Source organism: Schistocerca piceifrons, chromosome 1, assembly GCF_021461385.2.
Source record: "Schistocerca piceifrons isolate TAMUIC-IGC-003096 chromosome 1, iqSchPice1.1, whole genome shotgun sequence".
Taxonomy (NCBI): Eukaryota; Metazoa; Arthropoda; class Insecta; order Orthoptera; family Acrididae; genus Schistocerca; species Schistocerca piceifrons.
The window spans coordinates 396,436,586-396,494,616 of NC_060138.1; the positions used below are offsets into that span (position 1 = coordinate 396,436,586).

The 58,031-nt window shown below is 49.1% G+C and overlaps 3 non-coding genes and 14 pseudogenes across 3 annotated transcripts; all 17 read left to right on the top strand.

Moving 5' to 3' along the window:
- The first annotated feature begins 1,054 nt into the window (after nt 1-1,054).
- On the top strand, nt 1,055-1,266 carry LOC124721405 (annotated as a pseudogene).
- A 3,276-nt stretch (nt 1,267-4,542) lies between these two features.
- On the top strand, nt 4,543-4,754 carry LOC124721408 (annotated as a pseudogene).
- Nucleotides 4,755-8,049: 3,295 nt separating this feature from the next.
- LOC124721437 lies at nt 8,050-8,241 on the top strand. Its single transcript, XR_007006331.1, has one exon. It is a non-coding gene; the product is annotated as a U2 spliceosomal RNA (small nuclear RNA).
- A 3,274-nt stretch (nt 8,242-11,515) lies between these two features.
- On the top strand, nt 11,516-11,727 carry LOC124721413 (annotated as a pseudogene).
- A 3,278-nt stretch (nt 11,728-15,005) lies between these two features.
- Nucleotides 15,006-15,217, top strand: LOC124721093 (annotated as a pseudogene).
- Nucleotides 15,218-18,496: 3,279 nt separating this feature from the next.
- LOC124721285 lies at nt 18,497-18,708 on the top strand (annotated as a pseudogene).
- Nucleotides 18,709-21,982: 3,274 nt separating this feature from the next.
- LOC124721096 lies at nt 21,983-22,194 on the top strand (annotated as a pseudogene).
- A 3,269-nt stretch (nt 22,195-25,463) lies between these two features.
- LOC124721107 lies at nt 25,464-25,675 on the top strand (annotated as a pseudogene).
- Nucleotides 25,676-28,947: 3,272 nt separating this feature from the next.
- LOC124720716 lies at nt 28,948-29,160 on the top strand (annotated as a pseudogene).
- A 3,263-nt stretch (nt 29,161-32,423) lies between these two features.
- On the top strand, nt 32,424-32,636 carry LOC124720727 (annotated as a pseudogene).
- Nucleotides 32,637-35,900: 3,264 nt separating this feature from the next.
- On the top strand, nt 35,901-36,113 carry LOC124720738 (annotated as a pseudogene).
- Nucleotides 36,114-39,376: 3,263 nt separating this feature from the next.
- Nucleotides 39,377-39,589, top strand: LOC124721138 (annotated as a pseudogene).
- Nucleotides 39,590-42,859: 3,270 nt separating this feature from the next.
- LOC124719876 lies at nt 42,860-43,072 on the top strand (annotated as a pseudogene).
- Nucleotides 43,073-46,337: 3,265 nt separating this feature from the next.
- On the top strand, nt 46,338-46,550 carry LOC124719890 (annotated as a pseudogene).
- Nucleotides 46,551-49,815: 3,265 nt separating this feature from the next.
- On the top strand, nt 49,816-50,028 carry LOC124719896 (annotated as a pseudogene).
- Nucleotides 50,029-53,313: 3,285 nt separating this feature from the next.
- On the top strand, nt 53,314-53,506 carry LOC124721167. Its single transcript, XR_007006284.1, has one exon. It is a non-coding gene; the product is annotated as a U2 spliceosomal RNA (small nuclear RNA).
- Nucleotides 53,507-56,800: 3,294 nt separating this feature from the next.
- LOC124721173 lies at nt 56,801-56,993 on the top strand. Its single transcript, XR_007006286.1, has one exon. It is a non-coding gene; the product is annotated as a U2 spliceosomal RNA (small nuclear RNA).
- The last annotated feature ends 1,038 nt before the right edge of the window (nt 56,994-58,031 follow it).

Below are 58,031 nucleotides of genomic sequence, written 5' to 3' on the forward strand. Positions count from 1 at the left end.
GACCGTCGGTCATCTGGCACCACGCTTGGGCTAATATCAACCACCTAGCCCTTCCCACAGAAGTTTCAGCGCTATGGTATCGCGTTGTAAACAATTTAATACCCACTAATCATCGCCCGGCGGCCATCCTCCTATGGCCCTCGGCTGCTTGCGGCCGATGTGGTGACGTAGACACCAGAGAGCATCGTCTCCTATGCCCTCACGTCACAGAAGTGTGGGACCTTGCACGTGTGCTATTAACGCTGATCGGTGGGACTACACTGGACTATGTGTCAGTCGACTGGTTCCTTAACCCTGGTATTCAGACCAACCCCCGAACACGACGTAACGCAATGGTGTGTCTCTTGGGCCAAACCATTTTCACGATCTATGACCTTTGCCTCGCAGATGCTGTCTCTTTCATGGACTACCTTTGGAGCCAGCATCGCCTGGCGGAATCTGACCGGAAATATACCATTACTTTTGCAAGATTTATTAAAGTTGCAATGGTTCATGGTTATCAAAAGGTGTTCCGGGCTAACTAAGGCACCTCGTATAAGAATTGCCTGAGTGTACCCCTCGATCTTTGTCACTCGGACTTTCAAACTACCCTTGACTTACCCATACCCCAGATTTGATATTGGCCTTCTGGGCATCACTAGAGTAGACTGTTCTGTGATACTGATAATATGGAAATTGGTAACATGCGAATTGTGTGAACCTTGTATGAAAAATTATTGGAAAATTGGAAAACGCATAATCTATCTTAGAGGATTATTACTTTGTTAATTCTATGGGCGATGGGATTATCTCGCCAGTTCGTTTGAGTGTGCTGCGTCGCTGTTTTTTTTTTATTTTGCCTTCATTTCTGTCTTTATTTATTTCTTTCTATTTAGTTTTTAAAATCATCACTTGCCTCACACCTGCAGAGGGAGGTGTGTTTCTGAGTAGTGTGTCGTCGCCCCCTGAGGCATAGCAGAGTATGCCTCCGCTTTTATTTTCGGTTTATGGCAATAAGTCTTGCTACTAACAACACCCTGCTTTACGTGCTGCGTCGACACTAGAGGATGGCGGCATTTTTGGAGAGGAAAAGGTAGGGCTATAGGGGAGGTAGGAGGGAAAGAAGTGTAGTATCTGTTCTTATCAGCTTAATATCTGATACGTCCTGCATCACACGACCAGAATATTAAACTCATTTTTGGCTTCTGACGGAGTGCTAGGGGCTTGCTCCACCTCTGTAGCGGGTTGGCCCGGCATTGCAGTACCGCCGGGATGGGCCCACCTAAAATTAATTAAAACACAGCCTGAAATGGGTTAACATTCTGCAGTGATCAGATATTCCGCTGGTAGCAAAACTTGTCGTAGTTGTTGATGTGCCCAGTAGTTAGTTGCTTACACACCACGATTTCTTTTAATTAATTTAAGATTATCTTAAGGAATTTTTTTTTTTTTTTTTTTTTTTTTGCGGTTAGCCGGACCGCACTTGCAGCCGCATTACGCTAGGCTGGTAATTTATGGGGGCACAGGACAGTGCCTTCGGATGCCTCGTTAGCGTCTCTTATGGTCTGGTCACAGATAATTTTAATTAAATTGTTTGGAGTTATAACCTTAGCTCCTCGCGAACGTCGTCGTCGTCGCCGCCGCACGCACGCAGAATACGTGTGTACACACGCACACACACATATGCAGTAGGTGGTGGACGACGTAAGCACTCGGCTAGGTGTAGCTCGCGCCAGTATAGTTCGCACCGGCCTGACGCTGCTGTGGGGCGGCCTCACGGCTTCTCCACTGCCCTGGCAGCTAGCGGCGTTCAAATAGGAGTCGCAGTTTACTCCTCGACATGGAGGGTAGTACTGGGCTGTTGACGAGTGCTCTCGTATATTGTCGTTCCTTCCGGCACTTGCTTTTGCGATGTTTTCGACGGTCACCTGTTGCCATATCAGCCCGCACCACCGTATGTCACTCCCTCATGTGGAACGCACACGCTGCAAGCATTTAGGCCCTGACACTGCGGTTTTTCATCTCTGGCGGTACTCCGCAAGGATACCGCCCTTCGATTGTGCCATTCCAGCACTAATCGAAGTGCTAGGTTTTCCGGCCTGTTAGGAGACCGCTTCTGCAAAATGTGCGAGGAGATTTTTGCTGGTTGCGAGCTACCCGCCGATTTTCTAGCTGTACGTATTGGCTTTAATCCAAAGGTCACAGGTCACTGATGGGCTAAAGACGTACGTCCCATCACCGTTCTTAACACTGATTATAAGTTGGTGGCACGAAGTGTGGCTTCACGTCTTAAACAGGGAATGAATAAGGTACTTTGTCCCACTCAATCATGTGGCGTTTCGAATCGAACCACCTTCACCGCTGCTTCTATATACCGTGATGCTGTCTTACTCACCCACCGCCGACGCTCGAACCCCGGCTGCAATTGATCCCTAGATTTCGCCTGTGCCTCCGATAGGGTCTCCCATCCTACCTGCTGGCCGTTATGTAGCGGATGGGTTTCGGGGAGCACTTCATAAGAGTCATCCGGCACTTCTTGGATGGAGCAAATTCCACAATCATTGTGAACGGTTGCAGATCACGACCAATTCCCATCAGACGATCAGTTCGACAAGGGTGTCCCTTGTCAGTGTATTTTATCGCTTTGGCGCTGTACCCCATGCTGCGTGACATCGGACGGATGGTCGATGGTGTTCCTTTCCCAGGCGTCACCTTCCGCAGTGTGGCGTAGGCGGATGGTGTAGGTGTGTTTGTAGCAAACGCCAGGGACATCGATTCGGTTCGCCGAGTCCTCCACGTTTATGAACGAGCATCCGGTGCCATGTTAAAATCCAACAAAATGGTGCTAATCCCACTAGGACCACGATCATTGACCATCGAACGCCCATGCTACCGGATTGTAGGGGAACAACGTATCTTGGGTCTTGAGGTGACTGCCTGTCCACAGCGCATGTTAACACTCACGTGCAGGCGGATTCTCACGCGCATCAGAGGACTTTGCGTGAGTCACACTGATCAACGACTCGACCTCCATCAACGAATCCAACTGATTAATACTTACATCCTATCACGGGCATGGTATGTAGCACAACTCCTTACGCTACCGAAACAAACCAGCAGAGCCATCTCACAAACAGTATATTGCCTATTGTGGCGGCGTGCACTATTCAAAGTTGATGCACAGACTTGTACACTGCCAAAAGTCGATAGTCGCCTTGGACTCATTGACTTTCCCCACAAATGTGCGGCAATCCTGATTCACCGTATCGCCACTTTGCGTGAGATTGACCCAGGTGGGACAACAGCGGTGCTTTTCGACCGTTATCGCCTACAATCGGCGCGTGCACCAGTATGCTTGACACATATTCCATTCCGGATGACGACAGTCAAGGACTATCACCTCAATCAAAGTTACATCCTAGCAGTGGCCACCGACAAGGCACGCACATCGAAGCGCCTTTACTAGGCGCTTCGAGGCCAGCTCACACCACACAAATTGGAGGACAGACGACCGTCGGTCATCTGGCACCACGCTTGGGCTAATATCAACCACCTAGCCCTTCCCACAGAAGTTTCAGCGCTATGGTATCGCGTTGTAAACAATTTAATACCCACTAATCATCGCCCGGCGGCCATCCTCCTATGGCCCTCGGCTGCTTGCGGCCGATGTGGTGACGTAGACACCAGAGAGCATCGTCTCCTATGCCCTCACGTCACAGAAGTGTGGGACCTTGCACGTGTGCTATTAACGCTGATCGGTGGGACTACACTGGACTATGTGTCAGTCGACTGGTTCCTTAACCCTGGTATTCAGACCAACCCCCGAACACGACGTAACGCAATGGTGTGTCTCTTGGGCCAAACCATTTTCACGATCTATGACCTTTGCCTCGCAGATGCTGTCTCTTTCATGGACTACCTTTGGAGCCAGCATCGCCTGGCGGAATCTGACCGGAAATATACCATTACTTTTGCAAGATTTATTAAAGTTGCAATGGTTCATGGTTATCAAAAGGTGTTCCGGGCTAACTAAGGCACCTCGTATAAGAATTGCCTGAGTGTACCCCTCGATCTTTGTCACTCGGACTTTCAAACTACCCTTGACTTACCCATACCCCAGATTTGATATTGGCCTTCTGGGCATCACTAGAGTAGACTGTTCTGTGATACTGATAATATGGAAATTGGTAACATGCGAATTGTGTGAACCTTGTATGAAAAATTATTGGAAAATTGGAAAACGCATAATCTATCTTAGAGGATTATTACTTTGTTAATTCTATGGGCGATGGGATTATCTCGCCAGTTCGTTTGAGTGTGCTGCGTCGCTGTTTTTTTTTTATTTTGCCTTCATTTCTGTCTTTATTTATTTCTTTCTATTTAGTTTTTAAAATCATCACTTGCCTCACACCTGCAGAGGGAGGTGTGTTTCTGAGTAGTGTGTCGTCGCCCCCTGAGGCATAGCAGAGTATGCCTCCGCTTTTATTTTCGGTTTATGGCAATAAGTCTTGCTACTAACAACACCCTGCTTTACGTGCTGCGTCGACACTAGAGGATGGCGGCATTTTTGGAGAGGAAAAGGTAGGGCTATAGGGGAGGTAGGAGGGAAAGAAGTGTAGTATCTGTTCTTATCAGCTTAATATCTGATACGTCCTGCATCACACGACCAGAATATTAAACTCATTTTTGGCTTCTGACGGAGTGCTAGGGGCTTGCTCCACCTCTGTAGCGGGTTGGCCCGGCATTGCAGTACCGCCGGGATGGGCCCACCTAAAATTAATTAAAACACAGCCTGAAATGGGTTAACATTCTGCAGTGATCAGATATTCCGCTGGTAGCAAAACTTGTCGTAGTTGTTGATGTGCCCAGTAGTTAGTTGCTTACACACCACGATTTCTTTTAATTAATTTAAGATTATCTTAAGGAATTTTTTTTTTTTTTTTTTTTTTTTGCGGTTAGCCGGACCGCACTTGCAGCCGCATTACGCTAGGCTGGTAATTTATGGGGGCACAGGACAGTGCCTTCGGATGCCTCGTTAGCGTCTCTTATGGTCTGGTCACAGATAATTTTAATTAAATTGTTTGGAGTTATAACCTTAGCTCCTCGCGAACGTCGTCGTCGTCGCCGCCGCACGCACGCAGAATACGTGTGTACACACGCACACACACATATGCAGTAGGTGGTGGACGACGTAAGCACTCGGCTAGGTGTAGCTCGCGCCAGTATAGTTCGCACCGGCCTGACGCTGCTGTGGGGCGGCCTCACGGCTTCTCCACTGCCCTGGCAGCTAGCGGCGTTCAAATAGGAGTCGCAGTTTACTCCTCGACATGGAGGGTAGTACTGGGCTGTTGACGAGTGCTCTCGTATATTGTCGTTCCTTCCGGCACTTGCTTTTGCGATGTTTTCGACGGTCACCTGTTGCCATATCAGCCCGCACCACCGTATGTCACTCCCTCATGTGGAACGCACACGCTGCAAGCATTTAGGCCCTGACACTGCGGTTTTTCATCTCTGGCGGTACTCCGCAAGGATACCGCCCTTCGATTGTGCCATTCCAGCACTAATCGAAGTGCTAGGTTTTCCGGCCTGTTAGGAGACCGCTTCTGCAAAATGTGCGAGGAGATTTTTGCTGGTTGCGAGCTACCCGCCGATTTTCTAGCTGTACGTATTGGCTTTAATCCAAAGGTCACAGGTCACTGATGGGCTAAAGACGTACGTCCCATCACCGTTCTTAACACTGATTATAAGTTGGTGGCACGAAGTGTGGCTTCACGTCTTAAACAGGGAATGAATAAGGTACTTTGTCCCACTCAATCATGTGGCGTTTCGAATCGAACCACCTTCACCGCTGCTTCTATATACCGTGATGCTGTCTTACTCACCCACCGCCGACGCTCGAACCCCGGCTGCAATTGATCCCTAGATTTCGCCGGTGCCTCCGATAGGGTCTCCCATCCTACCTGCTGGCCGTTATGTAGCGGATGGGTTTCGGGGAGCACTTCATAAGAGTCATCCGGCACTTCTTGGATGGAGCAAATTCCACAATCATTGTGAACGGTTGCAGATCACGACCAATTCCCATCAGACGATCAGTTCGACAAGGGTGTCCCTTGTCAGTGTATTTTATCGCTTTGGCGCTGTACCCCATGCTGCGTGACATCGGACGGATGGTCGATGGTGTTCCTTTCCCAGGCGTCACCTTCCGCAGTGTGGCGTAGGCGGATGGTGTAGGTGTGTTTGTAGCAAACGCCAGGGACATCGATTCGGTTCGCCGAGTCCTCCACGTTTATGAACGAGCATCCGGTGCCATGTTAAAATCCAACAAAATGGTGCTAATCCCACTAGGACCACGATCATTGACCATCGAACGCCCATGCTACCGGATTGTAGGGGAACAACGTATCTTGGGTCTTGAGGTGACTGCCTGTCCACAGCGCATGTTGACACTCACGTGCAGGCGGATTCTCACGCGCATCAGAGGACTTTGCGTGAGTCACACTGATCAACGACTCGACCTCCATCAACGAATCCAACTGATTAATACTTACATCCTATCACGGGCATGGTATGTAGCACAACTCCTTACGCTACCGAAACAAACCAGCAGAGCCATCTCACAAACAGTATATTGCCTATTGTGGCGGCGTGCACTATTCAAAGTTGATGCACAGACTTGTACACTGCCAAAAGTCGATAGTCGCCTTGGACTCATTGACTTTCCCCACAAATGTGCGGCAATCCTGATTCACCGTATCGCCACTTTGCGTGAGATTGACCCAGGTGGGACAACAGCGGTGCTTTTCGACCGTTATCGCCTACAATCGGCGCGTGCACCAGTATGCTTGACACATATTCCATTCCGGATGACGACAGTCAAGGACTATCACCTCAATCAAAGTTACATCCTAGCAGTGGCCACCGACAAGGCACGCACATCGAAGCGCCTTTACTAGGCGCTTCAAGGCCAGCTCACACCACACAAATTGGAGGACAGACGACCGTCGGTCATCTGGCACCACGCTTGGGCTAATATCAACCACCTAGCCCTTCCCACAGAAGTTTCAGCGCTATGGTATCGCGTTGTAAACAATTTAATACCCACTAATCATCGCCTGGCGGCCATCCTCCTATGGCCCTCGGCTGCTTGCGGCCGATGTGGTGACGTAGACACCAGAGAGCATCGTCTCCTATGCCCTCACGTCACAGAAGTGTGGGACCTTGCACGTGTGCTATTAACGCTGATCGGTGGGACTACACTGGACTATGTGTCAGTCGACTGGTTCCTTAACCCTGGTATTCAGACCAACCCCCGAACACGACGTAACGCAATGGTGTGTCTCTTGGGCCAAACCATTTTCACGATCTATGACCTTTGCCTCGCAGATGCTGTCTCTTTCATGGACTACCTTTGGAGCCAGCATCGCCTGGCGGAATCTGACCGGAAATATACCATTACTTTTGCAAGATTTCTTAAAGTTGCAATGGTTCATGGTTATCAAAAGGTGTTCCGGGCTAACTAAGGCACCTCGTATAAGAATTGCCTGAGTGTACCCCTGGATCTTTGTCACTCGGACTTTCAAACTACCCTTGACTTACCCATACCCCAGATTTGATATTGGCCTTCTGGGCATCACTAGAGTAGACTGTTCTGTGATACTGATAATATGGAAATTGGTAACATGCGAATTGTGTGAACCTTGTATGAAAAATTATTGGAAAATTGGAAAACGCATAATCTATCTTAGAGGATTATTACTTTGTTAATTCTATGGGCGATGGGATTATCTCGCCAGTTCGTTTGAGTGTGCTGCGTCGCTGTTTTTTTTTTATTTTGCCTTCATTTCTGTCTTTATTTATTTCTTTCTATTTAGTTTTTAAAATCATCACTTGCCTCACACCTGCAGAGGGAGGTGTGTTTCTGAGTAGTGTGTCGTCGCCCCCTGAGGCATAGCAGAGTATGCCTCCGCTTTTATTTTCGGTTTATGGCAATAAGTCTTGCTACTAACAACACCCTGCTTTACGTGCTGCGTCGACACTAGAGGATGGCGGCATTTATGGAGAGGAAAAGGTAGGGCTATAGGGGAGGTAGGAGGGAAAGAAGTGTAGTATCTGTTCTTATCAGCTTAATATCTGATACGTCCTGCATCACACGACCAGAATATTAAACTCATTTTTGGCTTCTGACGGAGTGCTAGGGGCTTGCTCCACCTCTGTAGCGGGTTGGCCCGGCATTGCAGTACCGCCGGGATGGGCCCACCTAAAATTAATTAAAACACAGCCTGAAATGGGTTAACATTCTGCAGTGATCAGATATTCCGCTGGTAGCAAAACTTGTCATAGTTGTTGATGTGCCCAGTAGTTAGTTGCTTACACACCACGATTTCTTTTAATTAATTTAAGATTATCTTAAGTAATTTTTTTTTTTTTTTTTTTTTTTGCGGTTAGCCGGACCGCACTTGCAGCCGCATTACGCTAGGCTGGTAATTTATGGGGGCACAGGACAGTGCCTTCGGATGCCTCGTTAGCGTCTCTTATGGTCTGGTCACAGATAATTTTAATTAAATTGTTTGGAGTTATAACCTTAGCTCCTCGCGAACGTCGTCGTCGTCGCCGCCGCACGCACGCAGAATACGTGTGTACACACGCACACACACATATGCAGTAGGTGGTGGACGACGTAAGCACTCGGCTAGGTGTAGCTCGCGCCAGTATAGCTCGCACCGGCCTGACGCTGCTGTGGGGCGGCCTCACGGCTTCTCCACTGCCCTGGCAGCTAGCGGCGTTCAAATAGGAGTCGCAGTTTACTCCTCGACATGGAGGGTAGTACTGGGCTGTTGACGAGTGCTCTCGTATATTGTCGTTCCTTCCGGCACTTGCTTTTGCGATGTTTTCGACGGTCGCCTGTTGCCATATCAGCCCGCACCACCGTATGTCACTCCCTCATGTGGAACGCACACGCTGCAAGCATTTAGGCCCTGACACTGCGGTTTTTCATCTCTGGCGGTACTCCGCAAGGATACCGCCCTTCGATTGTGCCATTCCAGCACTAATCGAAGTGCTAGGTTTTCCGGCCTGTTAGGAGACCGCTTCTGCAAAATGTGCGAGGAGATTTTTGCTGGTTGCGAGCTACCCGCCGATTTTCTAGCTGTACGTATTGGCTTTAATCCAAAGGTCACAGGTCACTGATGGGCTAAAGACGTACGTCCCATCACCGTTCTTAACACTGATTATAAGTTGGTGGCACGAAGTGTGGCTTCACGTCTTAAACAGGGAATGAATAAGGTACTTTGTCCCACTCAATCATGTGGCGTTTCGAATCGAACCACCTTCACCGCTGCTTCTATATACCGTGATGCTGTCTTACTCACCCACCGCCGACGCTCGAACCCCGGCTGCAATTGATCCCTAGATTTCGCCGGTGCCTCCGATAGGGTCTCCCATCCTACCTGCTGGCCGTTATGTAGCGGATGGGTTTCGGGGAGCACTTCATAAGAGTCATCCGGCACTTCTTGGATGGAGCAAATTCCACAATCATTGTGAACGGTTGCAGATCACGACCAATTCCCATCAGACGATCAGTTCGACAAGGGTGTCCCTTGTCAGTGTATTTTATCGCTTTGGCGCTGTACCCCATGCTGCGTGACATCGGACGGATGGTCGATGGTGTTCCTTTCCCAGGCGTCACCTTCCGCAGTGTGGCGTAGGCGGATGGTGTAGGTGTGTTTGTAGCAAACGCCAGGGACATCGATTCGGTTCGCCGAGTCCTCCACGTTTATGAACGAGCATCCGGTGCCATGTTAAAATCCAACAAAATGGTGCTAATCCCACTAGGACCACGATCATTGACCATCGAACGCCCATGCTACCGGATTGTAGGGGAACAACGTATCTTGGGTCTTGAGGTGACTGCCTGTCCACAGCGCATGTTGACACTCACGTGCAGGCGGATTCTCACGCGCATCAGAGGACTTTGCGTGAGTCACACTGATCAACGACTCGACCTCCATCAACGAATCCAACTGATTAATACTTACATCCTATCACGGGCATGGTATGTAGCACAACTCCTTACGCTACCGAAACAAACCAGCAGAGCCATCTCACAAACAGTATATTGCCTATTGTGGCGGCGTGCACTATTCAAAGTTGATGCACAGACTTGTACACTGCCAAAAGTCGATAGTCGCCTTGGACTCATTGACTTTCCCCACAAATGTGCGGCAATCCTGATTCACCGTATCGCCACTTTGCGTGAGATTGACCCAGGTGGGACAACAGCGGTGCTTTTCGACCGTTATCGCCTACAATCGGCGCGTGCACCAGTATGCTTGACACATATTCCATTCCGGATGACGACAGTCAAGGACTATCACCTCAATCAAAGTTACATCCTAGCAGTGGCCACCGACAAGGCACGCACATCGAAGCGCCTTTACTAGGCGCTTCAAGGCCAGCTCACACCACACAAATTGGAGGACAGACGACCGTCGGTCATCTGGCACCACGCTTGGGCTAATATCAACCACCTAGCCCTTCCCACAGAAGTTTCAGCGCTATGGTATCGCGTTGTAAACAATTTAATACCCACTAATCATCGCCTGGCGGCCATCCTCCTATGGCCCTCGGCTGCTTGCGGCCGATGTGGTGACGTAGACACCAGAGAGCATCGTCTCCTATGCCCTCACGTCACAGAAGTGTGGGACCTTGCACGTGTGCTATTAACGCTGATCGGTGGGACTACACTGGACTATGTGTCAGTCGACTGGTTCCTTAACCCTGGTATTCAGACCAACCCCCGAACACGACGTAACGCAATGGTGTGTCTCTTGGGCCAAACCATTTTCACGATCTATGACCTTTGCCTCGCAGATGCTGTCTCTTTCATGGACTACCTTTGGAGCCAGCATCGCCTGGCGGAATCTGACCGGAAATATACCATTACTTTTGCAAGATTTCTTAAAGTTGCAATGGTTCATGGTTATCAAAAGGTGTTCCGGGCTAACTAAGGCACCTCGTATAAGAATTGCCTGAGTGTACCCCTGGATCTTTGTCACTCGGACTTTCAAACTACCCTTGACTTACCCATACCCCAGATTTGATATTGGCCTTCTGGGCATCACTAGAGTAGACTGTTCTGTGATACTGATAATATGGAAATTGGTAACATGCGAATTGTGTGAACCTTGTATGAAAAATTATTGGAAAATTGGAAAACGCATAATCTATCTTAGAGGATTATTACTTTGTTAATTCTATGGGCGATGGGATTATCTCGCCAGTTCGTTTGAGTGTGCTGCGTCGCTGTTTTTTTTTTATTTTGCCTTCATTTCTGTCTTTATTTATTTCTTTCTATTTAGTTTTTAAAATCATCACTTGCCTCACACCTGCAGAGGGAGGTGTGTTTCTGAGTAGTGTGTCGTCGCCCCCTGAGGCATAGCAGAGTATGCCTCCGCTTTTATTTTCGGTTTATGGCAATAAGTCTTGCTACTAACAACACCCTGCTTTACGTGCTGCGTCGACACTAGAGGATGGCGGCATTTTTGGAGAGGAAAAGGTAGGGCTATAGGGGAGGTAGGAGGGAAAGAAGTGTAGTATCTGTTCTTATCAGCTTAATATCTGATACGTCCTGCATCACACGACCAGAATATTAAACTCATTTTTGGCTTCTGACGGAGTGCTAGGGGCTTGCTCCACCTCTGTAGCGGGTTGGCCCGGCATTGCAGTACCGCCGGGATGGGCCCACCTAAAATTAATTAAAACACAGCCTGAAATGGGTTAACATTCTGCAGTGATCAGATATTCCGCTGGTAGCAAAACTTGTCATAGTTGTTGATGTGCCCAGTAGTTAGTTGCTTACACACCACGATTTCTTTTAATTAATTTAAGATTATCTTAAGGAATTTTTTTTTTTTTTTTTTTTTTTTTGCGGTTAGCCGGACCGCACTTGCAGCCGCATTACGCTAGGCTGGTAATTTATGGGGGCACAGGACAGTGCCTTCGGATGCCTCGTTAGCGTCTCTTATGGTCTGGTCACAGATAATTTTAATTAAATTGTTTGGAGTTATAACCTTAGCTCCTCGCGAACGTCGTCGTCGTCGCCGCCGCACGCACGCAGAATACGTGTGTACACACGCACACACACATATGCAGTAGGTGGTGGACGACGTAAGCACTCGGCTAGGTGTAGCTCGCGCCAGTATAGCTCGCACCGGCCTGACGCTGCTGTGGGGCGGCCTCACGGCTTCTCCACTGCCCTGGCAGCTAGCGGCGTTCAAATAGGAGTCGCAGTTTACTCCTCGACATGGAGGGTAGTACTGGGCTGTTGACGAGTGCTCTCGTATATTGTCGTTCCTTCCGGCACTTGCTTTTGCGATGTTTTCGACGGTCGCCTGTTGCCATATCAGCCCGCACCACCGTATGTCACTCCCTCATGTGGAACGCACACGCTGCAAGCATTTAGGCCCTGACACTGCGGTTTTTCATCTCTGGCGGTACTCCGCAAGGATACCGCCCTTCGATTGTGCCATTCCAGCACTAATCGAAGTGCTAGGTTTTCCGGCCTGTTAGGAGACCGCTTCTGCAAAATGTGCGAGGAGATTTTTGCTGGTTGCGAGCTACCCGCCGATTTTCTAGCTGTACGTATTGGCTTTAATCCAAAGGTCACAGGTCACTGATGGGCTAAAGACGTACGTCCCATCACCGTTCTTAACACTGATTATAAGTTGGTGGCACGAAGTGTGGCTTCACGTCTTAAACAGGGAATGAATAAGGTACTTTGTCCCACTCAATCATGTGGCGTTTCGAATCGAACCACCTTCACCGCTGCTTCTATATACCGTGATGCTGTCTTACTCACCCACCGCCGACGCTCGAACCCCGGCTGCAATTGATCCCTAGATTTCGCCGGTGCCTCCGATAGGGTCTCCCATCCTACCTGCTGGCCGTTATGTAGCGGATGGGTTTCGGGGAGCACTTCATAAGAGTCATCCGGCACTTCTTGGATGGAGCAAATTCCACAATCATTGTGAACGGTTGCAGATCACGACCAATTCCCATCAGACGATCAGTTCGACAAGGGTGTCCCTTGTCAGTGTATTTTATCGCTTTGGCGCTGTACCCCATGCTGCGTGACATCGGACGGATGGTCGATGGTGTTCCTTTCCCAGGCGTCACCTTCCGCAGTGTGGCGTAGGCGGATGGTGTAGGTGTGTTTGTAGCAAACGCCAGGGACATCGATTCGGTTCGCCGAGTCCTCCACGTTTATGAACGAGCATCCGGTGCCATGTTAAAATCCAACAAAATGGTGCTAATCCCACTAGGACCACGATCATTGACCATCGAACGCCCATGCTACCGGATTGTAGGGGAACAACGTATCTTGGGTCTTGAGGTGACTGCCTGTCCACAGCGCATGTTAACACTCACGTGCAGGCGGATTCTCACGCGCATCAGAGGACTTTGCGTGAGTCACACTGATCAACGACTCGACCTCCATCAACGAATCCAACTGATTAATACTTACATCCTATCACGGGCATGGTATGTAGCACAACTCCTTACGCTACCGAAACAAACCAGCAGAGCCATCTCACAAACAGTATATTGCCTATTGTGGCGGCGTGCACTATTCAAAGTTGATGCACAGACTTGTACACTGCCAAAAGTCGATAGTCGCCTTGGACTCATTGACTTTCCCCACAAATGTGCGGCAATCCTGATTCACCGTATCGCCACTTTGCGTGAGATTGACCCAGGTGGGACAACAGCGGTGCTTTTCGACCGTTATCGCCTACAATCGGCGCGTGCACCAGTATGCTTGACACATATTCCATTCCGGATGACGACAGTCAAGGACTATCACCTCAATCAAAGTTACATCCTAGCAGTGGCCACCGACAAGGCACGCACATCGAAGCGCCTTTACTAGGCGCTTCAAGGCCAGCTCACACCACACAAATTGGAGGACAGACGACCGTCGGTCATCTGGCACCACGCTTGGGCTAATATCAACCACCTAGCCCTTCCCACAGAAGTTTCAGCGCTATGGTATCGCGTTGTAAACAATTTAATACCCACTAATCATCGCCTGGCGGCCATCCTCCTATGGCCCTCGGCTGCTTGCGGCCGATGTGGTGACGTAGACACCAGAGAGCATCGTCTCCTATGCCCTCACGTCACAGAAGTGTGGGACCTTGCACGTGTGCTATTAACGCTGATCGGTGGGACTACACTGGACTATGTGTCAGTCGACTGGTTCCTTAACCCTGGTATTCAGACCAACCCCCGAACACGACGTAACGCAATGGTGTGTCTCTTGGGCCAAACCATTTTCACGATCTATGACCTTTGCCTCGCAGATGCTGTCTCTTTCATGGACTACCTTTGGAGCCAGCATCGCCTGGCGGAATCTGACCGGAAATATACCATTACTTTTGCAAGATTTATTAAAGTTGCAATGGTTCATGGTTATCAAAAGGTGTTCCGGGCTAACTAAGGCACCTCGTATAAGAATTGCCTGAGTGTACCCCTGGATCTTTGTCACTCGGACTTTCAAACTACCCTTGACTTACCCATACCCCAGATTTGATATTGGCCTTCTGGGCATCACTAGAGTAGACTGTTCTGTGATACTGATAATATGGAAATTGGTAACATGCGAATTGTGTGAACCTTGTATGAAAAATTATTGGAAAATTGGAAAACGCATAATCTATCTTAGAGGATTATTACTTTGTTAATTCTATGGGCGATGGGATTATCTCGCCAGTTCGTTTGAGTGCGCTGCGTCGCTGTTTTTTTTTTTTATTTTGCCTTCATTTCTGTCTTTATTTATTTCTTTCTATTTAGTTTTTAAAATCATCACTTGCCTCACACCTGCAGAGGGAGGTGTGTTTCTGAGTAGTGTGTCGTCGCCCCCTGAGGCATAGCAGAGTATGCCTCCGCTTTTATTTTCGGTTTATGGCAATAAGTCTTGCTACTAACAACACCCTGCTTTACGTGCTGCGTCGACACTAGAGGATGGCGGCATTTTTGGAGAGGAAAAGGTAGGGCTATAGGGGAGGTAGGAGGGAAAGAAGTGTAGTATCTGTTCTTATCAGCTTAATATCTGATACGTCCTGCATCACACGACCAGAATATTAAACTCATTTTTGGCTTCTGACGGAGTGCTAGGGGCTTGCTCCACCTCTGTAGCGGGTTGGCCCGGCATTGCAGTACCGCCGGGATCGGCCCACCTAAAATTAATTAAAACACAGCCTGAAATGGGTTAACATTCTGCAGTGATCAGATATTCCGCTGGTAGCAAAACTTGTCGTAGTTGTTGATGTGCCCAGTAGTTAGTTGCTTACACACCACGATTTCTTTTAATTAATTTAAGATTATCTTAAGTAATTTTTTTTTTTTTTTTTTTTTTTTTTTTGCGGTTAGCCGGACCGCACTTGCAGCCGCATTACGCTAGGCTGGTAATTTATGGGGGCACAGGACAGTGCCTTCGGATGCCTCGTTAGCGTCTCTTATGGTCTGGTCACAGATAATTTTAATTAAATTGTTTGAAGTTATAACCTTAGCTCCTCGCGAACGTCGTCGTCGTCGCCGCCGCACGCACGCAGAATACGTGTGTACACACGCACACACACATATGCAGTAGGTGGTGGACGACGTAAGCACTCGGCTAGGTGTAGCTAGCGCCAGTATAGCTCGCACCGGCCTGACGCTGCTGTGGGGCGGCCTCACGGCTTCTCCACTGCCCTGGCAGCTAGCGGCGTTCAAATAGGAGTCGCAGTTTACTCCTCGACATGGAGGGTAGTACTGAGCTGTTGACGAGTGCTCTCGTATATTGTCGTTCCTTCCGGCACTTGCTTTTGCGATGTTTTCAACGGTCGCCTGTTGCCATATCAGCCCGCACCACCGTATGTCACTCCCTCATGTGGAACGCACACGCTGCAAGCATTTAGGCCCTGACACTGCGGTTTTTCATCTCTGGCGGTACTCCGCAAGGATACCGCCCTTCGATTGTGCCATTCCAGCACTAATCGAAGTGCTAGGTTTTCCGGCCTGTTAGGAGACCGCTTCTGCAAAATGTGCAAGGAGATTTTTGCTGGTTGCGAGCTACCCGCCGATTTTCTAGCTGTACGTATTGGCTTTAATCCAAAGGTCACAGGTCACTGATGGGCTAAAGACGTACGTCCCATCACCGTTCTTAACACTGATTATAAGTTGGTGGCACGAAGTGTGGCTTCACGTCTTAAACAGGGAATGAATAAGGTACTTTATCCCACTCAATCATGTGGCGTTTCGAATCGAACCACCTTCACCGCTGCTTCTATATACCGTGATGCTGTCTTACTCACCCACCGCCGACGCTCGAACCCCGGCTGCAATTGATCCCTAGATTTCGCCGGTGCCTCCGATAGGGTCTCCCATCCTACCTGCTGGCCGTTATGTAGCGGATGGGTTTCGGGGAGCACTTCATAAGAGTCATCCGGCACTTCTTGGATGGAGCAAATTCCACAATCATTGTGAACGGTTGCAGATCACGACCAATTCCCATCAGACGATCAGTTCGACAAGGGTGTCCCTTGTCAGTGTATTTTATCGCTTTGGCGCTGTACCCCATGCTGCGTGACATCGGACGGATGGTCGATGGTGTTCCTTTCCCAGGCGTCACCTTCCGCAGTGTGGCGTAGGCGGATGGTGTAGGTGTGTTTGTAGCAAACGCCAGGGACATCGATTCGGTTCGCCGAGTCCTCCACGTTTATGAACGAGCATCCGGTGCCATGTTAAAATCCAACAAAATGGTGCTAATCCCACTAGGACCACGATCATTGACCATCGAACGCCCATGCTACCGGATTGTAGGGGAACAACGTATCTTGGGTCTTGAGGTGACTGCCTGTCCACAGCGCATGTTAACACTCACGTGCAGGCGGATTCTCACGCGCATCAGAGGACTTTGCGTGAGTCACACTGATCAACGACTCGACCTCCATCAACGAATCCAACTGATTAATACTTACATCCTATCACGGGCATGGTATGTAGCACAACTCCTTACGCTACCGAAACAAACCAGCAGAGCCATCTCACAAACAGTATATTGCCTATTGTGGCGGCGTGCACTATTCAAAGTTGATGCACAGACTTGTACACTGCCAAAAGTCGATAGTCGCCTTGGACTCATTGACTTTCCCCACAAATGTGCGGCAATCCTGATTCACCGTATCGCCACTTTGCGTGAGATTGACCCAGGTGGGACAACAGCGGTGCTTTTCGACCGTTATCGCCTACAATCGGCGCGTGCACCAGTATGCTTGACACATATTCCATTCCGGATGACGACAGTCAAGGACTATCACCTCAATCAAAGTTACATCCTAGCACTGGCCACCGACAAGGCACGCACATCGAAGTGCCTTTACTAGGCGCTTCGAGGCCAGCTCACACCACACAAATTGGAGGACAGACGACCGTCGGTCATCTGGCACCACGCTTGGGCTAATATCAACCACCTAGCCCTTCCCACAGAAGTTTCAGCGCTATGGTATCGCGTTGTAAACAATTTAATACCCACTAATCATCGCCTGGCGGCCATCCTCCTATGGCCCTCGGCTGCTTGCGGCCGATGTGGTGACGTAGACACCAGAGAGCATCGTCTCCTATGCCCTCACGTCACAGAAGTGTGGGACCTTGCACGTGTGCTATTAACGCTGATCGGTGGGACTACACTGGACTATGTGTCAGTCGACTGGTTCCTTAACCCTGGTATTCAGACCAACCCCCGAACACGACGTAACGCAATGGTGTGTCTCTTGGGCTAAACCATTTTCACGATCTATGACCTTTGCCTCGCAGATGCTGTCTCTTTCATGGACTACCTTTGGAGCCAGCATCGCCTGGCGGAATCTGACCGGAAATATACCATTACTTTTGCAAGATTTCTTAAAGTTGCAATGGTTCATGGTTATCAAAAGGTGTTCCGGGCTAACTAAGGCACCTCGTATAAGAATTGCCTGAGTGTACCCCTGGATCTTTGTCACTCGGACTTTCAAACTACCCTTGACTTACCCATACCTCAGATTTGATATTGGCCTTCTGGGCATCACTAGAGTAGACTGTTCTGTGATACTGATAATATGGAAATTGGTAACATGCGAATTGTGTGAACCTTGTATGAAAAATTATTGGAAAATTGGAAAACGCATAATCTATCTTAGAGGATTATTACTTTGTTAATTCTATGGGCGATGGGATTATCTCGCCAGTTCGTTTGAGTGCGCTGCGTCGCTGTTTTTTTTTTATTTTGCCTTCATTTCAATCTTTATTTATTTCTTTCTATTTAGTTTTTAAAATCATCACTTGCCTCACACCTGCAGAGGGAGGTGTGTTTCTGAGTAGTGTGTCGTCGCCCCCTGAGGCATAGCAGAGTATGCCTCCGCTTTTATTTTCGGTTTATGGCAATAAGTCTTGCTACTAACAACACCCTGCTTTACGTGCTGCGTCGACACTAGAGGATGGCGGCATTTTTGGAGAGGAAAAGGTAGGGCTATAGGGGAGGTAGGAGGGAAAGAAGTGTAGTATCTGTTCTTATCAGCTTAATATCTGATACGTCCTGCATCACACGACCAGAATATTAAACTCATTTTTGGCTTCTGACGGAGTGCTAGGGGCTTGCTCCACCTCTGTAGCGGGTTGGCCCGGCATTGCAGTACCGCCGGGATCGGCCCGCCTAAAATTAATTAAAACACAGCCTGAAATGGGTTAACATTCTGCAGTGATCAGATATTCCGCTGGTAGCAAAACTTGTCGTAGTTGTTGATGTGCCCAGTAGTTAGTTGCTTACACACCACGATTTCTTTTAATTAATTTAAGATTATCTTAAGTAATTTTTTTTTTTTTTTTTTTTTTTTGCGGTTAGCCGGACCGCACTTGCAGCCGCATTACGCTAGGCTGGTAATTTATGGGGGCACAGGACAGTGCCTTCGGATGCCTCGTTAGCGTCTCTTATGGTCTGGTCACAGATAATTTTAATTAAATTGTTTGGAGTTATAACCTTAGCTCCTCGCGAACGTCGTCGTCGTCGCCGCCGCACGCACGCAGAATACGTGTGTACACACGCACACACACATATGCAGTAGGTGGTGGACGACGTAAGCACTCGGCTAGGTGTAGCTCGCGCCAGTATAGCTCGCACCGGCCTGACGCTGCTGTGGGGCGGCCTCACGGCTTCTCCACTGCCCTGGCAGCTAGCGGCGTTCAAATAGGAGTCGCAGTTTACTCCTCGACATGGAGGGTAGTACTGGGCTGTTGACGAGTGCTCTCGTATATTGTCGTTCCTTCCGGCACTTGCTTTTGCGATGTTTTCGACGGTCGCCTGTTGCCATATCAGCCCGCACCACCGTATGTCACTCCCTCATGTGGAACGCACACGCTGCAAGCATTTAGGCCCTGGCACTGCGGTTTTTCATCTCTGGCGGTACTCCGCAAGGATACCGCCCTTCGATTGTGCCATTCCAGCACTAATCGAAGTGCTAGGTTTTCCGGCCTGTTAGGAGACCGCTTCTGCAAAATGTGCAAGGAGATTTTTGCTGGTTGCGAGCTACCCGCCGATTTTCTAGCTGTACGTATTGGCTTTAATCCAAAGGTCACAGGTCACTGATGGGCTAAAGACGTACGTCCCATCACCGTTCTTAACACTGATTATAAGTTGGTGGCACGAAGTGTGGCTTCACGTCTTAAACAGGGAATGAATAAGGTACTTTGTCCCACTCAATCATGTGGCGTTTCGAATCGAACCACCTTCACCGCTGCTTCTATATACCGTGATGCTGTCTTACTCACCCACCGCCGACGCTCGAACCCCGGCTGCAATTGATCCCTAGATTTCGCCGGTGCCTCCGATAGGGTCTCCCATCCTACCTGCTGGCCGTTATGTAGCGGATGGGTTTCGGGGAGCACTTCATAAGAGTCATCCGGCACTTCTTGGATGGAGCAAATTCCACAATCATTGTGAACGGTTGCAGATCACGACCAATTCCCATCAGACGATCAGTTCGACAAGGGTGTCCCTTGTCAGTGTATTTTATCGCTTTGGCGCTGTACCCCATGCTGCGTGACATCGGACGGATGGTCGATGGTGTTCCTTTCCCAGGCGTCACCTTCCGCAGTGTGGCGTAGGCGGATGGTGTAGGTGTGTTTGTAGCAAACGCCAGGGACATCGATTCGGTTCGCCGAGTCCTCCACGTTTATGAACGAGCATCCGGTGCCATGTTAAAATCCAACAAAATGGTGCTAATCCCACTAGGACCACGATCATTGACCATCGAACGCCCATGCTACCGGATCGTAGGGGAACAATGTATCTTGGGTCTTGAGGTGACTGCCTGTCCACAGCGCATGTTAACACTCACGTGCAGGCGGATTCTCACGCGCATCAGAGGACTTTGCGTGAGTCACACTGATCAACGACTCGACCTCCATCAACGAATCCAACTGATTAATACTTACATCCTATCACGGGCATGGTATGTAGCACAACTCCTTACGCTACCGAAACAAACCAGCAGAGCCATCTCACAAACAGTATATTGCCTATTGTGGCGGCGTGCACTATTCAAAGTTGATGCACAGACTTGTACACTGCCAAAAGTCGATAGTCGCCTTGGACTCATTGACTTTCCCCACAAATGTGCGGCAATCCTGATTCACCGTATCGCCACTTTGCGTGAGATTGACCCAGGTGGGACAACAGCGGTGCTTTTCGACCGTTATCGCCTACAATCGGCGCGTGCACCAGTATGCTTGACACATATTCCATTCCGGATGACGACAGTCAAGGACTATCACCTCAATCAAAGTTACATCCTAGCAGTGGCCACCGACAAGGCACGCACATCGAAGCGCCTTTACTAGGCGCTTCGAGGCCAGCTCACACCACACAAATTGGAGGACAGACGACCATCGGTCATCTGGCACCACGCTTGGGCTAATATCAACCACCTAGCCCTTCCCACAGAAGTTTCAGCGCTATGGTATCGCGTTGTAAACAATTTAATACCCACTAATCATCGCCTGGCGGCCATCCTCCTATGGCCCTCGGCTGCTTGCGGCCGATGTGGTGACGTAGACACCAGAGAGCATCGTCTCCTATGCCCTCACGTCACAGAAGTGTGGGACCTTGCACGTGTGCTATTAACGCTGATCGGTGGGACTACACTGGACTATGTGTCAGTCGACTGGTTCCTTAACCCTGGTATTCAGACCAACCCCCGAACACGACGTAACGCAATGGTGTGTCTCTTGGGCCAAACCATTTTCACGATCTATGACCTTTGCCTCGCAGATGCTGTCTCTTTCATGGACTACCTTTGGAGCCAGCATCGCCTGGCGGAATCTGACCGGAAATATACCATTACTTTTGCAAGATTTCTTAAAGTTGCAATGGTTCATGGTTATCAAAAGGTGTTCCGGGCTAACTAAGGCACCTCGTATAAGAATTGCCTGAGTGTACCCCTGGATCTTTGTCACTCGGACTTTCAAACTACCCTTGACTTACCCATACCCCAGATTTGATATTGGCCTTCTGGGCATCACTAGAGTAGACTGTTCTGTGATACTGATAATATGGAAATTGGTAACATGCGAATTGTGTGAACCTTGTATGAAAAATTATTGGAAAATTGGAAAACGCATAATCTATCTTAGAGGATTATTACTTTGTTAATTCTATGGGCGATGGGATTATCTCGCCAGTTCGTTTGAGTGTGCTGCGTCGCTGTTTTTTTTTATTTTGCCTTCATTTCTGTCTTTATTTATTTCTTTCTATTTAGTTTTTAAAATCATCACTTGCCTCACACCTGCAGAGGGAGGTGTGTTTCTGAGTAGTGTGTCGTCGCCCCCTGAGGCATAGCAGAGTATGCCTCCGCTTTTATTTTCGGTTTATGGCAATAAGTCTTGCTACTAACAACACCCTGCTTTACGTGCTGCGTCGACACTAGAGGATGGCGGCATTTTTGGAGAGGAAAAGGTAGGGCTATAGGGGAGGTAGGAGGGAAAGAAGTGTAGTATCTGTTCTTATCAGCTTAATATCTGATACGTCCTGCATCACACGACCAGAATATTAAACTCATTTTTGGCTTCTGACGGAGTGCTAGGGGCTTGCTCCACCTCTGTAGCGGGTTGGCCCGGCATTGCAGTACCGCCGGGATCGGCCCACCTAAAATTAATTAAAACACAGCCTGAAATGGGTTAACATTCTGCAGTGATCAGATATTCCGCTGGTAGCAAAACTTGTCGTAGTTGTTGATGTGCCCAGTAGTTAGTTGCTTACACACCACGATTTCTTTTAATTAATTTAAGATTATCTTAAGTAATTTTTTTTTTTTTTTGCGGTTAGCCGGACCGCACTTGCAGCCGCATTACGCTAGGCTGGTAATTTATGGGGGCACAGGACAGTGCCTTCGGATGCCTCGTTAGCGTCTCTTATGGTCTGGTCACAGATAATTTTAATTAAATTGTTTGGAGTTATAACCTTAGCTCCTCGCGAACGTCGTCGTCGTCGTCGCCGCCGCACGCACGCAGAATACGTGTGTACACACGCACACACACATATGCAGTAGGTGGTGGACGACGTAAGCACTCGGCTAGGTGTAGCTCGCGCCAGTATAGCTCGCACCGGCCTGACGCTGCTGTGGGGCGGCCTCACGGCTTCTCCACTGCCCTGGCAGCTAGCGGCGTTCAAATAGGAGTCGCAGTTTACTCCTCGACATGGAGGGTAGTACTGGGCTGTTGACGAGTGCTCTCGTATATTGTCGTTCCTTCCGGCACTTGCTTTTGCGATGTTTTCGACGGTCGCCTGTTGCCATATCAGCCCGCACCACCGTATGTCACTCCCTCATGTGGAACGCACACGCTGCAAGCATTTAGGCCCTGGCACTGCGGTTTTTCATCTCTGGCGGTACTCCGCAAGGATACCGCCCTTCGATTGTGCCATTCCAGCACTAATCGAAGTGCTAGGTTTTCCGGCCTGTTAGGAGACCGCTTCTGCAAAATGTGCAAGGAGATTTTTGCTGGTTGCGAGCTACCCGCCGATTTTCTAGCTGTACGTATTGGCTTTAATCCAAAGGTCACAGGTCACTGATGGGCTAAAGACGTACGTCCCATCACCGTTCTTAACACTGATTATAAGTTGGTGGCACGAAGTGTGGCTTCACGTGTTAAACAGGGAATGAATAAGGTACTTTGTCCCACTCAATCATGTGGCGTTTCGAATCGAACCACCTTCACCGCTGCTTCTATATACCGTGATGCTGTCTTACTCACCCACCGCCGACGCTCGAACCCCGGCTGCAATTGATCCCTAGATTTCGCCGGTGCCTCCGATAGGGTCTCCCATCCTACCTGCTGGCCGTTATGTAGCGGATGGGTTTCGGGGAGCACTTCATAAGAGTCATCCGGCACTTCTTGGATGGAGCAAATTCCACAATCATTGTGAACGGTTGCAGATCACGACCAATTCCCATCAGACGATCAGTTCGACAAGGGTGTCCCTTGTCAGTGTATTTTATCGCTTTGGCGCTGTACCCCATGCTGCGTGACATCGGAGGGATGGTCGATGGTGTTCCTTTCCCAGGCGTCACCTTCCGCAGTGTGGCGTAGGCGGATGGTGTAGGTGTGTTTGTAGCAAACGCCAGGGACATCGATTCGGTTCGCCGAGTCCTCCACGTTTATGAACGAGCATCCGGTGCCATGTTAAAATCCAACAAAATGGTGCTAATCCCACTAGGACCACGATCATTGACCATCGAACGCCCATGCTACCGGATTGTAGGGGAACAACGTATCTTGGGTCTTGAGGTGACTGCCTGTCCACAGCGCATGTTAACACTCACGTGCAGGCGGATTCTCACGCGCATCAGAGGACTTTGCGTGAGTCACACTGATCAACGACTCGACCTCCATCAACGAATCCAACTGATTAATACTTACATCCTATCACGGGCATGGTATGTAGCACAACTCCTTACGCTACCGAAACAAACCAGCAGAGCCATCTCACAAACAGTATATTGCCTATTGTGGCGGCGTGCACTATTCAAAGTTGATGCACAGACTTGTACACTGCCAAAAGTCGATAGTCGCCTTGGACTCATTGACTTTCCCCACAAATGTGCGGCAATCCTGATTCACCGTATCGCCACTTTGCGTGAGATTGACCCAGGTGGGACAACAGCGGTGCTTTTCGACCGTTATCGCCTACAATCGGCGCGTGCACCAGTATGCTTGACACATATTCCATTCCGGATGACGACAGTCAAGGACTATCACCTCAATCAAAGTTACATCCTAGCAGTGGCTACCGACAAGGCACGCACATCGAAGCGCCTTTACTAGGCGCTTCGAGGCCAGCTCACACCACACAAATTGGAGGACAGACGACCGTCGGTCATCTGGCACCACGCTTGGGCTAATATCAACCACCTAGCCCTTCCCACAGAAGTTTCAGCGCTATGGTATCGCGTTGTAAACAATTTAATACCCACTAATCATCGCCTGGCGGCCATCCTCCTATGGCCCTCGGCTGCTTGCGGCCGATGTGGTGACGTAGACACCAGAGAGCATCGTCTCCTATGCCCTCACGTCACAGAAGTGTGGGACCTTGCACTTGTGCTATTAACGCTGATCGGTGGGACTACACTGGACTATGTGTCAGTCGACTGGTTCCTTAACCCTGGTATTCAGACCAACCCCCGAACACGACGTAACGCAATGGTGTGTCTCTTGGGCCAAACCATTTTCACGATCTATGACCTTTGCCTCGCAGATGCTGTCTCTTTCATGGACTACCTTTGGAGCCAGCATCGCCTGGCGGAATCTGACCGGAAATATACCATTACTTTTGCAAGATTTCTTAAAGTTGCAATGGTTCATGGTTATCAAAAGGTGTTCCGGGCTAACTAAGGCACCTCGTATAAGAATTGCCTGAGTGTACCCCTGGATCTTTGTCACTCGGACTTTCAAACTACCCTTGACTTACCCATACCCCAGATTTGATATTGGCCTTCTGGGCATCACTAGAGTAGACTGTTCTGTGATACTGATAATATGGAAATTGGTAACATGCGAATTGTGTGAACCTTGTATGAAAAATTATTGGAAAATTGGAAAACGCATAATCTATCTTAGAGGATTATTACTTTGTTAATTCTATGGGCGATGGGATTATCTCGCCAGTTCGTTTGAGTGTGCTGCGTCGCTGTTTTTTTTTTATTTTGCCTTCATTTCTGTCTTTATTTATTTCTTTCTATTTAGTTTTTAAAATCATCACTTGCCTCACACCTGCAGAGGGAGGTGTGTTTCTGAGTAGTGTGTCGTCGCCCCCTGAGGCATAGCAGAGTATGCCTCCGCTTTTATTTTCGGTTTATGGCAATAAGTCTTGCTACTAACAACACCCTGCTTTACGTGCTGCGTCGACACTAGAGGATGGCGGCATTTTTGGAGAGGAAAAGGTAGGGCTATAGGGGAGATAGGAGGGAAAGAAGTGTAGTATCTGTTCTTATCAGCTTAATATCTGATACGTCCTGCATCACACGACCAGAATATTAAACTCATTTTTGGCTTCTGACGGAGTGCTAGGGGCTTGCTCCACCTCTGTAGCGGGTTGGCCCGGCATTGCAGTACCGCCGGGATCGGCCCACCTAAAATTAATTAAAACACAGCCTGAAATGGGTTAACATTCTGCAGTGATCAGATATTCCGCTGGTAGCAAAACTTGTCGTAGTTGTTGATGTGCCCAGTAGTTAGTTGCTTACACACCACGATTTCTTTTAAATAATTTAAGATTATCTTAAGTAATTTTTTTTTTTTTTTTTTTTTGCGGTTAGCCGGACCGCACTTGCAGCCGCATTACGCTAGGCTGGTAATTTATGGGGGCACAGAACAGTGCCTTCGGATGCCTCGTTAGCGTCTCTTATGGTCTGGTCACAGATAATTTTAATTAAATTGTTTGGAGTTATAACCTTAGCTCCTCGCGAACGTCGTCGTCGTCGTCGCCGCCGCACGCACGCAGAATACGTGTGTACACACGCACACACATATGCAGTAGGTGGTGGACGACGTAAGCACTCGGCTAGGTGTAGCTCGCGCCAGTATAGCTCGCACCGGCCTGACGCTGCTGTGGGGCGGCCTCACGGCTTCTCCACTGCCCTGGCAGCTAGCGGCGTTCAAATAGGAGTCGCAGTTTACTCCTCGACATGGAGGGTAGTACTGGGCTGTTGACGAGTGCTCTCGTATATTGTCGTTCCTTCCGGCACTTGCTTTTGCGATGTTTTCGACGGTCGCCTGTTGCCATATCAGCCCGCACCACCGTATGTCACTCCCTCATGTGGAACGCACACGCTGCAAGCATTTAGGCCCTGGCACTGCGGTTTTTCATCTCTGGCGGTACTCCGCAAGGATACCGCCCTTCGATTGTGCCATTCCAGCACTAATCGAAGTGCTAGGTTTTCCGGCCTGTTAGGAGACCGCTTCTGCAAAATGTGCAAGGAGATTTTTGCTGGTTGCGAGCTACCCACCGATTTTCTAGCTGTACGTATTGGCTTTAATCCAAAGGTCACAGGTCACTGATGGGCTAAAGACGTACGTCCCATCACCGTTCTTAACACTGATTATAAGTTGGTGGCACGAAGTGTGGCTTCACGCCTTAAACAGGGAATGAATAAGGTACTTTGTCCCACTCAATCATGTGGCGTTTTGAATCGAACCACCTTCACCGCTGCTTCTATATACCGTGATGCTGTCTTACTCACCCACCGCCGACGCTCGAACCCCGGCTGCAATTGATCCCTAGATTTCGCCGGTGCCTCCGATAGGGTCTCCCATCCTACCTGCTGGCCGTTATGTAGCGGATGGGTTTCGGGGAGCACTTCATAAGAGTCATCCGGCACTTCTTGGATGGAGCAAATTCCACAATCATTGTGAACGGTTGCAGATCACGACCAATTCCCATCAGACGATCAGTTCGACAAGGGTGTCCCTTGTCAGTGTATTTTATCGCTTTGGCGCTGTACCCCATGCTGCGTGACATCGGACGGATGGTCGATGGTGTTCCTTTCCCAGGCGTCACCTTCCGCAGTGTGGCGTAGGCGGATGGTGTAGGTGTGTTTGTAGCAAACGCCAGGGACATCGATTCGGTTCGCCGAGTCCTCCACGTTTATGAACGAGCATCCGGTGCCATGTTAAAATCCAACAAAATGGTGCTAATCCCACTAGGACCACGATCATTGACCATCGAACGCCCATGCTACCGGATTGTAGGGGAACAACGTATCTTGGGTCTTGAGGTGACTGCCTGTCCACAGCGCATGTTAACACTCACGTGCAGGCGGATTCTCACGCGCATCAGAGGACTTTGCGTGAGTCACACTGATCAACGACTCGACCTCCATCAACGAATCCAACTGATTAATACTTACATCCTATCACGGGCATGGTATGTAGCACAACTCCTTACGCTACCGAAACAAACCAGCAGAGCCATCTCACAAACAGTATATTGCCTATTGTGGCGGCGTGCACTATTCAAAGTTGATGCACAGACTTGTACACTGCCAAAAGTCGATAGTCGCCTTGGACTCATTGACTTTCCCCACAAATGTGCGGCAATCCTGATTCACCGTATCGCCACTTTGCGTGAGATTGACCCAGGTGGGACAACAGCGGTGCTTTTCGACCGTTATCGCCTACAATCGGCGCGTGCACCAGTATGCTTGACACATATTCCATTCCGGATGACGACAGTCAAGGACTATCACCTCAATCAAAGTTACATCCTAGCAGTGGCCACCGACAAGGCACGCACATCGAAGCGCCTTTACTAGGCGCTTCGAGGCCAGCTCACACCACACAAATTGGAGGACAGACGACCGTCGGTCATCTGGCACCACGCTTGGGCTAATATCAACCACCTAGCCCTTCCCACAGAAGTTTCAGCGCTATGGTATCGCGTTGTAAACAATTTAATACCCACTAATCATCGCCTGGCGGCCATCCTCCTATGGCCCTCGGCTGCTTGCGGCCGATGTGGTGACGTAGACACCAGAGAGCATCGTCTCCTATGCCCTCACGTCACAGAAGTGTGGGACCTTGCACGTGTGCTATTAACGCTGATCGGTGGGACTACACTGGACTATGTGTCAGTCGACTGGTTCCTTAACCCTGGTATTCAGACCAACCCCCGAACACGACGTAACGCAATGGTGTGTCTCTTGGGCCAAACCATTTTCACGATCTATGACCTTTGCCTCGCAGATGCTGTCTCTTTCATGGACTACCTTTGGAGCCAGCATCGCCTGGCGGAATCTGACCGGAAATATACCATTACTTTTGCAAGATTTCTTAAAGTTGCAATGGTTCATGGTTATCAAAAGGTGTTCCGGGCTAACTAAGGCACCTCGTATAAGAATTGCCTGAGTGTACCCCTGGATCTTTGTCACTCGGACTTTCAAACTACCCTTGACTTACCCATACCCCAGATTTGATATTGGCCTTCTGGGCATCACTAGAGTAGACTGTCCTGTGATACTGATAATATGGAAATTGGTAACATGCGAATTGTGTGAACCTTGTATGAAAAATTATTGGAAAATTGGAAAACGCATAATCTATCTTAGAGGATTATTACTTTGTTAATTCTATGGGCGATGGGATTATCTCGCCAGTTCGTTTGAGTGTGCTGCGTCGCTGTTTTTTTTTATTTTGCCTTCATTTCTGTCTTTATTTATTTCTTTCTATTTAGTTTTTAAAATCATCACTTGCCTCACACCTGCAGAGGGAGGTGTGTTTCTGAGTAGTGTGTCGTCGCCCCCTGAGGCATAGCAGAGTATGCCTCCGCTTTTATTTTCGGTTTATGGCAATAAGTCTTGCTACTAACAACACCCTGCTTTACGTGCTGCGTCGACACTAGAGGATGGCGGCATTTTTGGAGAGGAAAAGGTAGGGCTATAGGGGAGGTAGGAGGGAAAAGAAGTGTAGTATCTGTTCTTATCAGCTTAATATCTGATACGTCCTGCATCACACGACCAGAATATTAAACTCATTTTTGGCTTCTGACGGAGTGCTAGGGGCTTGCTCCACCTCTGTAGCGGGTTGGCCCGGCATTGCAGTACCGCCGGGATCGGCCCACCTAAAATTAATTAAAACACAGCCTGAAATGGGTTAACATTCTGCAGTGATCAGATATTCCGCTGGTAGCAAAACTTGTCGTAGTTGTTGATGTGCCCAGTAGTCAGTTGCTTACACACCACGATTTCTTTTAATTAATTTAAGATTATCTTAAGTAATTTTTTTTTTTTTTTTTTTTTGCGGTTAGCCGGACCGCACTTGCAGCCGCATTACGCTAGGCTGGTAATTTATGGGGGCACAGGACAGTGCCTTCGGATGCCTCGTTAGCGTCTCTTATGGTCTGGTCACAGATAATTTTAATTAAATTGTTTGGAGTTATAACCTTAGCTCCTCGCGAACGTCGTCGTCGCACGCACGCAGAATACGTGTGTACACACGCACACACACATATGCAGTAGGTGGTGGACGACGTAAGCACTCGGCTAGGTGTAGCTCGCGCCAGTATAGCTCGCACCGGCCTGACGCTGCTGTGGGGCGGCCTCACGGCTTCTCCACTGCCCTGGCAGCTAGCGGCGTTCAAATAGGAGTCGCAGTTTACTCCTCGACATGGAGGGTAGTACTGGGCTGTTGACGAGTGCTCTCGTATATTGTCGTTCCTTCCGGCACTTGCTTTTGCGATGTTTTCGACGGTCGCCTGTTGCCATATCAGCCCGCACCACCGTATGTCACTCCCTCATGTGGAACGCACACGCTGCAAGCATTTAGGCCCTGGCACTGCCGTTTTTCATCTCTGGCGGTACTCCGCAAGGATACCGCCCTTCGATTGTGCCATTCCAGCACTAATCGAAGTGCTAGGTTTTCCGGCCTGTTAGGAGACCGCTTCTGCAAAATGTGCAAGGAGATTTTTGCTGGTTGCGAGCTACCCACCGATTTTCTAGCTGTACGTATTGGCTTTAATCCAAAGGTCACAGGTCACTGATGGGCTAAAGACGTACGTCCCATCACCGTTCTTAACACTGATTATAAGTTGGTGGCACGAAGTGTGGCTTCACGCCTTAAACAGGGAATGAATAAGGTACTTTGTCCCACTCAATCATGTGGCGTTTTGAATCGAACCACCTTCACCGCTGCTTCTATATACCGTGATGCTGTCTTACTCACCCACCGCCGACGCTCGAACCCCGGCTGCAATTGATCCCTAGATTTCGCCGGTGCCTCCGATAGGGTCTCCCATCCTACCTGCTGGCCGTTATGTAGCGGATGGGTTTCGGGGAGCACTTCATAAGAGTCATCCGGCACTTCTTGGATGGAGCAAATTCCACAATCATTGTGAACGGTTGCAGATCACGACCAATTCCCATCAGACGATCAGTTCGACAAGGGTGTCCCTTGTCAGTGTATTTTATCGCTTTGGCGCTGTACCCCATGCTGCGTGACATCGGACGGATGGTCGATGGTGTTCCTTTCCCAGGCGTCACCTTCCGCAGTGTGGCGTAGGCGGATGGTGTAGGTGTGTTTGTAGCAAACGCCAGGGACATCGATTCGGTTCGCCGAGTCCTCCACGTTTATGAACGAGCATCCGGTGCCATGTTAAAATCCAACAAAATGGTGCTAATCCCACTAGGACCACGATCATTGACCATCGAACGCCCATGCTACCGGATTGTAGGGGAACAACGTATCTTGGGTCTTGAGGTGACTGCCTGTCCACAGCGCATGTTAACACTCACGTGCAGGCGGATTCTCACGCGCATCAGAGGACTTTGCGTGAGTGACACTGATCAACGACTCGACCTCCATCAACGAATCCAACTGATTAATACTTACATCCTATCACGGGCATGGAATGTAGCACAACTCCTTACGCTACCGAAACAAACCAGCAGAGCCATCTCACAAACAGTATATTGCCTATTGTGGCGGCGTGCACTATTCAAAGTTGATGCACAGACTTGTACACTGCCAAAAGTCGATAGTCGCCTTGGACTCATTGACTTTCCCCACAAATGTGCGGCAATCCTGATTCACCGTATCGCCACTTTGCGTGAGATTGACCCAGGTGGGACAACAGCGGTGCTTTTCGACCGTTATCGCCTACAATCGGCGCGTGCACCAGTATGCTTGACACATATTCCATTCCGGATGACGACAGTCAAGGACTATCACCTCAATCAAAGTTACATCCTAGCAGTGGCCACCGACAAGGCACGCACATCGAAGCGCCTTTACTAGGCGCTTCGAGGCCAGCTCACACCACACAAATTGGAGGACAGACGACCGTCGGTCATCTGGCACCACGCTTGGGCTAATATCAACCACCTAGCCCTTCCCACAGAAGTTTCAGCGCTATGGTATCGCGTTGTAAACAATTTAATACCCACTAATCATCGCCTGGCGGCCATCCTCCTATGGCCCTCGGCTGCTTGCGGCCGATGTGGTGACGTAGACACCAGAGAGCATCGTCTCCTATGCCCTCACGTCACAGAAGTGTGGGACCTTGCACGTGTGCTATTAACGCTGATCGGTGGGACTACACTGGACTATGTGTCAGTCGACTGGTTCCTTAACCCTGGTATTCAGACCAACCCCCGAACACGACGTAACGCAATGGTGTGTCTCTTGGGCCAAACCATTTTCACGATCTATGACCTTTGCCTCGCAGATGCTGTCTCTTTCATGGACTACCTTTGGAGCCAGCATCGCCTGGCGGAATCTGACCGGAAATATACCATTACTTTTGCAAGATTTCTTAAAGTTGCAATGGTTCATGGTTATCAAAAGGTGTTCCGGGCTAACTAAGGCACCTCGTATAAGAATTGCCTGAGTGTACCCCTGGATCTTTGTCACTCGGACTTTCAAACTACCCTTGACTTACCCATACCCCAGATTTGATATTGGCCTTCTGGGCATCACTAGAGTAGACTGTCCTGTGATACTGATAATATGGAAATTGGTAACATGCGAATTGTGTGAACCTTGTATGAAAAATTATTGGAAAATTGGAAAACGCATAATCTATCTTAGAGGATTATTACTTTGTTAATTCTATGGGCGATGGGATTATCTCGCCAGTTCGTTTGAGTGTGCTGCGTCGCTGTTTTTTTTTTATTTTGCCTTCATTTCTGTCTTTATTTATTTCTTTCTATTTAGTTTTTAAAATCATCACTTGCCTCACACCTGCAGAGGGAGGTGTGTTTCTGAGTAGTGTGTCGTCGCCCCCTGAGGCATAGCAGAGTATGCCTCCGCTTTTATTTTCGGTTTATGGCAATAAGTCTTGCTACTAACAACACCCTGCTTTACGTGCTGCGTCGACACTAGAGGATGGCGGCATTTTTGGAGAGGAAAAGGTAGGGCTATAGGGGAGGTAGGAGGGAAAAGAAGTGTAGTATCTGTTCTTATCAGCTTAATATCTGATACGTCCTGCATCACACGACCAGAATATTAAACTCATTTTTGGCTTCTGACGGAGTGCTAGGGGCTTGCTCCACCTCTGTAGCGGGTTGGCCCGGCATTGCAGTACCGCCGGGATCGGCCCACCTAAAATTAATTAAAACACAGCCTGAAATGGGTTAACATTCTGCAGTGATCAGATATTCCGCTGGTAGCAAAACTTGTCGTAGTTGTTGATGTGCCCAGTAGTCAGTTGCTTACACACCACGATTTCTTTTAATTAATTTAAGATTATCTTAAGTAATTTTTTTTTTTTTTTTTTTTTTGCGGTTAGCCGGACCGCACTTGCAGCCGCATTACGCTAGGCTGGTAATTTATGGGGGCACAGGACAGTGCCTTCGGATGCCTCGTTAGCGTCTCTTATGGTCTGGTCACAGATAATTTTAATTAAATTGTTTGGAGTTATAACCTTAGCTCCTCGCGAACGTCGTCGTCGCACGCACGCAGAATACGTGTGTACACACGCACACACACATATGCAGTAGGTGGTGGACGACGTAAGCACTCGGCTAGGTGTAGCTCGCGCCAGTATAGCTCGCACCGGCCTGACGCTGCTGTGGGGCGGCCTCACGGCTTCTCCACTGCCCTGGCAGCTAGCGGCGTTCAAATAGGAGTCGCAGTTTACTCCTCGACATGGAGGGTAGTACTGGGCTGTTGACGAGTGCTCTCGTATATTGTCGTTCCTTCCGGCACTTGCTTTTGCGATGTTTTCGACGGTCGCCTGTTGCCATATCAGCCCGCACCACCGTATGTCACTCCCTCATGTGGAACGCACACGCTGCAAGCATTTAGGCCCTGGCACTGCCGTTTTTCATCTCTGGCGGTACTCCGCAAGGATACCGCCCTTCGATTGTGCCATTCCAGCACTAATCGAAGTGCTAGGTTTTCCGGCCTGTTAGGAGACCGCTTCTGCAAAATGTGCAAGGAGATTTTTGCTGGTTGCGAGCTACCCGCCGATTTTCTAGCTGTACGTATTGGCTTTAATCCAAAGGTCACAGGTCACTGATGGGCTAAAGACGTACGTCCCATCACCGTTCTTAACACTGATTTTTAGTTGGTGGCACGAAGTGTGGCTTCACGTGTTAAACAGGGAATGAATAAGGTACTTTGTCCCACTCAATCATGTGGCGTTTCGAATCGAACCACCTTCACCGCTGCTTCTATATACCGTGATGCTGTCTTACTCACCCACCGCCGACGCTCGAACCCCGGCTGCAATTGATCCCTAGATTTCGCCGGTGCCTCCGATAGGGTCTCCCATCCTACCTGCTGGCCGTTATGTAGCGGATGGGTTTCGGGGAGCACTTCATAAGAGTCATCCGGCACTTCTTGGATGGAGCAAATTCCACAATCATTGTGAACGGTTGCAGATCATGACCAATTCCCATCAGACGATCAGTTCGACAAGGGTGTCCCTTGTCAGTGTATTTTATCGCTTTGGCGCTGTACCCCATGCTGCGTGACATCGGAGGGATGGTCGATGGTGTTCCTTTCCCAGGCGTCACCTTCCGCAGTGTGGCGCAGGCGGATGGTGTAGGTGTGTTTGTAGCAAACGCCAGGGACATCGATTCGGTTCGCCGAGTCCTCCACGTTTATGAACGAGCATCCGGTGCCATGTTAAAATCCAACAAAATGGTGCTAATCCCACTAGGACCACGATCATTGACCATCGAACGCCCATGCTACCGGATTGTAGGGGAACAACGTATCTTGGGTCTTGAGGTGACTGCCTGTCCACAGCGCATGTTAACACTCACGTGCAGGCGGATTCTCACGCGCATCAGAGGACTTTGCGTGAGTGACACTGATCAACGACTCGACCTCCATCAACGAATCCAACTGATTAATACTTACATCCTATCACGGGCATGGAATGTAGCACAACTCCTTACGCTACCGAAACAAACCAGCAGAGCCATCTCACAAACAGTATATTGCCTATTGTGGCGGCGTGCACTATTCAAAGTTGATGCACAGACTTGTACACTGCCAAAAGTCGATAGTCGCCTTGGACTCATTGACTTTCCCCACAAATGTGCGGCAATCCTGATTCACCGTATCGCCACTTTGCGTGAGATTGACCCAGGTGGGACAACAGCGGTGCTTTTCGACCGTTATCGCCTACAATCGGCGCGTGCACCAGTATGCTTGACACATATTCCATTCCGGATGACGACAGTCAAGGACTATCACCTCAATCAAAGTTACATCCTAGCAGTGGCCACCGACAAGGCACGCACATCGAAGCGCCTTTACTAGGCGCTTCGAGGCCAGCTCACACCACACAAATTGGAGGACAGACGACCGTCGGTCATCTGGCACCACGCTTGGGCTAATATCAACCACCTAGCCCTTCCCACAGAAGTTTCAGCGCTATGGTATCGCGTTGTAAACAATTTAATACCCACTAATCATCGCCTGGCGGCCATCCTCCTATGGCCCTCGGCTGCTTGCGGCCGATGTGGTGACGTAGACACCAGAGAGCATCGTCTCCTATGCCCTCACGTCACAGAAGTGTGGGACCTTGCACGTGTGCTATTAACGCTGATCGGTGGGACTACACTGGACTATGTGTCAGTCGACTGGTTCCTTAACCCTGGTATTCAGACCAACCCCCGAACACGACGTAACGCAATGGTGTGTCTCTTGGGCCAAACCATTTTCACGATCTATGACCTTTGCCTCGCAGATGCTGTCTCTTTCATGGACTACCTTTGGAGCCAGCATCGCCTGGCGGAATCTGACCGGAAATATACCATTACTTTTGCAAGATTTCTTAAAGTTGCAATGGTTCATGGTTATCAAAAGGTGTTCCGGGCTAACTAAGGCACCTCGTATAAGAATTGCCTGAGTGTACCCCTGGATCTTTGTCACTCGGACTTTCAAACTACCCTTGACTTACCCATACCCCAGATTTGATATTGGCCTTCTGGGCATCACTAGAGTAGACTGTCCTGTGATACTGATAATATGGAAATTGGTAACATGCGAATTGTGTGAACCTTGTATGAAAAATTATTGGAAAATTGGAAAACGCATAATCTATCTTAGAGGATTATTACTTTGTTAATTCTATGGGCGATGGGATTATCTCGCCAGTTCGTTTGAGTGTGCTGCGTCGCTGTTTTTTTTTTATTTTGCCTTCATTTCTGTCTTTATTTATTTCTTTCTATTTAGTTTTTAAAATCATCACTTGCCTCACACCTGCAGAGGGAGGTGTGTTTCTGAGTAGTGTGTCGTCGCCCCCTGAGGCATAGCAGAGTATGCCTCCGCTTTTATTTTCGGTTTATGGCAATAAGTCTTGCTACTAACAACACCCTGCTTTACGTGCTGCGTCGACACTAGAGGATGGCGGCATTTTTGGAGAGGAAAAGGTAGGGCTATAGGGGAGGTAGGAGGGAAAAGAAGTGTAGTATCTGTTCTTATCAGCTTAATATCTGATACGTCCTGCATCACACGACCAGAATATTAAACTCATTTTTGGCTTCTGACGGAGTGCTAGGGGCTTGCTCCACCTCTGTAGCGGGTTGGCCCGGCATTGCAGTACCGCCGGGATCGGCCCACCTAAAATTAATTAAAACACAGCCTGAAATGGGTTAACATTCTGCAGTGATCAGATATTCCGCTGGTAGCAAAACTTGTCGTAGTTGTTGATGTGCCCAGTAGTCAGTTGCTTACACACCACGATTTCTTTTAATTAATTTAAGATTATCTTAAGTAATTTTTTTTTTTTTTTTTTTTTGCGGTTAGCCGGACCGCACTTGCAGCCGCATTACGCTAGGCTGGTAATTTATGGGGGCACAGGACAGTGCCTTCGGATGCCTCGTTAGCGTCTCTTATGGTCTGGTCACAGATAATTTTAATTAAATTGTTTGGAGTTATAACCTTAGCTCCTCGCGAACGTCGTCGTCGCACGCACGCAGAATACGTGTGTACACACGCACACACACATATGCAGTAGGTGGTGGACGACGTAAGCACTCGGCTAGGTGTAGCTCGCGCCAGTATAGCTCGCACCGGCCTGACGCTGCTGTGGGGCGGCCTCACGGCTTCTCCACTGCCCTGGCAGCTAGCGGCGTTCAAATAGGAGTCGCAGTTTACTCCTCGACATGGAGGGTAGTACTGGGCTGTTGACGAGTGCTCTCGTATATTGTCGTTCCTTCCGGCACTTGCTTTTGCGATGTTTTCGACGGTCGCCTGTTGCCATATCAGCCCGCACCACCGTATGTCACTCCCTCATGTGGAACGCACACGCTGCAAGCATTTAGGCCCTGGCACTGCCGTTTTTCATCTCTGGCGGTACTCCGCAAGGATACCGCCCTTCGATTGTGCCATTCCAGCACTAATCGAAGTGCTAGGTTTTCCGGCCTGTTAGGAGACCGCTTCTGCAAAATGTGCAAGGAGATTTTTGCTGGTTGCGAGCTACCCGCCGATTTTCTAGCTGTACGTATTGGCTTTAATCCAAAGGTCACAGGTCACTGATGGGCTAAAGACGTACGTCCCATCACCGTTCTTAACACTGATTTTTAGTTGGTGGCACGAAGTGTGGCTTCACGTGTTAAACAGGGAATGAATAAGGTACTTTGTCCCACTCAATCATGTGGCGTTTCGAATCGAACCACCTTCACCGCTGCTTCTATATACCGTGATGCTGTCTTACTCACCCACCGCCGACGCTCGAACCCCGGCTGCAATTGATCCCTAGATTTCGCCGGTGCCTCCGATAGGGTCTCCCATCCTACCTGCTGGCCGTTATGTAGCGGATGGGTTTCGGGGAGCACTTCATAAGAGTCATCCGGCACTTCTTGGATGGAGCAAATTCCACAATCATTGTGAACGGTTGCAGATCATGACCAATTCCCATCAGACGATCAGTTCGACAAGGGTGTCCCTTGTCAGTGTATTTTATCGCTTTGGCGCTGTACCCCATGCTGCGTGACATCGGAGGGATGGTCGATGGTGTTCCTTTCCCAGGCGTCACCTTCCGCAGTGTGGCGCAGGCGGATGGTGTAGGTGTGTTTGTAGCAAACGCCAGGGACATCGATTCGGTTCGCCGAGTCCTCCACGTTTATGAACGAGCATCCGGTGCCATGTTAAAATCCAACAAAATGGTGCTAATCCCACTAGGACCACGATCATTGACCATCGAACGCCCATGCTACCGGATTGTAGGGGAACAACGTATCTTGGGTCTTGAGGTGACTGCCTGTCCACAGCGCATGTTAACACTCACGTGCAGGCGGATTCTCACGCGCATCAGAGGACTTTGCGTGAGTGACACTGATCAACGACTCGACCTCCATCAACGAATCCAACTGATTAATACTTACATCCTATCACGGGCATGGAATGTAGCACAACTCCTTACGCTACCGAAACAAACCAGCAGAGCCATCTCACAAACAGTATATTGCCTATTGTGGCGGCGTGCACTATTCAAAGTTGATGCACAGACTTGTACACTGCCAAAAGTCGATAGTCGCCTTGGACTCATTGACTTTCCCCACAAATGTGCGGCAATCCTGATTCACCGTATCGCCACTTTGCGTGAGATTGACCCAGGTGGGACAACAGCGGTGCTTTTCGACCGTTATCGCCTACAATCGGCGCGTGCACCAGTATGCTTGACACATATTCCATTCCGGATGACGACAGTCAAGGACTATCACCTCAATCAAAGTTACATCCTAGCACTGGCCACCGACAAGGCACGCACATCGAAGTGCCTTTACTAGGCGCTTCGAGGCCAGCTCACACCACACAAATTGGAGGACAGACGACCGTCGGTCATCTGGCACCACGCTTGGGCTAATATCAACCACCTAGCCCTTCCCACAGAAGTTTCAGCGCTATGGTATCGCGTTGTAAACAATTTAATACCCACTAATCATCGCCTGGCGGCCATCCTCCTATGGCCCTCGGCTGCTTGCGGCCGATGTGGTGACGTAGACACCAGAGAGCATCGTCTCCTATGCCCTCACGTCACAGAAGTGTGGGACCTTGCACGTGTGCTATTAACGCTGATCGGTGGGACTACACTGGACTATGTGTCAGTCGACTGGTTCCTTAACCCTGGTATTCAGACCAACCCCCGAACACGACGTAACGCAATGGTGTGTCTCTTGGGCCAAACCATTTTCACGATCTATGACCTTTGCCTCGCAGATGCTGTCTCTTTCATGGACTACCTTTGGAGCCAGCATCGCCTGGCGGAATCTGACCGGAAATATACCATTACTTTTGCAAGATTTCTTAAAGTTGCAATGGTTCATGGTTATCAAAAGGTGTTCCGGGCTAACTAAGGCACCTCGTATAAGAATTGCCTGAGTGTACCCCTGGATCTTTGTCACTCGGACTTTCAAACTACCCTTGACTTACCCATACCCCAGATTTGATATTGGCCTTCTGGGCATCACTAGAGTAGACTGTCCTGTGATACTGATAATATGGAAATTGGTAACATGCGAATTGTGTGAACCTTGTATGAAAAATTATTGGAAAATTGGAAAACGCATAATCTATCTTAGAGGATTATTACTTTGTTAATTCTATGGGCGATGGGATTATCTCGCCAGTTCGTTTGAGTGTGCTGCGTCGCTGTTTTTTTTTTATTTTGCCTTCATTTCTGTCTTTATTTATTTCTTTCTATTTAGTTTTTAAAATCATCACTTGCCTCACACCTGCAGAGGGAGGTGTGTTTCTGAGTAGTGTGTCGTCGCCCCCTGAGGCATAGCAGAGTATGCCTCCGCTTTTATTTTCGGTTTATGGCAATAAGTCTTGCTACTAACAACACCCTGCTTTACGTGCTGCGTCGACACTAGAGGATGGCGGCATTTTTGGAGAGGAAAAGGTAGGGCTATAGGGGAGGTAGGAGGGAAAAAAAGTGTAGTATCTGTTCTTATCAGCTTAATATCTGATACGTCCTGCATCACACGACCAGAATATTAAACTCATTTTTGGCTTCTGACGGAGTGCTAGGGGCTTGCTCCACCTCTGTAGCGGGTTGGCCCGGCATTGCAGTACCGCCGGGATCTGCCCACCTAAAATTAATTAAAACACAGCCTGAAATGGGTTAACATTCTGCAGTGATCAGATATTCCGCTGGTAGCAAAACTTGTCGTAGTTGTTGATGTGCCCAGTAGTTAGTTGCTTACACACCACGATTTCTTTTAATTAATTTAAGATTATCTTAAGTAATTTTTTTTTTTTTTTTTTTTGCGGTTAGCCGGACCGCACTTGCAGCCGCATTACGCTAGGCTGGTAATTTATGGGGGCACAGGACAGTGCCTTCGGATGCCTCGTTAGCGTCTCTTATGGTCTGGTCACAGATAATTTTAATTAAATTGTTTGGAGTTATAACCTTAGCTCCTCGCGAACGTCGTCGTCGTCGCCGCCGCACGCACGCAGAATACGTGTGTACACACGCACACACACATATGCAGTAGGTGGTGGACGACGTAAGCACTCGGCTAGGTGTAGCTCGCGCCAGTATAGCTCGCACCGGCCTGACGCTGCTGTGGGGCGGCCGCACGGCTTCTCCACTGCCCTGGCAGCTAGCGGCGTTCAAATAGGAGTCGCAGTTTACTCCTCGACATGGAGGGTAGTACTGGGCTGTTGACGAGTGCTCTCGTATATTGTCGTTCCTTCCGGCACTTGCTTTTGCGATGTTTTCGACGGTCGCCTGTTGCCATATCAGCCCGCACCACCGTATGTCACTCCCTCATGTGGAACGCACACGCTGCAAGCATTTAGGCCCTGACACTGCGGTTTTTCATCTCTGGCGGTACTCCGCAAGTATACCGCTCTTCGATTGTGCCATTCCAGCACTAATCGAAGTGCTAGGTTTTCCGGCCTGTTAGGAGACCGCTTCTGCAAAATGTGCAAGGAGATTTTTGCTGGTTGCGAGCTACCCGCCGATTTTCTAGCTGTACGTATTGGCTTTAATCCAAAGGTCACAGGTCACTGGTGGGCTAAAGACGTACGTCCCATCACAGTTCTTAACACTGATTATAAGTTGGTGGCACGAAGTGTGGCTTCACGTCTTAAACAGGGAATGAATAAGGTACTTTGTCCCACTCAATCATGTGGCGTTTCGAATCGAACCACCTTCACCGCTGCTTCTATATACCGTGATGCTGTCTTACTCACCCACCGCCGACGCTCGAACCCCGGCTGCAATTGATCCCTAGATTTCGCCGGTGCCTCCGATAGGGTCTCCCATCCTACCTGCTGGCCGTTATGTAGCGGATGGGTTTCGGGGAGCACTTCATAAGAGTCATCCGGCACTTCTTGGATGGAGCAAATTCCACAATCATTGTGAACGGTTGCAGATCATGACCAATTCCCATCAGACGATCAGTTCGACAAGGGTGTCCCTTGTCAGTGTATTTTATCGCTTTGGCGCTGTACCCCATGCTGCGTGACATCGGACGGATGGTCGATGGTGTTCCTTTCCCAGGCGTCACCTTCCGCAGTGTGGCGTAGGCGGATGGTGTAGGTGTGTTTGTAGCAAACGCCAGGGACATCGATTCGGTTCGCCGAGTCCTCCACGTTTATGAACGAGCATCCGGTGCCATGTTAAAATCCAACAAAATGGTGCTAATCCCACTAGGACCACGATCATTGACCATCGAACGCCCATGCTACCGGATTGTAGGGGAACAACGTATCTTGGGTCTTGAGGTGACTGCCTGTCCACAGCGCATGTTAACACTCACGTGCAGGCGGATTCTCACGCGCATCAGAGGACTTTGCGTGAGTCACACTGATCAACGACTCGACCTCCATCAACGAATCCAACTGATTAATACTTACATCCTATCACGGGCATGGTATGTAGCACAACTCCTTACGCTACCGAAACAAACCAGCAGAGCCATCTCACAAACAGTATATTGCCTATTGTGGCGGCGTGCACTATTCAAAGTTGATGCACAGACTTGTACACTGCCAAAAGTCGATAGTCGCCTTGGACTCATTGACTTTCCCCACAAATGTGCGGCAATCCTGATTCACCGTATCGCCACTTTGCGTGAGATTGACCCAGGTGGGACAACAGCGGTGCTTTTCGACCGTTATCGCCTACAATCGGCGCGTGCACCAGTATGCTTGACACATATTCCATTCCGGATGACGACAGTCAAGGACTATCACCTCAATCAAAGTTACATCCTAGCACTGGCCACCGACAAGGCACGCACATCGAAGTGCCTTTACTAGGCGCTTCGAGGCCAGCTCACACCACACAAATTGGAGGACAGACGACCGTCGGTCATCTGGCACCACGCTTGGGCTAATATCAACCACCTAGCCCTTCCCACAGAAGTTTCAGCGCTATGGTATCGCGTTGTAAACAATTTAATACCCACTAATCATCGCCTGGCGGCCATCCTCCTATGGCCCTCGGCTGCTTGCGGCCGATGTGGTGACGTAGACACCAGAGAGCATCGTCTCCTATGCCCTCACGTCACAGAAGTGTGGGACCTTGCACGTGTGCTATTAACGCTGATCGGTGGGACTACACTGGACTATGTGTCAGTCGACTGGTTCCTTAACCCTGGTATTCAGACCAACCCCCGAACACGACGTAACGCAATGGTGTGTCTCTTGGGCCAAACCATTTTCACGATCTATGACCTTTGCCTCGCAGATGCTGTCTCTTTCATGGACTACCTTTGGAGCCAGCATCGCCTGGCGGAATCTGACCGGAAATATACCATTACTTTTGCAAGATTTCTTAAAGTTGCAATGGTTCATGGTTATCAAAAGGTGTTCCGGGCTAACTAAGGCACCTCGTATAAGAATTGCCTGAGTGTACCCCTGGATCTTTGTCACTCGGACTTTCAAACTACCCTTGACTTACCCATACCCCAGATTTGATATTGGCCTTCTGGGCATCACTAGAGTAGACTGTTCTGTGATACTGATAATATGGAAATTGGTAACATGCGAATTGTGTGAACCTTGTATGAAAAATTATTGGAAAATTGGAAAACGCATAATCTATCTTAGAGGATTATTACTTTGTTAATTCTATGGGCGATGGGATTATCTCGCCAGTTCGTTTGAGTGTGCTGCGTCGCTGTTTTTTTTTTATTTTGCCTTCATTTCTGTCTTTATTTATTTCTTTCTATTTAGTTTTTAAATCATCACTTGCCTCACACCTGCAGAGGGAGGTGTGTTTCTGAGTAGTGTGTCGTCGCCCCCTGAGGCATAGCAGAGTATGCCTCCGCTTTTATTTTCGGTTTATGGCAATAAGTCTTGCTACTAACAACACCCTGCTTTACGTGCTGCGTCGACACTAGAGGATGGCGGCATTTTTGGAGAGGAAAAGGTAGGGCTATAGGGGAGGTAGGAGGGAAAAAAAGTGTAGTATCTGTTCTTATCAGCTTAATATCTGATACGTCCTGCATCACACGACCAGAATATTAAACTCATTTTTGGCTTCTGACGGAGTGCTAGGGGCTTGCTCCACCTCTGTAGCGGGTTGGCCCGGCATTGCAGTACCGCCGGGATCGGCCCACCTAAAATTAATTAAAACACAGCCTGAAATGGGTTAACATTCTGCAGTGATCAGATATTCCGCTGGTAGCAAAACTTGTCGTAGTTGTTGATGTGCCCAGTAGTTAGTTGCTTACACACCACGATTTCTTTTAATTAATTTAAGATTATCTTAAGTAATTTTTTTTTTTTTTGTGGTTAGCCGGACCGCACTTGCAGCCGCATTACGCTAGGCTGGTAATTTATGGGGGCACAGGACAGTGCCTTCGGATGCCTCGTTAGCGTCTCTTATGGTCTGGTCACAGATAATTTTAATTAAATTGTTTGGAGTTATAACCTTAGCTCCTCGCGAACGTCGTCGTCGTCGCCGCCGCACGCACGCAGAATACGTGTGTACACACGCACACACACATATGCAGTAGGTGGTGGACGACGTAAGCAGTCGGCTAGGTGTAGCTCGCGCCAGTATAGCTCGCACCGGCCTGACGCTGCTGTGGGGCGGCCTCACGGCTTCTCCACTGCCCTGGCAGCTAGCGGCGTTCAAATAGGAGTCGCAGTTTACTCCTCGACATGGAGGGTAGTACTGGGCTGTTGACGAGTGCTCTCGTATATTGTCGTTCCTTCCGGCACTTGCTTTTGCGATGTTTTCGACGGTTGCCTGTTGCCATATCAGCCCGCACCACCGTATGTCACTCCCTCATGTGGAACGCACACGCTGCAAGCATTTAGGCCCTGACACTGCGGTTTTTCATCTCTGGCGGTACTCCGCAAGGATACCGCCCTTCGATTGTGCCATTCCAGCACTAATCGAAGTGCTAGGTTTTCCGGCCTGTTAGGAGACCGCTTCTGCAAAATGTGCGAGGAGATTTTTGCTGGTTGCGAGCTACCCGCCGATTTTCTAGCTGTACGTATTGGCTTTAATCCAAAGGTCACAGGTCACTGATGGGCTAAAGACGTACGTCCCATCACCGTTCTTAACACTGATTATAAGTTGGTGGCACGAAGTGTGGCTTCACGTCTTAAACAGGGAATGAATAAGGTACTTTGTCCCACTCAATCATGTGGCGTTTCGAATCGAACCACCTTCACCGCTGCTTCTATATACCGTGATGCTGTCTTACTCACCCACCGCCGACGCTCGAACCCCGGCTGCAATTGATCCCTAGATTTCGCCGGTGCCTCCGATAGGGTCTCCCATCCTACCTGCTGGCCGTTATGTAGCGGATGGGTTTCGGGGAGCACTTCATAAGAGTCATCCGGCACTTCTTGGATGGAGCAAATTCCACAATCATTGTGAACGGTTGCAGATCACGACCAATTCCCATCAGACGATCAGTTCGACAAGGGTGTCCCTTGTCAGTGTATTTTATCGCTTTGGCGCTGTACCCCATGCTGCGTGACATCGGACGGATGGTCGATGGTGTTCCTTTCCCAGGCGTCACCTTCCGCAGTGTGGCGTAGGCGGATGGTGTAGGTGTGTTTGTAGCAAACGCCAGGGACATCGATTCGGTTCGCCGAGTCCTCCACGTTTATGAACGAGCATCCGGTGCCATGTTAAAATCCAACAAAATGGTGCTAATCCCACTAGGACCACGATCATTGACCATCGAACGCCCATGCTACCGGATTGTAGGGGAACAACGTATCTTGGGTCTTGAGGTGACTGCCTGTCCACAGCGCATGTTAACACTCACGTGCAGGCGGATTCTCACGCGCATCAGAGGACTTTGCGTGAGTCACACTGATCAACGACTCGACCTCCATCAACGAATCCAACTGATTAATACTTACATCCTATCACGTGCATGGTATGTAGCACAACTCCTTACGCTACCGAAACAAACCAGCAGAGCCATCTCACAAACAGTATATTGCCTATTGTGGCGGCGTGCACTATTCAAAGTTGATGCACAGACTTGTACACTGCCAAAAGTCGATAGTCGCCTTGGACTCATTGACTTTCCCCACAAATGTGCGGCAATCCTGATTCACCGTATTGCCACTTTGCGTGGGATTGACCCAGGTGGGACAACAGCGGTGCTTTTCGACCGTTATCGCCTACAATCGGCGCGTGCACCAGTATGCTTGACACATATTCCATTCCGGATGACGACAGTCAAGGACTATCACCTCAATCAAAGTTACATCCTAGCAGTGGCCACCGACAAGGCACGCACATCGAAGTGCCTTTACTAGGCGCTTCGAGGCCAGCTCACACCACACAAATTGGAGGACAGACGACCGTCGGTCATCTGGCACCACGCTTGGGCTAATATCAACCACCTAGCCCTTCCCACAGAAGTTTCAGCGCTATGGTATCGCGTTGTAAACAATTTAATACCCACTAATCATCGCCTGGCGGCCATCCTCCTATGGCCCTCGGCTGCTTGCGGCCGATGTGGTGACGTAGACACCAGAGAGCATCGTCTCCTATGCCCTCACGTCACAGAAGTGTGGGACCTTGCACGTGTGCTATTAACGCTGATCGGTGGGACTACACTGGACTATGTGTCAGTCGACTGGTTCCTTAACCCTGGTATTCAGACCAACCCCCGAACACGACGTAACGCAATGGTGTGTCTCTTGGGCCAAACCATTTTCACGATCTATGACCTTTGCCTCGCAGATGCTGTCTCTTTCATGGACTACCTTTGGAGCCAGCATCGCCTGGCGGAATCTGACCGGAAATATACCATTACTTTTGCAAGATTTCTTAAAGTTGCAATGGTTCATGGTTATCAAAAGGTGTTCCGGGCTAACTAAGGCACCTCGTATAAGAATTGCCTGAGTGTACCCCTGGATCTTTGTCACTCGGACTTTCAAACTACCCTTGACTTACCCATACCCCAGATTTGATATTGGCCTTCTGGGCATCACTAGAGTAGACTGTTCTGTGATACTGATAATATGGAAATTGGTAACATGCGAATTGTGTGAACCTTGTATGAAAAATTATTGGAAAATTGGAAAACGCATAATCTATCTTAGAGGATTATTACTTTGTTAATTCTATGGGCGATGGGATTATCTCGCCAGTTCGTTTGAGTGTGCTGCGTCGCTGTTTTTTTTTTATTTTGCCTTCATTTCTGTCTTTATTTATTTCTTTCTATTTAGTTTTTAAAATCATCACTTGCCTCACACCTGCAGAGGGAGGTGTGTTTCTGAGTAGTGTGTCGTCGCCCCCTGAGGCATAGCAGAGTATGCCTCCGCTTTTATTTTCGGTTTATGGCAATAAGTCTTGCTACTAACAACACCCTGCTTTACGTGCTGCGTCGACACTAGAGGATGGCGGCATTTTTGGAGAGGAAAAGGTAGGGCTATAGGGGAGGTAGGAGGGAAAAAAAGTGTAGTATCTGTTCTTATCAGCTTAATATCTGATACGTCCTGCATCACACGACCAGAATATTAAACTCATTTTTGGCTTCTGACGGAGTGCTAGGGGCTTGCTCCACCTCTGTAGCGGGTTGGCCCGGCATTGCAGTACCGCCGGGATCGGCCCACCTAAAATTAATTAAAACACAGCCTGAAATGGGTTAACATTCTGCAGTGATCAGATATTCCGCTGGTAGCAAAACTTGTCGTAGTTGTTGATGTGCCCAGTAGTTAGTTGCTTACACACCACGATTTCTTTTAATTAATTTAAGATTATCTTAAGTAATTTTTTTTTTTTTTGTGGTTAGCCGGACCGCACTTGCAGCCGCATTACGCTAGGCTGGTAATTTATGGGGGCACAGGACAGTGCCTTCGGATGCCTCGTTAGCGTCTCTTATGGTCTGGTCACAGATAATTTTAATTAAATTGTTTGGAGTTATAACCTTAGCTCCTCGCGAACGTCGTCGTCGTCGCCGCCGCACGCACGCAGAATACGTGTGTACACACGCACACACACATATGCAGTAGGTGGTGGACGACGTAAGCACTCGGCTAGGTGTAGCTCGCGCCAGTATAGCTCGCACCGGCCTGACGCTGCTGTGGGGCGGCCTCACGGCTTCTCCACTGCCCTGGCAGCTAGCGGCGTTCAAATAGGAGTCGCAGTTTACTCCTCGACATGGAGGGTAGTACTGGGCTGTTGACGAGTGCTCTCGTATATTGTCGTTCCTTCCGGCACTTGCTTTTGCGATGTTTTCGACGGTCGCCTGTTGCCATATCAGCCCGCACCACCGTATGTCACTCCCTCATGTGGAACGCACACGCTGCAAGCATTTAGGCCCTGACACTGCGGTTTTTCATCTCTGGCGGTACTCCGCAAGGATACCGCCCTTCGATTGTGCCATTCCAGCACTAATCGAAGTGCTAGGTTTTCCGGCCTGTTAGGAGACCGCTTCTGCAAAATGTGCGAGGAGATTTTTGCTGGTTGCGAGCTACCCGCCGATTTTCTAGCTGTACGTATTGGCTTTAATCCAAAGGTCACAGGTCACTGATGGGCTAAAGACGTACGTCCCATCACCGTTCTTAACACTGATTATAAGTTGGTGGCACGAAGTGTGGCTTCACGTCTTAAACAGGGAATGAATAAGGTACTTTGTCCCACTCAATCATGTGGCGTTTCGAATCGAACCACCTTCACCGCTGCTTCTATATACCGTGATGCTGTCTTACTCACCCACCGCCGACGCTCGAACCCCGGCTGCAATTGATCCCTAGATTTCGCCGGTGCCTCCGATAGGGTCTCCCATCCTACCTGCTGGCCGTTATGTAGCGGATGGGTTTCGGGGAGCACTTCATAAGAGTCATCCGGCACTTCTTGGATGGAGCAAATTCCACAATCATTGTGAACGGTTGCAGATCACGACCAATTCCCATCAGACGATCAGTTCGACAAGGGTGTCCCTTGTCAGTGTATTTTATCGCTTTGGCGCTGTACCCCATGCTGCGTGACATCGGACGGATGGTCGATGGTGTTCCTTTCCCAGGCGTCACCTTCCGCAGTGTGGCGTAGGCGGATGGTGTAGGTGTGTTTGTAGCAAACGCCAGGGACATCGATTCGGTTCGCCGAGTCCTCCACGTTTATGAACGAGCATCCGGTGCCATGTTAAAATCCAACAAAATGGTGCTAATCCCACTAGGACCACGATCATTGACCATCGAACGCCCATGCTACCGGATTGTAGGGGAACAACGTATCTTGGGTCTTGAGGTGACTGCCTGTCCACAGCGCATGTTAACACTCACGTGCAGGCGGATTCTCACGCGCATCAGAGGACTTTGCGTGAGTCACACTGATCAACGACTCGACCTCCATCAACGAATCCAACTGATTAATACTTACATCCTATCACGTGCATGGTATGTAGCACAACTCCTTACGCTACCGAAACAAACCAGCAGAGCCATCTCACAAACAGTATATTGCCTATTGTGGCGGCGTGCACTATTCAAAGTTGATGCACAGACTTGTACACTGCCAAAAGTCGATAGTCGCCTTGGACTCATTGACTTTCCCCACAAATGTGCGGCAATCCTGATTCACCGTATTGCCACTTTGCGTGGGATTGACCCAGGTGGGACAACAGCGGTGCTTTTCGACCGTTATCGCCTACAATCGGCGCGTGCACCAGTATGCTTGACACATATTCCATTCCGGATGACGACAGTCAAGGACTATCACCTCAATCAAAGTTACATCCTAGCAGTGGCCACCGACAAGGCACGCACATCGAAGTGCCTTTACTAGGCGCTTCGAGGCCAGCTCACACCACACAAATTGGAGGACAGACGACCGTCGGTCATCTGGCACCACGCTTGGGCTAATATCAACCACCTAGCCCTTCCCACAGAAGTTTCAGCGCTATGGTATCGCGTTGTAAACAATTTAATACCCACTAATCATCGCCTGGCGGCCATCCTCCTATGGCCCTCGGCTGCTTGCGGCCGATGTGGTGACGTAGACACCAGAGAGCATCGTCTCCTATGCCCTCACGTCACAGAAGTGTGGGACCTTGCACGTGTGCTATTAACGCTGATCGGTGGGACTACACTGGACTATGTGTCAGTCGACTGGTTCCTTAACCCTGGTATTCAGACCAACCCCCGAACACGACGTAACGCAATGGTGTGTCTCTTGGGCCAAACCATTTTCACGATCTATGACCTTTGCCTCGCAGATGCTGTCTCTTTCATGGACTACCTTTGGAGCCAGCATCGCCTGGCGGAATCTGACCGGAAATATACCATTACTTTTGCAAGATTTCTTAAAGTTGCAATGGTTCATGGTTATCAAAAGGTGTTCCGGGCTAACTAAGGCTCCTCGTATAAGAATTGCCTGAGTGTACCCCTGGATCTTTGTCACTCGGACTTTCAAACTACCCTTGACTTACCCATACCCCAGATTTGATATTGGCCTTCTGGGCATCACTAGAGTAGACTGTTCTGTGTTACTGATAATATGGAAATTGGTAACATGCGAATTGTGTGAACCTTGTATGAAAAATTATTGGAAAATTGGAAAACGCATAATCTATCTTAGAGGATTATTACTTTGTTAATTCTATGGGCGATGGGATTATCTCGCCAGTTCGTTTGAGTGTGCTGCGTCGCTGTTTTTTTTTTATTTTGCCTTCATTTCTGTCTTTATTTATTTCTTTCTATTTAGTTTTTAAAATCATCACTTGCCTCACACCTGCAGAGGGAGGTGTGTTTCTGAGTAGTGTGTCGTCGCCCCCTGAGGCATAGCAGAGTATGCCTCCGCTTTTATTTTCGGTTTATGGCAATAAGTCTTGCTACTAACAACACCCTGCTTTACGTGCTGCGTCGACACTAGAGGATGGCGGCATTTTTGGAGAGGAAAAGGTAGGGCTATAGGGGAGGTAGGAGGGAAAAAAAGTGTAGTATCTGTTCTTATCAGCTTAATATCTGATACGTCCTGCATCACACGACCAGAATATTAAACTCATTTTTGGCTTCTGACGGAGTGCTAGGGGCTTGCTCCACCTCTGTAGCGGGTTGGCCCGGCATTGCAGTACCGCCGGGATCGGCCCACCTAAAATTAATTAAAACACAGCCTGAAATGGGTTAACATTCTGCAGTGATCAGATATTCCGCTGGTAGCAAAACTTGTCGTAGTTGTTGATGTGCCCAGTAGTTAGTTGCTTACACACCACGATTTCTTTTAATTAATTTAAGATTATCTTAAGTAATTTTTTTTTTTTTTGTGGTTAGCCGGACCGCACTTGCAGCCGCATTACGCTAGGCTGGTAATTTATGGGGGCACAGGACAGTGCCTTCGGATGCCTCGTTAGCGTCTCTTATGGTCTGGTCACAGATAATTTTAATTAAATTGTTTGGAGTTATAACCTTAGCTCCTCGCGAACGTCGTCGTCGTCGCCGCCGCACGCACGCAGAATACGTGTGTACACACGCACACACACATATGCAGTAGGTGGTGGACGACGTAAGCACTCGGCTAGGTGTAGCTCGCGCCAGTATAGCTCGCACCGGCCTGACGCTGCTGTGGGGCGGCCTCACGGCTTCTCCACTGCCCTGGCAGCTAGCGGCGTTCAAATAGGAGTCGCAGTTTACTCCTCGACATGGAGGGTAGTACTGGGCTGTTGACGAGTGCTCTCGTATATTGTCGTTCCTTCCGGCACTTGCTTTTGCGATGTTTTCGACGGTCGCCTGTTGCCATATCAGCCCGCACCACCGTATGTCACTCCCTCATGTGGAACGCACACGCTGCAAGCATTTAGGCCCTGACACTGCGGTTTTTCATCTCTGGCGGTACTCCGCAAGGATACCGCCCTTCGATTGTGCCATTCCAGCACTAATCGAAGTGCTAGGTTTTCCGGCCTGTTAGGAGACCGCTTCTGCAAAATGTGCGAGGAGATTTTTGCTGGTTGCGAGCTACCCGCCGATTTTCTAGCTGTACGTATTGGCTTTAATCCAAAGGTCACAGGTCACTGATGGGCTAAAGACGTACGTCCCATCACCGTTCTTAACACTGATTATAAGTTGGTGGCACGAAGTGTGGCTTCACGTCTTAAACAGGGAATGAATAAGGTACTTTGTCCCACTCAATCATGTGGCGTTTCGAATCGAACCACCTTCACCGCTGCTTCTACATACCGTGATGCTGTCTTACACACCCACCGCCGACGCTCGAACCCCGGCTGCAATTGATCCCTAGATTTCGCCGGTGCCTCCGATAGGGTCTCCCATCCTACCTGCTGGCCGTTATGTAGCGGATGGGTTTCGGGGAGCACTTCATAAGAGTCATCCGGCACTTCTTGGATGGAGCAAATTCCACAATCATTGTGAACGGTTGCAGATCACGACCAATTCCCATCAGACGATCAGTTCGACAAGGGTGTCCCTTGTCAGTGTATTTTATCGCTTTGGCGCTGTACCCCATGCTGCGTGACATCGGACGGATGGTCGATGGTGTTCCTTTCCCAGGCGTCACCTTCCTCAGTGTGGCGTAGGCGGATGGTGTAGGTGTGTTTGTAGCAAACGCCAGGGACATCGATTCGGTTCGCCGAGTCCTCCACGTTTATGAACGAGCATCCGGTGCCATGTTAGAATCCAACAAAATGGTGCTAATCCCACTAGGACCACGATCATTGACCATCGAACGCCCATGCTACCGGATTGTAGGGGAACAACGTATCTTGGGTCTTGAGGTGACTGCCTGTCCACAGCGCATGTTAACACTCACGTGCAGGCGGATTCTCACGCGCATCAGAGGACTTTGCGTGAGTCACACTGATCAACGACTCGACCTCCATCAACGAATCCAACTGATTAATACTTACATCCTATCACGGGCATGGTATGTAGCACAACTCCTTACGCTACCGAAACAAACCAGCAGAGCCATCTCACAAACAGTATATTGCCTATTGTGGCGGCGTGCACTATTCAAAGTTGATGCACAGACTTGTACACTGCCAAAAGTCGATAGTCGCCTTGGACTCATTGACTTTCCCCACAAATGTGCGGCAATCCTGATTCACCGTATCGCCACTTTGCGTGAGATTGACCCAGGTGGGACAACAGCGGTGCTTTTCGACCGTTATCGCCTACAATCGGCGCGTGCACCAGTATGCTTGACACATATTCCATTCCGGATGACGACAGTCAAGGACTATCACCTCAATCAAAGTTACATCCTAGCAGTGGCCACCGACAAGGCACGCACATCGAAGCGCCTTTACTAGGCGCTTCGAGGCCAGCTCACACCACACAAATTGGAGGACAGACGACCGTCGGTCATCTGGCACCACGCTTGGGCTAATATCAACCACCTAGCCCTTCCCACAGAAGTTTCAGCGCTATGGTATCGCGTTGTAAACAATTTAATACCCACTAATCATCGCCTGGCGCCCATCCTCCTATGGCCCTCGGCTGCTTGCGGCCAATGTGGTGACGTAGACACCAGAGAGCATCGTCTCCTATGCCCTCACGTCACAGAAGTGTGGGACCTTGCACGTGTGCTATTAACGCTGATCGGTGGGACTACACTGGACTATGTGTCAGTCGACTGGTTCCTTAACCCTGGTATTCAGACCAACCCCCGAACACGACGTAACGCAATGGTGTGTCTCTTGGGCCAAACCATTTTCACGATCTATGACCTTTGCCTCGCAGATGCTGTCTCTTTCATGGACTACCTTTGGAGCCAGCATCGCCTGGCGGAATCTGACCGGAAATATACCATTACTTTTGCAAGATTTCTTAAAGTTGCAATGGTTCATGGTTATCAAAAGGTGTTCCGGGCTAACTAAGGCACCTCATATAAGAATTGCCTGAGTGTACCCCTGGATCTTTGTCACTCGGACTTTCAAACTACCCTTGACTTACCCATACCCCAGATTTGATATTGGCCTTCTGGGCATCACTAGAGTAGACTGTTCTGTGATACTGATAATATGGAAATTGGTAACATGCGAATTGTGTGAACCTTGTATGAAAAATTATTGGAAAATTGGAAAACGCATAATCTATCTTAGAGGATTATTACTTTGTTAATTCTATGGGCGATGGGATTATCTCGCCAGTTCGTTTGAGTGTGCTGCGTCGCTGTTTTTTTTTTATTTTGCCTTCATTTCTGTCTTTATTTATTTCTTTCTATTTAGTTTTTAAAATCATCACTTGCCTCACACCTGCAGAGGGAGGTGTGTTTCTGAGTAGTGTGTCGTCGCCCCCTGAGGCACAGCAGAGTATGCCTCCGCTTTTATTTTCGGTTTATGGCAATAAGTCTTGCTACTAACAACACCCTGCTTTACGTGCTGCGTCGACACTAGAGGGTGGCGGCATTTTTGGAGAGGAAAAGGTAGGGCTATAGGGGAGGTAGGAGGGAAAAAAAGTGTAGTATCTGTTCTTATCAGCTTAATATCTGATACGTCCTGCATCACACGACCAGAATATTAAACTCATTTTTGGCTTCTGACGGAGTGCTAGGGGCTTGCTCCACCTCTGTAGCGGGTTGGCCCGGCATTGCAGTACCGCCGGGATCGGCCCACCTAAAATTAATTAAAACACAGCCTGAAATGGGTTAACATTCTGCAGTGATCAGATATTCCGCTGGTAGCAAAACTTGTCGTAGTTGTTGATGTGCCCAGTAGTTAGTTGCTTACACACCACGATTTCTTTTAATTAATTTAAGATTATCTTAAGTAATTTTTTTTTTTTTTTTTTTTTTGCGGTTAGCCGGACCGCACTTGCAGCCGCATTACGCTAGGCTGGTAATTTATGGGGGCACAGGACAGTGCCTTCGGATGCCTCGTTAGCGTCTCTTATGGTCTGGTCACAGATAATTTTAATTAAATTGTTTGGAGTTATAACCTTAGCTCCTCGCGAACGTCGTCGTCGTCGCCGCCGCACGCACGCAGAATACGTGTGTACACACGCACACACACATATGCAGTAGGTGGTGGACGACGTAAGCACTCGGCTAGGTGTAGCTCGCGCCAGTATAGCTCGCACCGGCCTGACGCTGCTGTGGGGCGGCCTCACGGCTTCTCCACTGCCCTGGCAGCTAGCGGCGTTCAAATAGGAGTCGCAGTTTACTCCTCGACATGGAGGGTAGTACTGGGCTGTTGACGAGTGCTCTCGTATATTGTCGTTCCTTCCGGCACTTGCTTTTGCGATGTTTTCGACGGTCGCCTGTTGCCATATCAGCCTGCACCACCGTATGTCACTCCCTCATGTGGAACGCACACGCTGCAAGCATTTAGGCCCTGACACTGCGGTTTTTCATCTCTGGCGGTACTCCGCAAGGATACCGCCCTTCGATTGTGCCATTCCAGCACTAATCGAAGTGCTAGGTTTTCCGGCCTGTTAGGAGACCGCTTCTGCAAAATGTGCGAGGAGATTTTTGCTGGTTGCGAGCTACCCGCCGATTTTCTAGCTGTACGTATTGGCTTTAATCCAAAGGTCACAGGTCACTGATGGGCTAAAGACGTACGTCCCATCACCGTTCTTAACACTGATTATAAGTTGGTGGCACGAAGTGTGGCTTCACGTCTTAAACAGGGAATGAATAAGGTACTTTGTCCCACTCAATCATGTGGCGTTTCGAATCGAACCACCTTCACCGCTGCTTCTATATACCGTGATGCTGTCTTACTCACCCACCGCCGACGCTCGAACCCCGGCTGCAATTGATCCCTAGATTTCGCCGGTGCCTCCGATAGGGTCTCCCATCCTACCTGCTGGCCGTTATGTAGCGGATGGGTTTCGGGGAGCACTTCATAAGAGTCATCCGGCACTTCTTGGATGGAGCAAATTCCACAATCATTGTGAACGGTTGCAGATCACGACCAATTCCCATCAGACGATCAGTTCGACAAGGGTGTCCCTTGTCAGTGTATTTTATCGCTTAGGCGCTGTACCCCATGCTGCGTGACATCGGACGGATGGTCGATGGTGTTCCTTTCCCAGGCGTCACCTTCCGCAGTGTGGCGTAGGCGGATGGTGTAGGTGTGTTTGTAGCAAACGCCAGGGACATCGATTCGGTTCGCCGAGTCCTCCACGTTTATGAACGAGCATCCGGTGCCATGTTAAAATCCAACAAAATGGTGCTAATCCCACTAGGACCACGATCATTGACCATCGAACGCGCATGCTACCGGATTGTAGGGGAACAACGTATCTTGGGTCTTGAGGTGACTGCCTGTCCACAGCGCATGTTAACACTCACGTGCAGGCGGATTCTCACGCGCATCAGAGGACTTTGCGTGAGTCACACTGATCAACGACTCGACCTCCATCAACGAATCCAACTGATTAATACTTACATCCTATCACGGGCGTGGTATGTAGCACAACTCCTTACGCTACCGAAACAAACCAGCAGAGCCATCTCACAAACAGTATATTGCCTATTGTGGCGGCGTGCACTATTCAAAGTTGATGCACAGACTTGTACACTGCCAAAAGTCGATAGTCGCCTTGGACTCATTGACTTTCCCCACAAATGTGCGGCAATCCTGATTCACCGTATCGCCACTTTGCGTGAGATTGACCCAGGTGGGACAACAGCGGTGCTTTTCGACCGTTATCGCCTACAATCGGCGCGTGCACCAGTATGCTTGACACATATTCCATTCCGGATGACGACAGTCAAGGACTATCACCTCAATCAAAGTTACATCCTAGCAGTGGCCACCGACAAGGTACGCACATCGAAGCGCCTTTACTAGGCGCTTCGAGGCCAGCTCACACCACACAAATTGGAGGACAGACGACCGTCGGTCATCTGGCACCACGCTTGGGCTAATATCAACCACCTAGCCCTTCCCACAGAAGTTTCAGCGCTATGGTATCGCGTTGTAAACAATTTAATACCCACTAATCATCGCCTGGCGGCCATCCTCCTATGGCCCTCGGCTGCTTGCGGCCGATGTGGTGACGTAGACACCAGAGAGCATCGTCTCCTATGCCCTCACGTCACAGAAGTGTGGGACCTTGCACGTGTGCTATTAACGCTGATCGGTGGGACTACACTAAACTATGTGTCAGTCGACTGGTTCCTTATCCCTGGTATTCAGACCAACCCCCGAACACGACGTAACGCAATGGTGTGTCTCTTGGGCCAAACCATTTTCACGATCTATGACCTTTGCCTCGCAGATGCTGTCTCTTTCATGGACTACCTTTGGAGCCAGCATCGCCTGGCGGAATCTGACCGGAAATATACCATTACTTTTGCAAGATTTCTTAAAGTTGCAATGGTTCATGGTTATCAAAAGGTGTTCCGGGCTAACTAAGGCACCTCGTATAAGAATTGCCTGAGTGTACCCCTGGATCTTTGTCACTCGGACTTTCAAACTACCCTTGACTTACCCATACCCCAGATTTGATATTGGCCTTCTGGGCATCACTAGAGTAGACTGTCCTGTGATACTGATAATATGGAAATTGGTAACATGCGAATTGTGTGAACCTTGTATGAAAAATTATTGGAAAATTGGAAAACGCATAATCTATCTTAGAGGATTATTACTTTGTTAATTCTATGGGCGATGGGATTATCTCGCCAGTTCGTTTGAGTGTGCTGCGTCGCTGTTTTTTTTTTTATTTTGCCTTCATTTCTGTCTTTATTTATTTCTTTCTATTTAGTTTTTAAAATCATCACTTGCCTCACACCTGCAGAGGGAGGTGTGTTTCTGAGTAGTGTGTCGTCGCCCCCTGAGGCATAGCAGAGTATGCCTCCGCTTTTATTTTCGGTTTATGGCAATAAGTCTTGCTACTAACAACACCCTGCTTTACGTGCTGCGTCGACACTAGAGGGTGGCGGCATTTTTGGAGAGGAAAAGGTAGGGCTATAGGGGAGGTAGGAGGGAAAAAAAGTGTAGTATCTGTTCTTATCAGCTTAATATCTGATACGTCCTGCATCACACGACCAGAATATTAAACTCATTTTTGGCTTCTGACGGAGTGCTAGGGGCTTGCTCCACCTCTGTAGCGGGTTGGCCCGGCATTGCAGTACCGCCGGGATCGGCCCACCTAAAATTAATTAAAACACAGCCTGAAATGGGTTAACATTCTGCAGTGATCAGATATTCCGCTGGTAGCAAAACTTGTCGTAGTTGTTGATGTGCCCAGTAGTTAGTTGCTTACACACCACGATTTCTTTTAATTAATTTAAGATTATCTTAAGTAATTTTTTTTTTTTTTTTTTTTTTTGCGGTTAGCCGGACCGCACTTGCAGCCGCATTACGCTAGGCTGGTAATTTATGGGGGCACAGGACAGTGCCTTCGGATGCCTCGTTAGCGTCTCTTATGGTCTGGTCACAGATAATTTTAATTAAATTGTTTGGAGTTATAACCTTAGCTCCTCGCGAACGTCGTCGTCGTCGCCGCCGCACGCACGCAGAATACGTGTGTACACACGCACACACACATATGCAGTAGGTGGTGGACGACGTAAGCAGTCGGCTAGGTGTAGCTCGCGCCAGTATAGCTCGCACCGGCCTGACGCTGCTGTGGGGCGGCCTCACGGCTTCTCCACTGCCCTGGCAGCTAGCGGCGTTCAAATAGGAGTCGCAGTTTACTCCTCGACATGGAGGGTAGTACTGGGCTGTTGACGAGTGCTCTCGTATATTGTCGTTCCTTCCGGCACTTGCTTTTGCGATGTTTTCGACGGTCGCCTGTTGCCATATCAGCCTGCACCACCGTATGTCACTCCCTCATGTGGAACGCACACGCTGCAAGCATTTAGGCCCTGACACTGCGGTTTTTCATCTCTGGCGGTACTCCGCAAGGATACCGCCCTTCGATTGTGCCATTCCAGCACTAATCGAAGTGCTAGGTTTTCCGGCCTGTTAGGAGACCGCTTCTGCAAAATGTGCGAGGAGATTTTTGCTGGTTGCGAGCTACCCGCCGATTTTCTAGCTGTACGTATTGGCTTTAATCCAAAGGTCACAGGTCACTGATGGGCTAAAGACGTACGTCCCATCACCGTTCTTAACACTGATTATAAGTTGGTGGCACGAAGTGTGGCTTCACGTCTTAAACAGGGAATGAATAAGGTACTTTGTCCCACTCAA